This window comes from Lissotriton helveticus, chromosome 1_1 (genome assembly GCF_964261635.1).
Source record: "Lissotriton helveticus chromosome 1_1, aLisHel1.1, whole genome shotgun sequence".
Taxonomy (NCBI): domain Eukaryota; kingdom Metazoa; phylum Chordata; class Amphibia; order Caudata; family Salamandridae; genus Lissotriton; species Lissotriton helveticus.
In genome coordinates this window covers 195,553,921-195,626,009 of record NC_136057.1, presented here as the reverse complement: position 1 = coordinate 195,626,009, position 72,089 = coordinate 195,553,921, and positions in this window count along the sequence as shown.

Genomic DNA, 72,089 nt, shown 5'->3' with positions numbered 1-72,089 from the left:
TCAACATTCTAAAACAAGCTTTTATGGCATTGCACTCTGAAACCTATGTCACAGCTTTATGGAATCTATTAAGAGCCAAAAGGGTTCCGTTCTAAAATATCGCAGATGCTGCACCTACCCCTGTGTTAAATAAATAAATAAATAAAACAATTTAAAAATCACCAAATATATATAGATATGGGGCACCCCTTTGTGTTTTTGGATATAATACGGCCGGCCCGGTCGCGGAACTGTCCGCAGCGGATGTGTGGATCTGTGGACCACGAGTGTGTGGTACCTGGGACTTGTGGTTTTTCTGATAAAGGCTACAGGTATTGGCAGGGAGCAGGTTGGAGACATTACTGGCAACCCACTGTGGTAACATTGTGTGCATGAGACTGTGAGCAACATTGAGACCCACTGGGGTTTTAATTTGCAGCACTACAAACACCATAATACTCAGAGGCCTGCTGGAGCAGGGCATCTTTGAAATATAAACATGTGACTGCAGTCCTCGCGATTGACTCTGTGTCTAGTCTGTGAACAAGTGCGTGGAAGTGTTCCAGCGGATACCAACCTGCGGGCAACTACTATCAGACATTCAGCAGGGTCCATAAACACACACACATTCATACACCCAACCTATATATCGGTAATCACCGCTGGGGATCAATTTTATAGAGCTAAGACTAATATATATATTTACTTCCTAATATTTATATTCATTGTCAGAATAAGCTCTATTTATGACTTATGGATCTATTTTAGTTGATTATATTAGGTAATTATGATACAGATTATTTACCCTATTTATTTAATGTGAATAACCACAGACTCAGGTACCATTTAAAATGTTTATAAAAATGATTCTTAAGAGCAAGCAAATTACAGTGTTAACTCCAAACCTCCAAAGAAAGGTTGACGAAATACATCAATTTCATATAGGATTCCAGCAACAACAAGTACCCCAGGAAAAAGATGACAGAGAGAAAAGGTACATAGACACGAATACACAGATTTATATTTACCTAGGATGGTGTGAAATCAGACCCCTCTGGCCAAGAGTTAGTGGGTCCCCTCGAAAGATTCAGGTGTCAAAAGGTTCAGGACTGATTCGGGACAGGTTCTAGACAGATTCAGGACAGGTTCTGGACAGGACAGAGGACCTCCTCTGGATTAGACACCTGCGTCTCACCCCTCTCTGATACTAAAATCCTCCTTGATTCTTCCGCTTTTTTTTCCCTAATTCTGTTACCTCCTCGGTTCTTCCGCGTCCAGTTCTAGTTCTAACCTCCTCGGTTCTTACGCGTTCAGCTCTAAGACTACACTGTCTATTTCTCACTCACCTACCTTCTAAACCTGCTTCTCTATAGTGTTGATTAGCATTCGGACAGCATCTCTTCCTCTCAGCATACCGGGCCCGATTCACAGAATGAACTCAAGACACAATCCTAAACTTACTACTATTTTGGTATTCACAGAATGCACTTACTACTTTTGGAATTCACAGAATGAACTTACTACTTTTGGTATTCACAGAAGGTAGGAATTTGTCTTAAGTCTGTCTTAAGTCTGTCTTAAGTTTGTCTTAAGACAAACTTAAGACAAAATCCTAACTTCTGTGAATACCAAAAGTAGTAAGTTCATTCTGTGAATGCCAAAAGTAGTAAGTGCATTCTGCGAATACCAAAATAGTAGTAAGTTTAGGATTGAGTCTTAAGTTCATTCTGTGAATCGGGCCCTTAGTCTGTGACCTCAGCTACCTAATCTAATAAGTTACCCCAATTATAGTTTTGTAAGGGCATGTACCACCCCCAAATGTTTCACTTTTGTGAAATTCTTTTATTCTGATTGGACAGGCAGAGGGGATGATCATCACACCATACTAAAATTGCAGTACTTTTCTTAAGACTATTGTCTTAAGTTCACCCATTAATATGTTTCTCCCAAGCTCTATTTCCCACTCATGTTCATAACATTATAACAACATTGTATACAAATTTGCATGATTGTCCATTGAGTCTTCGGGATGTTCAGCTGTTCCTAGGCCATGTAGAGGACTTGGCCTTGGACTTCAGGTCACCATTTCAAAGTTTTCCCTTCCGCGCATGCGACTTGGTCACATGAGTTTCAGACTCCAATACCCCTTCAAGGCCCAAATGCGAACTATTAGAAAAGTCAAAGAGAACAAATATTAATTTCAAAATAAAATGATTTCACTATATTTCACTTATTTCTACTCTTTTACCATTTACTTATAATGACTATATTTGCTTTAGCATTTAGGATATAACTCATTTTAGTTTCAGCAAAGCAGATGCTTGGCACTTCAGTTTCTAAGTGGCCATTTTTGTTGTTATTGCGCAGAAGCAAGCTTTTCCCTTCATGCTTTATGTCCTCATGCGCAGTTCAATTCCCCTGTTTAGAAGCCATCTTTAATCACACTCAGGTTACTTGTTAGTAAAACACATACGCAAGCTTCCCTCTGACTAAGAAATGTAGGTTTTTGATGCGAGATTAGTATAACAAACATTTATTAATACTTAATATTACCGTTTTATATGAGAGGATTGTTCAGTTTTGTTTCAAATCCTTGCTCCATCAATACCCTCTCTGATGACATTTATGCCATCACAACTTACTTACACCCAATCAGATACCAACGTTAGCATATCTCAATTCCCTTCTCTGGCTTCTCAATTTCATCATCCTCTTTGTCCTTTAAATTTGTCATTTTCTTGCACAATTCTCTTTTCATTTCTTCTAACCTGATTTCTTCATACTTTCTTGACTTTCCTTGCTTATTTACTTCATACTTTCTTCTCCTTAATCTACATTTGCACCAGATCATTACTATCAAAACTATCATTGTTATTCCTAGTATGGGTAATATTATTTGTATCACCATTACTTTTCCCAGATTAGCAAACCATGAACCTATTGATGTTAGACTATTTGTTAATTTCTTCCATGCACTATCAACTTCCAGTGGCTTCAAATCTTCTTCCAATTTCGTAATATTTTTAATATATCTTCCAATTTCAACACTTTTGTCAGGAATATATGTACAACAATGTTGCTCTTTCAACATTTTACAGATTCCGCCCACTTTTGCCAATAGTATATCAAGGGCAAACCGATTTTGGAAAACAATTGATTTTATGAGAACCATTTCGGTATTGATCATCAGAAACCCTCCAGCAGTACTAGTTGATAAACGATCAACTACTGTGGGTAATTGACAAATTCTATGTGAATTTAAGACTACTCCCACTGAAGGTATCAATGCACTAAATATGTCACCTACTATTTCTGTGAAACTAGCTCTTCTATTTTGGATTAATTTACTACTGTTTTCATTGTTTCCAGTGATTCTTTTAACATGATAGACTTTAGGGAATACTATTCCAAAATAGCAACTCCCATACCAACGTGCAGGAAGCTTAAATTAAGCTTTGTACCCACACACATAATAGATTTCAGGAAATGCTAGATCCGTTCCTCCTTTTAATACCCATCCTCCAAGAATCAATACATTTTGTTCACATTCACTGGAGCCAGTAAATGAATTGTTATAGTCATTCTTTAACCTATGTAGACAGATCTTCCCTTTCTTTTCAAAATATAGGGCCATAGCAGCATGAGTCTTGCCAGGTGTGTAAATACTTTCTTTGACTTTTCTGCTCATTGGCTTTCTTCTGGATTTGTTTCCTCTACTAAATTCAAAAATATCTTTTCTTCTTCTGTAATGAAAATGTCAAATTTTTCTCATGAGCTTCCTCTATATCTATTGTCTTTTGTGTTAGGAAAAACGCACCCATAAATTGGGCAACTTTGTTACTAAGTACATGATTCATATTCTTTCGGATAGGAACCTCGAGAAAAATCACATCTAAATTCGAATAATAATATTGTAATTTCCCTGTTCTATAAAATATACATGTTAATATATTGGAGGATATGACATATGTTAGGGGTAAATGGTGATATATAACACCTTCTGCTACTGAAGCGGGTAGTTTCATACATACATAACAATCACTAATTTCCATTGTGTCTACATATTGAAACAATAATTTGGTGAAAACATTTAAAGCTGTGTTAGTATCAGTTACTGTGTGGTGTATTTCTGACTCATCTGTTGCTTCTAATTCTTCTCTATCTTCTTTTATGTTAGCTGATTTTTCATGTGTGTCTATACTATTCTTTTCAAGACTCATCATGTACGGTATTGCTACAGTTAAACACAACGGGCCCGATTCACAGAATGAACTGAAGACTCAATCCTAAACTTACTACTATTTTGGTATTCACAGAATGCACTTAATACTTTTGGCATTCACAGAATGAACTTACTACTTTTGGTATTCACAGAAGTTTGGATTTTGTCTTAAGTCTGTCTTAAGTCTGTCTTAAGTTTGTCTTAAGACAAACTTAAGACAAAATCCTAACTTCTGTGAATACCAAAAGTAGTAAGTGCATTCTGCGAATACCAAAATAGTAGTAAGTTTAGGATTAAGTCTTAAGTTCATTCTGTGAATCGGGCCCCTTCATACTATAATTACTAATAGGATGCTACCTATGCACATTCTATGGCATTTATTTATACAATTTTGTTTTGGTCTTTCAGCAACTCTTTCCCTTGCCATTTTTAAGAAGATTACTCTTCTTCTTTTCTCTATTTTATTTCTGCAATTGTATTTACATTTTTCAAGGAGGTTTTACTTCTCCTTCATTAAACTGATCAACTTTTACTTCTTCATCACTTTCCTCATTTATATCAAGATTTTCAAGTTCTTCAAGAATCACAGGGGTCCACTCAGGGCCTTTGAATTTGTTAGTCAGTATTTTTATTCTCTGACTTCTTCATTTGTTTGTCTGTTCTGATAAGCTTGTGACTTCATTTACTTGTTCAGGTTCTTCATTTATTGTCTTGATCTTAATCTTTTGACACATCTGGGCCAATTATCACCCTTTCAAACTTGTTTGTTTGTCCTGCACTTTCAATTTCCTTGTCACTCTCGAGGATTCTTTTATTTACATTGTGGCACAACTTGATTTTCTACGTCTTCCGACTTCCTCTTTAATTGACCAAATTCAGGACCTCTCGAAGTGCTATTCACCTGAACATGTTCCGCATAGTCTAACTGTTCCTGTTCAGGGTTTTCTTTATTTTGTTTTTCTCCCTGAACTTGTTTTTCTAATCCTAACTGGTCCTGACCAGGTCTTACTGCACTTGGCTTGTCTGCTGCCTGAACGCGTTCTTCTGAACCTATCTGTCCCTACTCAGATTTAGGAATCTTTTGATTCCCCTCTGTATGAGTGTAGTTTTCTTTCCCTATCTGTGCCTGCTCAGCGTCTCCAAAACTGTCACCTCAATTTCCTGAGCTGGTTCTTCTAAACCTGTCTAGTCCTCACTATTTTCTTGTTCTTATAATTGTTTTCTTATTATTATTTTGATAATTTTTTCAGGAATGTCAACTACTTGTATCCTATCCTCCTGACTAGTGCTTGGCTGTTCTTGGTCAGCTACTTCAGAATCTATTATTCTACATTCCTCAGGTGTACGACCTTCAGCACCCTCAACTTCTAGAACTGGTTGAGGATTTCCCTCATCAGGACTTGGAATTTTCTTGGTATGACTAGGATGTATCCAATTAGGCAAACCTGCACATTTCACTGCTGTAGTAGTGACCAGTATGACCTGTTTAGGTTCCCACCACCTTGGTGCAAGACACGTCTCTCAGTGTAATTCTTCACTGCCACCCAATCTCCAGGATTTAGATCACGTGCTTGGTCCGGCTGACTGGCAACTGCGTCTTCTCCAACCAGATGAGACGCACCAGGTCAGCCAATCTTTTCAATAGTCCAATACCAGATCATCAGTTATGCTTAACAATCTGTGTCCTGGAATAAATACTCATCTCATTGTTCTTCCCATGAGTATCTCATGGGGACTCAAACCTGTATTTCTGTCAGGATTGTTTCTGAGTACCATCAGAACAAGAGGTAATGCATCTGGTCATAGCAGTGAAGTAGATGCGCACACCTTTGCCAATCTTGTCTTTATGGTGCCATTCAATTGGTTAAACACTCCAGAAACCTCTGGATGGTATGCACAGTGCAGTTTCTGTTCAGTTTTAAATACTTCACAGATCAATCGAATTATCTCATTATTAAAGTGAGATCCTCTATCTGATTCCACAGTTACTGGAAAACCAAATCGTGTGATCAACTCTCTCAATAATAATTTTGCAACTGTTATGCTATCATTACTTCTGGTTGGATATGCCTCCACCCACCGTGAAAACAAACATACTATGACAAGGATATACTTCAATCCCCTACATGGTGGTAACTGAATGAAATCTACTTGCAACCTCACAAATTGGCCCCTAGCTTTTCCAATTCTTCCCTAACTGACCACTGTCTTTCTTCCTGGGTTATTCTGTTGACAAATTAAACATCTCTGGCAAAGACTCTCTGCAACAGTCCTAAACTTTTGGTTGAACCAATCTTGCTTAAAGAATCTGATCATGGCATCTCTACCTATCTGTGGATCTCCCTGGTACAATCTGGCAAATTGTGAGAGTAAACAGTCTGGCATGAGTGGTCTACCATCAGGATAAATCCCGACACCATCTTCCTCTCTCCTCTTGCATCCTAATTTTAGCCAACCTTCCTTTTCACTTACTTCTACTTCATCCTGTAAATGTTTCACTTCATCCCATGTCTCATGAGATAAACATAAATTAGCATCTGATTCCAGTTGTTTAAATTTTCTTGTTTACTGCCAATTTGGTTTAGTTTTAGCACAGTATTGAGCAACTTGGTCAGCATATCGATTACCAGCAGTCACATGGTCATTTCCAGACTGATGTGCAGCACACTTGACCGCAGCCACTTCATTTGGCAATTGTATTGCTTCTAAATGCTCTTTTACGTAGTTTCCATTTTTGATAGGGGTTCCTGAAGAAGTCAAGAAATCCCTCTGCATCAATAGTTGGCTAAAGTCATGCACAACCCCGTAACCATACTGACTATCAGTATAAATGGTTACTCTCCAGTTCTTCTCAATTTTGCAAGCTTTAATTAAAGATATCAATTTGGCTATCTCTGCAGAATTGACTCCTGGTAAATAGGATGCCTTGACTATTCCAGCCGATGTACAGACAGCATAAGTAGCATGTAACCCTCCTTCCTCATGTCTCAAACAAAAGCCATCAACAAACAGCTCGTTTTCAAATTCTTTTAGAGGCTCTTCATGTATGTCTGAGCAAGGTTTGGTACAGTATTGAGTTATATTTAAACAATCATGTTCAGGGTCATCCCTCACTTCCTCTTCATACATGTCAGGTAATAATGTAGCTGGGTTCAAGACAGTACACCTGATTACTGTTACTTTTTCTGCTCCCAATATGATTCTTTCATATTTATTCATGCAACTTGGGGTAAGATATTGTGTTTGGGTACTGGTCAGTAAAATTTCAACTGAGTGAGGAACATAAACTTTTAAGGAATGTCCCATCACAGTAGACTTGCTTTGTTCAATACTCATGCAAGTTGCAGCCAGGTAATGCTGAAGCTACAGGATCCAGAGTTGCTGAGAAATATGCCACTGGTCTTCGCATTAACCCATGTTGCTGAGTTAGTCCTGATAAAGCACAGTTATCTCGTTCACAACAAAATAATGCAAATTCTTTTGCATAATCTGGCATTCCAAGTGCAGGGGCTTCGCATAGACAATTTCTCAATTTCACAAAAGCCGTCACACTTTCATTATCCCATCCTATAGGATCCTTTGCTCGCCCACAATCCACTACCTGCAATATCCTACTACACCAAGAAACATTCCGATTTCTTTCTGGGACTGAGGTAACTGCATCTGTTTTATTATTTTTCCTCTTTCATGGGTAACTCTTCTCACTCCTCTTTCTAATTGATGTCCCAAATATTTGACTTTTGTTCGACAGAATTGCAATTTTTCTGGTGACACCTTGTGTCCTACATCAGCCAAATGGTTTAATAATGCAATAGAATCCTGAATACAATCATCTTGTGTTCTTGATATGCGACCAGTAGGTCATCAATGTATTGGACTAAAACTGAATTTCTAGGCATCACTAATATTTCTAAACACTTTTTCAGAATCTGATTGAATATTGAAGGACTTTCTGTGTACCCTTGAGGAACTCGATTCCACACATAGATACAATTTTCAAATTTAAACAAAAAGAGATAGTGACTATCTGGATGTAATGGGATGGAGAAAAAGGCATGACACAAATCGATTACTGTAAACCATCCTGCACTCCATGGTATCTGATACAATATTACTGTTGGGTTCTTTACTACAGGGCAACAAGGCACCACAATTGTATTTATTTTTTCTCAAATCTTGCCCTATCTAATATTTCACGTTAGGTTTCTTAATACCAATTATTAGGGAGTTACAAGGACTACTCATTATTTTTTTCAGAATGCCTTGTTGAACCATTCGCTTTATTTCTGCAATGACACCTGCTTTTATTTTGGGGCTCATTTTGTACTGCTTTGTCTTTGGATAAAAGGCATTTTCCTTCACAGTCACTTTTATTGGATCTACATCTGCCATTAATCCTACTTCTTTTCCAGTAAAATCTCATACCTTTGGATTAACTGTCAATTTTAACTTGTCAGGTAAATCATCCTTAGTCATTATAGAATACATCTCATCTACCTCAGTGCCTTGCTAGCATTATTTTGTAAATGCCATCCTCATCAAGAGTCTGAATTGCAACACCATCCGGTGTACAATATATGGTGCAGTTCATTTTGCACAGTAAACCTCGTCCTCACAGTTTTACAGGACTGGAGTCACACACTACAAATTTGTGCATCTCTCTGAAATTACCAATGCAAACCTCCGTGGGTTCTGTAACTGGAGTCCTAATCTGTTAATTGGATACGCCAACCATTTGGATTGCCTCACCTGAGAGGGGTAGGTTTGGGATGTCTGCTGTTCTCACAGTAGAATGGGTAGCACCAGTATCCAAAAAAAGGTAATATCTTTTCCTTCTACCTTTCCATCAATATATGGACCCGACTGATCTACCGGCAAGGATGCACCAAGTACGCATTCCTCTTCCTCCCCCCCTCAAGCACTGTCATTGCTCATCCTCAGAGGAACTACTGTTCTGCAAAACAAATTGTGATGTTATGGAGTTTAGCTTACCACTTTCTCCTGGAAATCAGGTGTCCACACTGTACTTTGCTCTGTTCGCAAAATTTGGCATGGGGCAGGTGGTAACTGATTCACACCCAGTTGCGATTGACTCAATATCACCTCATTCTGCGTCTGTGAATTTAAATTTGGATTTGGGCCATTATTATTCCGGATAATTTTACCAGTGCCTCAATTTTCCTCACCCATGAAAAGGACATTTCTTTTTCACTTCTTCTCTGCTCATTTTTCCCCTCGGTTTTCCCCCACTATTTTCACTCTGTCCTGATCCTTTATTTTGATCACTACTTTGGTTACTTAATTTAAATTCCTGCTGTTCTGCCACTTTTACTTGATCCCACATTACATTTTCTTCTAACTTTTTCCGTCGGTTATCTACCTCATCTCCACAATACTTTGCATATTTTAAGACTTTGGGCCCAATTCACAGAACTAACTTAAGACAAAATCTTAACCGTACTACTTTTGGTATTCACAGAAGTTAGGATTTTGATTTAAGTTTGCTTTAAGACAAACTTAAGACAGACTTAAGACAGACTTAACTTAGGATTTTGTCTTAAGTCGGTCTTAAGTTTGTCTAAAGACAAACTTTAGACAAAATCCTAACTTCTGTGAATACCAAAAGTAGTAAGATTAGGATTTTGTCTTAAGTTAGTTTTGTGAATCGTGCCCTTTGTCTCTGGGTTTTACCTGCCAATTCAGCATGTGGTTTTGTATCATTTTTTAAATGTCGGGTCTCATACCAGATACAAATCGATACACAAAATGTCCCATTCCCTTGTCACCAATTGTTTCAAATCCACTATACTGTTTGAATACTTGTAGTAAACGCTCATAGTAAGCATGTACAGTTTCATTTATATCTTGAGTCGTTCTATCTATTTTTATCCCTTCAGTCTCCTTTGGGGGAATTTTCCCTTTCAAGAAAGTGATCATTTGGTGATATTTCTTCATTGCCTCTTCTAAAGGGGCTCCTGTTTTCTCATCCCTTGGGTACTCTTCACTAGACCAATCAACAGTGATTTTACATTCTGTCCATAAATCTGCAGGTACCACTATATCAAATAGACCATGCAGATCGTTCAACAAAACTTTTGAGACCTTCACAAGCCTTTCAACCTGTCTATACCATTCAACTGTTTTTTCTTTGAAAATCATTAGTAAATAACAAAATATCTTGCCTGGTCCAAGGAACATGTACATATCCTCCTCCTGGTACTTCTCTCATAGGACACAACCGTTCTGCTTTTTGGGTTCCCTTAATAAATATTTTGAATTTTGTTCTGTTTGCCTGTGCTTCCTCCTTTTTCTTTGTCCACCTCGTTTTCCACCTGTCTAATTCTCCCCATTTCTGTAAAATTGTCATTAATTCTTTAATTTGTCATTTTCTCCCTGACACATTCATGTTCTCCAAATCTTTGTCAGTAAACTCTCCTCTGTAAGGTTTCTATAATACCTTGGATTTCCCTATTTCGATTCCCATTTCAGAAGCAAGGTCTGTTAGTTTTTCATGGACATTTTTACATTTCTAGTTATACTCCTAGATAAGAACAACAGTTCTTCAGTGTATGTATGTAACCTGTCAATTCCCACATTTTCAGCTATTATTTCCTCCAATTCAATTTTTTATTTCATAAATATCCAGGGGGCATATTATCAAGACAGGCAATAAAATGATCGCCGCTTTATCGGCAGAAAACTGCAGATAAAGCGGCAATAATGGGCTTGATAATATGCTCTATGGAAGCCCATTTTAGATGTCTTCACATCTATTTGTAAAATAGGGGCACTTGGAGTATTTCTACTAGGTCCTTCCTAATATGGTGGAGGATTCTTTGTTAAAATATCTTCCATAAATTCATCTTCGATTCCCCACAACCTGTCACATGTTTTGTTTTTCTTGTGCTCCTACCTCCTGACTGTTCTTCTGACTTTATTACAGGATACAGTCCCTCTGTGACCATTGCCTGTCTCCATTGTTTCATTTGATCTTCTCGGGTGTCTCATTTTCCCCTAGGGTAGAACCCTCTGTACCCTTTAGTACTTCTAGATCTGTCTCTATCATATGCATTCATTTCCCATTCTACTAAAGCTTTATACTGGGTTAACCTAGGTCTAGGCTCCAATTCATTCATTCTCCCATTAAAAGTACCGTTTTCTGGAAAGGCTAATATTCCATAACCTTTTGTATATTCCATCCAATTCTCTAACCACACACATGTATGGTAACCTCTTTCCATCATCATAAAGGAAGCAGGGGTTTTAGGTGGTGGGATGAGAATTCCTTCCTTAGTCTTAATAGGTTTGTCTTTCTTGAAATCATTTTTGATTCTTTGCATAAACAAAATTATTCTCTTCTCTCCGTACATATTGCGACTTGCGACTTGGTCCTCTAATATATTCTTGTCTGGCAAAACCTAAATATCTTCTGTCTGGGCGATTCCCTATTAAGGTTGGATCGAATTTCCACATTCAAACTCCACTGTCCACTACTATTTCTGCTTCTATTTTGAAAACTAATGAATCCTTTTTGTTTACACATAGGTTCGCCAATCCTAATGTAGTTTATGTATCCTTCGTCCAATCAAGCTTGAGCTCACAATTCCACGTAAGCCGACACTAGCGCGGCTCTTTTGTGACGTCTGTGTCACTCTTTACTACTGACCACTCCTTTACAAATTCTCCGTAAATCACACGCCCGCTGTCTCATCCAATCCCAGCGCGGCACTCTGTGACGTCAGCGCAACTCCTGCAGCCGACCCTCCCTTCACAAGGTAATACGGAAAACTTGTTTTCTTTCAATTTTCATCAAAATCTTCATTAATAGCAACACAAAACATTCACTATTCTTCATAAATCTAAACCAGTTATCTCTTATACTACGGGTAAAACCTTCCGCTAACTCTTCTTACACTGCAAGTAAAACCCTTTCTGCTTACTCTTCAATCAAGCTCAGAAGAACCTGTTAATCGTCTAGTGTTTCCCTTTCTAGGTGATATAACACCAACATTTCACTAGCGAACTCTTTTGCTACACAATCACTCCCACTAATTCGATTTCTAGAAACTAGACGAATAACCTCACTGCAGCGTGGCTTCCATTTATCACCCGCTATAAACGTCCCGGGAATTCCAGACAACATAAAACAATTTAAAACATATGGGTTTGTTAAAACATACATCAATAACCAAGAATCACATAAATCGATAACCAATAATCACCAAATTAATCAATAAAAACCATACCTCTGCTACCAACAAACTGTTCCAGTGGGATACCAACCTGCGGACAACTACTATCAGGTATTCATCAGGGACAATAAACACACACACATTCATACACCCAACCTATATATCGATAATCACCGCTGGGGATCAATTTTATAGAGCTAAGACTAATATATATATTTACTTCCTAATATTTATATTCATTGTCAGAATAAGCTCTATTTATGACTTATGGATCTATTTTAGTTAATTATATTAGGTAATTATGATACAGATTCTTTACCCTATTTATTTATTGTGAATCACCACAGCCTCAGGTACCATTTAAAATATTTATAAAAATTATTCTTAAGAGCAAGCAAATTACAGTGTTAACTCCGTACCTCCTGTCGTGTCCAGGTGGGAACACAGCACTTGGACACAGATTCTGAGTGAACACGTTTATTGCTTCACTCCTTTCGCCTCCTACTCCAAACTTCTTCTGAAACCCGATTGCCCTCTCACGGCCCCTCCTCTTCCGCCGGCCCACCCCTGTCCTGCTATGCTGCGCATGACCTGATGCCCCTGTCCTCACGCTGTTACATCTCCCCCTTCTGTAAGAGAAAACAAACATACAAGATACCTCAACTCTGGTTGCTCCACGTATAAGACATTCTATTTACAGTTGCTCGATTAATCGCACTGGTTTCCTGATGGTCCGTCTCGGACGCAGCTGAATGTCCGGGTTATCAGGCACTCGTCCATCAGAGGCCAACACTGGCAGTGGACTACTACCAGATGACACTTCAGCTCGTGAGTCTTCAGAAACTGGATCACTCAATAAGCCTCTGATGCTGGGGCTGCACTTCTTGAAATGCGTCACGTTCCGGGTGACTCGCTTCCTATCTGTTTCGGCTGTGATCATAGTTCCTTTCTGCTGGGTGACCCTCAGCGGATCTCCTGATAGCGGCAATCAGTCTTCCTCCGTTGGTCCTGTCGCACCAGTACCCAGTCGCCTTCCTGGATGGAGGCAGGAGTGGCCTTTCCGCGGTCGTCCGCATAGACTTTCATCTTTTCTTTTTTTATTCTGTCCACAGCAGCCAACTTTTCATGCTCAGAGTCAGGGGACATAACACCTTCAGATGAGTCCATCATGGGCAATCTGGTGCGCACTGGTCTGCCTAGCATGAGGGTTTGCCGGACACTTGCCTGTGGTGGAGTGTGGCGTATTTCGATAGGCTCTTTTTTTTTGAAAATTTCTTTATTGACAATAAAGGTCACTTAATACAGTACAATCTTCCGTTCAGCGTGTCTCAGCATCATGACATACAACTCAATATTATAAACCAGGATTATCATTTTCCATTTTCTGCTAATAGTAATAAACATCAACTCCCAAACTCCCTCCCCTGACCCTTCCCTCCCCAGCACTTACTCAATCCTCAAATTAGGTCTATGGTTGTTTTGTTTAATTTTCTATGTTTCAGTTGACATCTGTCGGGAATATCGATCCCCATGTATACAACATACAATTACAACAGATTGTGTAATCTAGGTCCGCATCTCGGTTCACAGTTCTTGGGCATGTCCGTACGTTCGCATATTGTCCCCCTGTGCCGGGCAGTGGCCCTGCTCTATTCCCCATGGTCCTGTACGCCCTGTTCAAATGCTAGGAGTAATGCATTCCACTCTAATGAGATGGGATGTTTCCTGAGTCCTCTGCACTCTTCCCTGTGTAGTTCCTGTCCCTCAGCTTTGCCCCACCTGATCGCCTCCCCACTCCAGGACTCTTCTTCCGGGGGCCTAGCCGACTTCCATCTCATCGCCACCGCCCTTTTCGCTAATAACAGTACCAGGTATACGAATCTGGTATCCACACTTCTCTTTTTCTCTTTGTGGCCGAGCCCCAGCAAACAATAAGAAGCGGATGTGTATGGTCTGCCTGGCGCTATGTCATTCAGAATGTGGTGTATCATGCCCCAGTAGTGTCCCAGCTTAGGGCAATCCCAGAACATGTGCATTATGCCTTCAACTTCATGTTGGCATTTGGGGCAGGTGTCAGCTGCTTCCGAGAACATCACGTGTATCTTGTGTGGGGTCAGGTATGCCCTATGTACGATCATTAATTGTATGAATTTAAATTTAGGGTTTCGGGACACTTTCCTTGGCAGTCTTAGTATCAGTCTCCATTCCTTGTCACTCAACACTCTTCCCATATCTACCTCCCAGCGTGACCTCAGAGGCTGTAGGGGGTCAGCCCTGCCCTCTCGTATTCCAGCAGTCAGCCATTTTGTCAAATGACTACCCGTTCCCATAAGGTACTGCATAGTAATCAGCTTGTTGGTGACGGGCTCCGCTTCATCCCTCAGCCAGTGAGTGCCTATGAAATGAGTCAGTTGTGCATGTTGCAGAAACAGTGCTCTCGGCGTTTGATGGAGTCTGGCGAACTCCATGTATGGCAATAGCCTGCCATCCGAGAAAAAATCTCCAATTTGCACCACTCCTGCATCCTGCCATGCCCGCAGTCTCCGTTCCATTAATGTGCCCGTCCTCAGTGGGATGCCCAGCAGTGGTATCGAGGGTGCATAACTCGAACGCCTATTGGTGTACCTGACCGCTCTCTTCCAGTATGCGAGTGCCAGTTTAAGTAGGGGTGGAGTCGTAGCTGGCGCCCTGCTCCTCGGGAGCAATAATTGATGTATCACTCCCCGGATTCTATCTGCCTCCGTCATGCTCAGCTCCTGTAAGTTGCGGCCTGCTAGCCAATATGCTAGCCACTGTAGTTGGCACGCACAGCCGTAGGCGAACAAGTCAGGCACTCCCAAACCGCCCTGATCCGTGGGAAGCTGTAGTTTGGCCAGGCTTATGCGTCTCCTGCCCTTCCCCCACACCAGTTCAGTTAGCAGAGTATTTAGCTTCTTAAAAAAGGGCACAGGGACTAAGATTGGCAAATTCGCAAAGAAATACAACAGCTGTGGCAGCACCACCATCTTTGAGATAGCCACTCTGCCTGCCACCGACAGTGGCAGGCTATTCCAGAATTGCACCTGTTTATTTAGGTTGGTCAGGGCTCTTCCCAGGTTACCATCCATCAGGTCTTGTGAGTGTCGGTATATCTGGATACCCAGGTACTTAAAGGTCACGGGTGCCACCTGTAAGCAGTACCGCGGGAATAGGATGTGTGTTCCCGCCACCGGGCCTCGGAAGCCGAACCCGTACGACTTCGTCTCGTTGATGGCGAGGCCCGACAATTCGCGGAAATCTGCAAAGATCCACGGCAGTGGTGTTACCAGGCTGCCCATATCCTTGAGGAACAGTAATATGTCGTCGGCATACGCCGATATGACATGGTGAGTGTGAAGTCTAGTTATCCCCACCGTGGTCGCCACCTATCGCACTTTCAGTAGTAAGAGCTCTAGAGCGAGTATGAACAGCAATAGCGAGAGCGGGCATCCCTGCCTCGTACCCCTCGCTATCTCAATCGGATCTGAGATGCATTTGTTGGTTCGAACCCGCGCTGTGGGTTTCCGGTACAGTAGGGATACCCAGGCTATGAATTCAGCAGGGAACCCAAATCTGGTCATAACCGCAAACATGTAGTCCCCCCTGAGTGAATCAAAGGCCTGTCTGAGGTCCAGTGAGACACAACCCTCGGTGTCATCACCCTCTGCGTCCGGAGACATTAATTGGCGGAGCCTCCGTAGGTTCAGGGCCGTACTCCTACCCGGCACAAACCCACACTGATCGGGGTGTACCATTTCCGGGATGTGCTGGGATAGGCGCATTGCTAGTATCTTACTGAGGATTTTGGAGTCAGTGTTCAGAAGTGACAGCGGTCTGTAGTAGTCTTGCAGTAATGAGTCCCTCCCAGGTTTCAGAAGGGAGACGACCATGGCCTGCAGTGTCATGTCAGTCAGTTCGCCTCTTTCCAGCGCTTCACCGTATAACGCATGAAGGCGGGGGGCCAGTAGGTCTATATATGTCAGATAAAATTCCGCCGGGAGCCCATCTGTCCCGGGTGCCTTGTTCTTTCGGCAAAGCCTGGATGGCCATTCTAATTTCTGCCGTTGTAATGGGCTTCGCTAGGTCTTCACTGTGCGCTGCACTCAACTGAGGAACACAGATATCGGAGAAAAATTCCTCAAATGCCAGTTCCAAGAGTGGAGCGTGTGGGCCATATAAAGTAGCATAATATTGCCGGAATACCGTATTAGTCTCCCGCTGATCCTGTATCAGCTCCCCGGAGGTATCCTGTATCTCCATAATAGGGGTGACCGCTGGGGCGTCCCTTGTCAGACGTGCCAAAAGCGCTCCCGCTCTATCCGCCCGTGTGTGTTGCCGTGCGGTGTACTCCCTATAGTCTAGCACTCTTAGCTCCTCCAAGAGTTCCGCATGTTGTATGTTAGCCTCCTGCAGTTGCGTGAGGGTGCCGTCCGTGCCTGCGGCCTCGTTTTCCAGCACCGCCAGACTGTCCTCCACTGCCCTCAACTTTCCCATTACCAGGTGTTTAACGCCTACTTTGGTACCCATGGCCACTCCACGTATGGTAGCCTTAAAGGCGTCCCATTCAACCTGTCTGGAACTTGCCGTACCCGTATTCTCGGTAAAGTAATGCGTGGTGGCGTCCAGTAGTGCAGACTTAAAGGCCGAGTCTTCTAGAAGACTCGGGGACAGTCGCCATGTCGGTATAGGAGTGGGTAGTCTCCCTCATTGTATTGATAATTCCACCGGGTTGTGATCTGACAATGTCTTCCCCATGTGCTGTACCTTCACGATTGACGGCGTGAGTGTCTTGGAGCAAAAGATACGGTCTATCCTAGTGTGTAATTTGTGCGGTGGGGAGTAGAATGTGTATTCCCTATGTGATGCATTAAGTGCCCGCCAGGCGTCATCCAGTTCCCACCCCTCTGCCCACTGTGCCAGCGCTTCTGCTTGCTTCCTACTTTCAGTTGCATGCAGGGGGGGATGTGATCTGTCTAGCGTGAGGTCTAACACCGTGTTACAGTCCCCACCTATAATCCAGTCATACTCCACCCAGTCCGCTAACACCCTACCAATCTCCACAAAAAACTGCGACTGATCCACATTCGGAGCATGCAAACATCCAAGTACTACACACACACCGTCCAACAGCCCTTTAGCAAGCGCATATCGGCCCTCCTTATCTACCCTAGATTCAAGAAGTTTAAATGGAACCGTGTTTCTAATCCAAATGGCTGCCCCCGGGAGAACGCAGAGAACTTTGTGGCGTAGAGCTGTCCCTTCCATTTTCGTAGCATTTTAGCACCCTCCAAGTTGTTTAAAAGTGTCTCCTGGAGGTATGCTATGTGTACCTGTCGCCTATGCAATTGTGCTAGAACCCTGTGCCGTTTGTGTACCGAACCCAATCCCCGTACGTTCCAAGTGCAGACCATATAATCATTAGGGGATGCCATAACCTAAGATACCCTCATTATGATCGAAAACCATTGTCCACAGCAGTATCAACCACATAATGGAAATTTTCAGTGCTATGTATGCATACGTTACCCCAACTTGTAGGTCCCCCTCTAAAACCGCAGAGGACCAAACTAGAATACCCAACAGGGTTATGAGCATTCTGGAACCGTGCCTAATCCTGGGGGTGTGAGCCCAGACAAACGTTCACAACAGTTTGCCGCAAAAAGTCTCGTAACCATTGTCCCCTATGGTCGTAAGTGTTCCAGATCCTAGACCCCCCACCCCCTCCTTTCTAAACAAAGGAGATCATCCGCTACGTTACCAGATCGCCGTCTGCTGGGGTAATGTTCACATGTCCACCGCCATCTGTGCCGTGATTTTGGGAAATAACTGCAGGCTGCCTTCCAAGTCAGAGGCCGCTGTATGGGAACTTGTCTGGCTCGCTGATGGTGACCCAATGTTCGCATCATGTTCCACTAGCGCATTAGTAGTCAGTTGCGCTATTGTTGTCGTGCCGTCATCTTCCTCCTCGCTCTCTCGATCAGCTTGAGGTCCCTCCGAGTCCGGGCGTCCAGGGCGGTCCTGAGCTTCCGTCCGACTGTTGGACCTCTGTGTTTCCGGTACTTCCTGGTCTTCTCGTAAGGACTGCAGTGGGGTGAGCGTCACCTCCAGCCACTCCGAGGCTTCCTCTGGAGTGTCGAAGAAATAAGTCTTGCGGTCGTGAATGACTCCGGGTAAAACAATTGCAAACACAACAGTGATGGACAGAATGTGGATCAATGTCACACATTCACCCCAGTCCAAAGATCTGGGCCCAAATCCATCGTTTTTCTACTCCACACCACCCTGGGTTAGACAATGGCGATATGCAAATCAGCGCTGACCCTGTGCCCTATGGGAACAGTCCAGTCCAGTCCGAACTACAAAAGCCATGTCCTTCCCAGAACGGAATCAAGCATCCGAGGACCGGCCCGGTTTCGAGGTAACACCTCTCATCAGCCCGGCTAGCTTGACTCCAGTGGTGTGGAGTGCCTGGGACTCACGTCTGGAGCGGTAATTGCAAACACAATAGTGATGGACAGAATGTGGATCAATGTCACACATTCACCCCAGTCCAAAGATCTGGGCCCAAATCCATTGTTTTTCCACTCCACACCACCCTGGGTTAGACAATGGCGATATGCAAATCAGCGCTGACCCTGTGCCCCATGGGAACAGTCCAGTCCGAACTACAAAAGCCATGTCCTTCCCAGAACGGAATCAAGCATCCGAGGACCGGCCCGGTTTCGAGGTAACACCTCTCATCAGCCCGGCTAGCTTGACTCCAGTGGTGTGGAGTGCCTGGGACTCAAGTCTGAGCATCCCCAGTACACTTAGAGCGGTAATTGCAAACACAACAGTGATGGACAGAATGTGGATCAATGTCACACATTCACCCCAGTCCAAAGATCTGGGCCCAAATCCATCGTTTTTCCACTCCACTGGCTTTTGTAGTTCGGACTGGACTGTTCCCATGGGGCACAGGGTCAGCGCTGATTTGCATATCGCCATTGTCTAACCTAGGGTGGTGTGGAGTGGAAAAACGATGGATTTGGGCCCAGATCTTTGGACTGGGGTGAATGTGTGACATTGATCCACATTCTGTCCATCACTGTTGTGTTTGCAATTACCACTCTAAGTGTACTGGGGATGCTCAGACGTGAGTCCCAGGCACTCCACACCACTGGAGTCAAGCTAGCCGGGCTGATGAGAGGTGTTACCTCGAAACCGGGCCGGTCCTCGGATGCTTGATTCCGTTCTGGGAAGGACATGGCTTTTGTAGTTTGGACTGGACTGTTCCCATGGGGCACAGGGTCAGCGCTGATTTGCATATCGCCATTGTCTAACCCAGGGTGGTGTGGAGTGGAAAAACGATGGATTTGGGCCCAGATCTTTGGACTGGGGTGAATGTGTGACATTGATCCACATTCTGTCCATCACTGTTGTGTTTGCAATTACCGCTCTAAGTGTACTGGGGATGCTCAGACGTGAGTCCCAGGCACTCCACACCACTGGAGTCAAGCTAGCTGGGCTGATGAGAGGTGTTACCTCGAAACCGGGCCGGTCCTCGGATGCTTGATTCCGTTCTGGGAAGGACATGGCTTTTGTAGTTCGGACTGGACTGTTCCCATGGGGCACAGGGTCAGCGCTGATCTTAAGACAAACTTAAAACAAAATCCTAACTTCTGTGAATACCAAAAGTAGTAAGTTTAGGATTTTGTCTTAAGTTAGTTCTGTGAATCAGGCCCATAATGAGGAACGCTGCAATTGACAGTTTCGGCGTGAGTGGCAGCTGGATTGTGATGACCCTGTAGACGAGTCTCGGTGGTCTCGAACTGCTTTCGCATGATGACGACTACTTGAGGTGCGAGACGATCTGATTTGTTCTCGGTGATCATCTTTTCGGGACGTTCCACACACATTTTCGAAGTGGTTGTCTCCTCCACACTTCCGACACTTTTGACCTATCGCCGGGCATGTGTCCATATGAGGGAAATCGTATCCGCACCTGTAGCACTTGAGTTGGCGCTCTGATCTCTTCTTAGTGCGGCTTGAACTTCTGCGTCGACGGGTTGAAGGCTTGTGTTGAACTTTGGACCTGGAGGACCGAGTTTGGGCTGGAGAGCGTCCACGCGTATGTCGAGATTGAAGTCTGAACGCTTGCTCATGCTTCTCACTTCGCCCTGCTTCCATCTTCTTTGCATGCTCCTCAGCCTGATCATGTACTCTGGTCATCTCCTCAATTTCGTCTAGTGCATAGCTCTTTTTTAGTAACCTCCGTCGCAGTGCTTCTGATTGCCATCCTTCAATGATTCTCAATCTGAGCGCTTCATCGGTGGAGAATGTATCGAAATCACAGTATATTGTTAAATGTCTCAAATGACCACAGCAATGCCGGAGGCACTCACTGGAGCCAGCGCTGGACTTCCTTCCTCGCACACCAGGTGAGAGGAACACTTGCTCGACACGCGAACCTCCTTGGCAGACGGCACGACTGGGGTGGGCTCCCAGCGCGCATTCACAGGCACATCACGGGCCAGCACCTTCAGGCAGCGCGACTGGGGTGGGCTCCCAGCGCGCATTCACGAGCACTTCAACCGGCCACTGGATCGTAGGGGCGAGCAACAAAACGCCAACACACCGCAGGAGATGCGGCCAGGGTGGGCTCCCAGACCGCATTCGTTGCGCCTCGCAGCGAGGACCGCGCATCGGTGATGGCAGTCCCTCAGCCCTACACAACGGGCACAGACACGCGTCGAGTACCGTGGCCACCCTCGTCGCCAGTTGTGGTGTCTAGGTGGGTACACAGCACTCGGACACAGATTCTGCGTGAACACGTTTATTGCTTCACTCCTTTCGCCTCCTACTCTCACGGCCCCTCCTCTTCCGCCGGCCCACCCCTGTCCTGCTATGCTGCACAGGTCCTGATGCCCCTGTCCTCACGCTGTTACATCTCCAAAGAAAGGTTGATCAAATACATCAATTTTATATAGGATTTCAGCAACAACGAGTACCCCAGTATAAAGAGGACAGAGAGAACAGGTACATAGACACAAATTGAGTGTGTGGCTCACTGGTTAGAGGAGGCAGACCTGGAAGCAGAGGTCAGCCCGGGACCAGGGTTCAATTCCCGGCTTGGAGGGTCTTGAGTCCTAAAATGTCCATGGACTCGACAATTCTCTCTCCGGTGCCTACTCTGTTCACGGGTTCACACTCTGCGACTCTGGGCAATAGCTTGCTTAATCTCCACAACGGCCCCTCGCGGCGGGATGCCTGGCTTTCACCTTGCGGATACTCTGCTGGGGTTATCTCACAGGGGAATACCAGGACGGGTTCCCTAAGCAAGCGCTTAGAAACCGCTCGGTGATTTGCGCTATATAAATTCCTGTACATTTACAAATCACAGATTTATATTTACCTAGGATGGTGTACAATCAGACCCCTCTGGCCAAAGATAGTAGGTCCCCTGGAAAGAATCAGGTGTCAAAAGATTCAGGACAGATTCGGGACAGGTTCTGGACAGATTCAGGACAGGTTCTGGACAGATGACCTCCTCTGAATTCGACGCCTGCGTCTCACCCTTCTTTTTTACTAAAATCGTCCTCGATTCTTCCGCGTTCTTTTCACTAATTCTATTGCGTCCTTGGTTCTTCCGCGTCCAGTTCTAGTTCTAACCTCCTCGGTTCTTCTGCGAACAGCTCTACGACTACACTATTTATTCCTAACTCACCTAACTATAAGCCTGCCTCTCAGCATACCGTCTAATCTAATCTAATCAGCTACCTAATCTAATTGGCTAATTATACTTTTCTAAGGGCATGCACCACCCCAAAATGTTTAACTTCTGTGAAATTCTTTTATTCTATTTGGACAGGCAGAAGGGATGATCATCACACCATACTAAAATTGCAAAAAAATTCTTAAGACTATTGTCTTAAGTTCCCGCCCATTAATATGTTTCTCCCAAGCTTTATTTCCCACCCATGTTCATAACATTATAAACAAATTTGCATGATTGTCCATTGAGTCTTCAGGATGTTCAGCTGTTCCCAGGCCATGTAGAGTACTTGGCCTTGGAGGGTCCCAAGAATTGAGGTCACCATTTCAGAGTGTTCCATTCCACTCATGCAACTTGGTCACATGGATTTCAGACTCCAGTATTCCTTTCAGGCCCAAATGCGAACTATTAGAAATATTAGAAAAGTCAAAGAGAACAATTATTCATTTCAAAATAAAATGATTTCACTGTATACCACTTATTTCTACTCTATTCCCATTTACTTATAAAGACTATATTTGCATAACATTTAGTGTATAACTCATTTTAGTTTCAGCGAAGCAGATGCATGGCACGGCCATTTTTGTCGTTATTGCGCAGAACCAAGCTTTTCCCTCCAAGCGTTATGTCGTCATGCAGCTCGAGCATGCGTAGTATAAGTCCCATGTTTATCAGCCATCTTTAATCACACTCGGGTTACTTGTTAGTAAAACATATACGAAAGCTTCCCTCTGACTAAGAAATGTAGGTTTTTGATGCGAGATTAGTATGACAAACATTTATTAATACTTAATATTAGCGTTTTATATGAAAGGATTGTTCCGAGCAAGATTCGTTTCGAATCCTTGCTCCATCAGAAGCCCGAAACGCATCTGGCTGTCATTCATAAAGTATCCTGCCGCTGCTGTGCTAGCTGCACCTTCATTAAAGGAAATTGAATCCACCTGAGAGGCTTTTCCATATGGGGCACCCCTTTGTGTTTTTCGATATAATACGGCCGGCCCGGTCGTGAAACTGCCCACCGCGGGCGTGACGCGCTGTGGACCACGAGTAAGTGGTACCTGGGACTTGTGGTTTTCCTGATGAAGGCTACAGGTATTTGCCAGGAGCAGGTTGGAGACATGAATGCCAACACACTGTGGTAATAATTTGTGCATGAAACTGTGAGCAACATCGAGACCCACTGGGATTGTATTTTATTTTGTAGCACTACAAACATCATAATTCTCGGAGGCCCATTGTGGCGAGGCATTTTTGTACTATAAAATGTGACTGCAGTCCTCGTTGTTGACTCTTTCCCTAGCCTGTTAACAAAGGCGTGGATGCCTGAAACACATCTGGATGTCATTCATAATGTATCCTGTCCCTGCTGTGCTCGGTGCAACTTCATTAAAGGAATTTGAATTCACCTGAGAGGCTTTTCCGTATAGGGCACCCCTTTGTGTTTTTGAAAAAAATATATATTTATATATGGTTCTGATCCAAATTGGGATCCACATGTGTCGTGATGGTAGTACCACCGCTACGCTCTAAAATGTAATGTATTTGTAATTTCATGCCCACCATGTTTGGTTAAGGATTACTGGGGCTCCAGTAACCTTCGTGGTTATTAATATCCAGTAAACAGTGGCATTAGGTATTTGTGTATTCATACAGATAGACATGGCTGTATATAGTTTTGCCTAATGCCAAAAAGGAAAGGAAAACCCTTTGTTGGTTTATCGTTTAAAATTTTAGAACTAAATTGTAACAAAGCACTTTTTGCACATTTTTGAACAATGTAAAAATATTCTTACACATTTTGACTATTTATGGAGTCGTAAATGCATTTATTTTATCATGTATTGCTTTTACCTTTTTTTATTGTAAGGTATTATTGTTTATCTTAAAATCAGTGGTCTCAGCTTGTATTTTACATAGCCCAGGCAATCATTAATTATTTAGAAAATGGAAAAAAGACTCGTAGTTCTTAGAAAGTCTGGTTTCAATATTGACCACTCTTGTATGAATTTGCACTAATGATTATGTCTGCACTTTTCACTTTATAAGCCAATGTGCAACATTTGACTGTGTCATGTGATTAAGACCCGTGGGAAGGGCTGAAATGCGTCATGGTCTGACCATATCATGAATTATGTAATATGTGATGTCATCAGAAGTGCATTGCAGGGGCACGAGTTATAGTTAGCTCAACTAACTATAACGGGCAAATTACTCTGGTTTTGTACTAGTGAAATGTCCAACTAACTATAACACCTCTGAAACGTATATTTTTTTCAGTGAATTTCTATGTTTTCTTAAAGGCTAATTTCTAACTATAACGTCCCTGAAACCTATTTTTTTTTCAGTGAATTTCAAAGGTTTTTTAAATGATAATTTTGACTATAACGTCCCTGAAACCTGTGGTTTTTTTCAGTGAATTTCAAAGGATTTTAAATGCTAATTTCTAACTATAACAAGAGAAGAGCAGAAGGAGCCAAGAAAGGTGCAGAAAGAGGCAAGAGAGGTCAAGAAAGAGAAAGAAAGGTGCATAAAGAGGTAAGAAAAATGCATAAAAAGGAAGAAAGGTACAGGAAGAAGCAAGATAAGTGCAGAAAGAAGCAAGAGAGGTGCAGAAAAAAGCAAGAGAGCTGCACAAAGAAGAGAGTGAGGTGCAGAAAGAGGCAAGAGAGGTACAGAAAGAGGCAAGAGTGGAGTAGAAAGCTAAGAGGGGTTCAGATAAAGGCAAGAGAGGTAAAGAAAGAGGCAAGAGAGGTAAAGAAAGAGGCAAGAGAGGTGCAGAAAGAGGCAAGGGAGGTACAGAGAGAGGCAAGAGAGGTGTAGAAAGAGACACAACTGGTACAGAAAGGGGCAGGAGAGATGCAGAAAGAAGAGAGTTGCGGAAAGAGGCAAGAGTGGTGCAGAAAGAGGCAAGAGAGGTACAGAAAGAGGCAAGGGAGGTACAAAAAGAAGAGAGTGAGCTGCAGAAAGAACCAAACGAAGTGCAGAAAGAGGCATGAGAGATGCAGAAAGAGGCAACTGAGTTGCAGAAAGAGGGAGGAGAGATACAGAAAGAGGCAAGAGAGGTGCAGAAAGAAGAGTGTGGGCTACAGAAAGAGGTAAGAGAGGGTCAGAAAAGGTAAGAGAGGTGCAGAAAGAAGAAAGTGAGCTGCAGGAATAAGCAAGAGAAGTGCAGACAGAGGCAAGAGAGGTGCATAAGGAGGCACGAGAGGTGCAGAAAGAGGCAACAGAGGTGCAGAAAGATGCAAGAGATGTGCAGAAAAAAGGCAAGAGAGGTTCAAAAGAGGGAAGAGAGGTTCAGATAAAGGAGAGTGAGCTGCAGAATGAAGGAAGAGAGTTGCAGAAAGAGGCAAGAGAGGTGCAGAGAGAAGAGAGTGAGCTGCAGAAAGAGACAAGAGAGGTGCAGAAAGAGGCAAGAGATATGCAGAAAGAGACAAGAGACAACTAGATTACTAACATTCTATATTTATTACAAAAGTGTGGCATGCCTGACATCATCTTGATGTAATCAAAACTGTAATACCTAAAGTATTTCCTTTAGAAATTATAGAAATGAGAGGGTCTTATTTGCATAGAAATTATGGTTAGTGCTCTAAAAAACTAAAATGAGGACATATTTTCAGAGTTGCCCCCACAGACCCCTGCCCCCACCACTTTTTCAACAGAGCCGCCGATACCATCGCACCCATGCTCTGCCATACCATCAACCGCTCCCTGGCAAATGCCTCGTTCCCCGACAGCTGGAAACACGCTGAGATCAACCCCCTCCTGAAGAAACCCTCTGCGGACCCCACCGACCTCAAAAACTACAGACCCATCTCCCTGCTCCTGTTCCCAGCAAAAGTCATCAAGAAAGCCGACAATAGCCAACTCACCACATTCATTGAAGAGCACAACATCCTCGACTCCTTCCAATCCGGTTTCAGAAAAAATCACAGTACAGAAACCGCCCTCCTTTCCGCAATAGACAACATCCGCACCTTACTGGACAAAGGAGAAACAGCAGCCTTCATCCTCCTCGACCTCTCAGCAGCCTAACATGCAGATTCCACGACGCAGGGATCCAAGACAAGGCCCTCGACTGGATCTGCTCCTTCCTCTCTGGCAGAATGCAGCGAGTCAGACTTCCCCTTTCCTCTCAGGACCCTACACCTACCACCAGCGGAGTCCTCCAGGGGTCCTCCCTCAGCCTTTACGCTCTTCAACGTCTGCATGGCTCCGCTTGCCCCCATTGTCAGAACCTACGGACTCAACACTGTGTCATGCGCAGATGACACCCAACTCATCCTCTCCCTATCCAACTAACCCACCACCGCCAGATACAACTTTCGAGACGGCATGGAAGCCGTCGCCAAATGGATGAAATACAGCTGCTTACAACTAAACACCAACAAAATGGAACAACACATGATGGCCCCCCACCCTCGGAAGCCCACCCACCCCCACGGACCACGCACGCAACCTTGGAATCATCCTGGACTCAGAGCTCAAAATGGACCACCAAATCAACTCCGTCTCGTCCTCCTGCTTCCACACCCTCCACCTCCTACGTAAGACCTTCAAATGGATCCCCCTCGAACACAGAAAGATCATCACTCACGCCCTGGTCACCAGCAGGCTCGACAACGGCAACGCACTCTATGCTGAAATAAACAAAAAACCTCACCCGCAAGCTACAGAACATCCAAAACGCCCCCGCAAGACTGGTCCTGAACCTGCCAAGACACTGCCACATCTCCCTGCACCTGCACACAATTCACTGGCTCCCCATCAAAGCTAGAGTCACCTTCAAGATGCTAACCCACACTCACAAGGCCCTCCACAACACCGGACCAGCATGCCTGAACATCCGACTCAAATTCCACGCACCCCAAAAGACCCTACGGGCAGCCCAGCTCTCCTACGCTGTGGTTCCCCACACCAGAAATACCAGATCAGGAAGCCGCTCCTTCTCCCTCTGCGTGGCCAGAGCCTGAAACGACCTACCGCTCCACCTCAGACAGACATCGCAACCCATCTTCCCAAGAAACCTCAAAACCTTGATGACGCCAAACGGCAGTCATTGTATTGGGACAGGACTTGATATCTGTGGTATGAAAAGGCAAGCAAACATCACGAAGAGTGCAGAGCCACCCACTGGGGGAACAAGCATGAACTTACATCTGGTTGGCAGAAAGGCTCACTGAAGCAACACTGTGGTGTATTACATGTCCCAGAAGGCTGTGCGAGCGACCTTGCCCACAGAGGCGGAGGGCTTATAAAGATCCTAGGTGCCCCAGTCACTTTCTGTGTTCCAGTGTCAAATAACCAATGATTAAGGGCAGGGGCCCGAAACGCGTCTGGTTGATCAAAGATCTTTGTACTCTCTATGGATGTTTGCTGCAGTCATGAATAATTGTGGTAAGCATTACTTACCTGTGGTTAGTAATGACCTAAATAACCTATTATTTGAGGCGACTTTTGCGGTTATATATATATATATATATATATATATATATATATATATATATATATATATATATCCATACTAATATAATAAAGAGAGAGCCCAGACCTTTGAGGCGGGTAATCTCAGGAACCACAGCACCAATCACAACACCCAATTCAGCGTTGGAAAGGACAGTTGCAGCAGAAAGACATAGGCTATGCAGACGCCCACTATATACATTTAAAAGGTAAAAGAACCGTGCCAGCAAAGTAGTCCCTTGTGGGCGTGTCTGCGTTGTGCTGTGGCCGTGTGCTGGAGGCGTGACAAACGCTGGGGGCGTGTGGTACGTTCCGCCCTTCATGCCATGTCTCATATCGTGTGCTAATCCCACCCTGCTCCCTTTAAATGCCCCTGCACCCCATAATCATAACCCACCCTTACTCCTTAAAATACCCCAACACCCTTAAACACTAAACCATCTTAACCCTATAAATATACCCTGTACCCCAAAACCCAAACCTATCCCTAAACCCTAAAAATACACCTGTACCCCAAAACCTAAACCTAGCCCTGAACCCTATAAATACCCCTGTACCTCAAAATCCAAACCTACCCCTGAACCCTAAAAATACCCCTGTACCCCAAAGCCCAAACCTAGCCCTCAACCCTAAAAATACCACTGTACCCCAAAACCCAAACCTACCCCTGAAAACTAAAATACCACTGTACCCCAAAACCCAAACCTAGCCCTGAACCCTTAAAATACCCCTGTACCCCCCAAAACCAAACCTACCCCTGAACACTAAAAATACCCCTGTACCCCAAAACCCAAACCTAGCCCTAAACCCTAAAAATAGCCCTGTACCCTGAAACCCAAACCTACCCCTGAACCCTAAAATACCCCTGTACCCCAAAACCCAAACTTAGCCCTGAACCCTAAAAATACCCCTGTACCCCAAAACCCAAACCTACCCCATAACCCTTAAAATACCCCTGTATCCCAAAACCCAAACCTACCCCTGAACCCTAAAAATACCCCTGTACCCCAAAACCCAAACCTAGCCCTGAACCCTCAAAATACCCCTGTACCCCAAAACACATACCTATCCCTAAACCCTAAAACTACCCCTGTACCCCATAACTGAAGACTATATCTGAACCCATAAAATACCCAAACACCTCAAAACATATACCTCAGTACCCCACAACATATACCCCTATACCCATACTTAGCTTATCCAAACATTTTTTTTTTAAAGCGTGCTTTTACCATTCATGCATTTACAACGAATTTTGTTGTAAATGTATGCGTGGTAAAAGCATATAAAGGGCCAGATGTAGGTAGCCAAATACCGGTCGGTAACGGCCGAATTCGGCCGTTACCGACCGGTATTTGGCTACCGAGATGTAGGAGGACAGAAACGGGGCAAATCGGTAATTTTACCGATTCTGTAAATATACTGGTCGGTAAATTTACCGACCGGTATTTTTACAGAATCGGTAAAATTGATATGTAGGTGGGACTCTTATGAGTCCCACAAGGCCTAAGAAATCGGTATTTTACCATCAAATTCAATTTGATGGTGAAATACCGATTGAGGTGTGCATGCACATGTGTGCATGCACACCTGTGCCATATGACAGGCAGACCTGCCCTTAGGGCAGGTATGCCTGCCACATGGCCCCGTACCTTTTTTGGGGGTGCTATAGGGTGTCAAAGTGACACCCCCTGCACTCTTTTCAAAATCGGTATTTACCGATTCGGTAAATACCGACCGGTAATGCCCCATTCATTCCTATGGGCTTCAAAGCCCATAGGAATGAATGGAGCATTACCGGTCGGTATTTACCGAATCGGTAAATACCGACTTTTAAAGATTCGGTAAATCCACATCTGGATTTACCTCCATCTCGGTACTTCTATTTTACCGATTCATAAATACCGAATCGGTAAAATTCGGTATTTATGAGTCGGTAAAATAGAATTACCTACATCTGGCCCAAAATGTAATGCCATGCGTTATAATGGCATTGCGGAGTCATGGTACTTTCGTAATGAAAGTATGCGGATTGATGGTATGTGGAAAGAAAGTTGCGGAATAATGGGTGTTTATCCTCCCCTGGTAAGTACATTGGTGGCACGGCTGCCCACATCTCCAGCAACATACTCATATTTTTTCACCACCCATTTGAAAAATGCACAGGTCTCTCTCATTGATGGCCAGCACCTACATACACTTTTAGACACACCTCCCGCCACAAGTTCTAGAATTGCGAACTATAGAGCTGGGGAGCTACGTTCGAATCTCGGCATCAGCTCAACATCCCGTAATTCCAGGCAAATCGCTTTGTCTCCCCGGGCCTCATTAATGAAAAGTGACGCATCGCTGCGTGAAAACAGCGATGCGTCACTTTTCATTGCGCCCTCCTTGCAACACCAATGATGCGTCATATTTACAGTATGACGCATCATGTGACAAGGAGTTACAGATACGTCAGTATTTCTGACGTGTCTGTAGGCGCAAAAGTGACGCATTGCTGGATTGTGTCACAAAAGTGACGCAACTCCAGCAATGTGTCCTTTCACATGGGGCAAGCCCCATGTGAAAGGGCCTGCTTCAGTCTTACACCTGCTATGAGGCAGGCGTAAGATTTTGACGCATTTGAGTCCTAGAAGTGGCGCAGTGAAATCTCATAGATTTCACTGCGTCACTTCCATGACCCTTTCTTGCGTCAATACGCCCCGCTTGCATACATTATACCTGGCGCATGTATAATGTGGCGCAGGGGTTTACAAAGTGACACATCTACCTAGATGCGTCACTTTGTAAATATGGCGCAACAAGGGGCATTTTTTACGCCACTGGTGCGTCACAAAAAGTGACGCACCGGCGGGGTAAAAGTGACGCACAGCCTCATAAATGAGGCCCCCCGTGCCTACCACAAATGAATGTGTTCTTCTGTTATGTAAATTGTGCTCATGCCATGTTGTCGAGTTCGCGCTATATAATATTGCAAGGAAAAATAAAGTAGGGAAACTCGCGTTCACATACTACTGAACGCGCACTCTTAAGTGCATCAGCAGTGCACTGTGAATCGGAGCGTTTCACAGGCCTGTCACAGATAAGAAATGCTATCAAAACGAAATCCTACAAAACAATATACTACTGGCCGACAGCAATTCATACCCGGACAACGTCGGGACGGGCTGCTAGTGAATGAATAAACAATTAAAATAGATGCTCCTTTAAAGTTGTATAGGATAATTCACACAACCACCTAACATGTGATAAGTAAAAGCATACCCATTGCCTGAAAACCTAACATGAAAATATGTTTTTCTTCTTTGTGTATGTGATTAATAACACACATACCCTTTTAATAATTAAATTGTGTGTGTATCACAGTGCAGTACAACAGGTGGTCACTAGGGGGTCTATAAACCAGTCTACCAGGCACTATACCATTTATATCATCTGATAATTCATCACTAGCGATAATCGTTCTCTGATCAAAGCGGATTCTAATCAATCTCGACTATAACACCCCTCATCCATGTACAGTCAATTTCAAGAAATCTATGCTCTCTTCATACTTCTCCTTTCACTTTATCATGGATCTCTTAAACACCCTCCAAAAATTTATAAAATAAGCGATTAGGAGAAAGGAGTTGGCCTAAAGGCTTGAGCAGTCGAGTTCGAATCTGGGTTCAAGTCTCAACAAGGACACTGAACATCCTGTGATTCAGGGCAAATCAACTTAGGCATGATAACATGAATACTAAAACTATACTCTCACTCCCTGACTGGTATTGTAAGTAACACATAAATTGTGGTGAGTTTTAAAATATAATTGGAAGAATAAGTGTACTACTGTCTTACTGAAACACGTACATATATAAACATATTTCTGATTTTCAATGCTAAAAGAGATTGCTTATACTCCTGACAATGAAACCGAAGTATTGGAAGCATTGCAGTGTCTTCTGCGTATGCAAATTTCCCCAAACCAGTTGGCTATCAGGTATCCTTGCCCTCTACTATAGCTGATGGTACTGCACCTGCTGCTTGCTGGACATGTTCCAAGCCTCTAGTACATTGGTTCCCAAACTTTTGACTCCTGAGGACCCCCACTGAATCCCTATTGGAAGCCAGGGACCCCCATGCAATTTGTACAATACAGATTAAAAAAATCAAAACAGTAATTCGCGAGAAGTACACAAAACAGTACACACCAAGCAAATACTTAAATTACTAAAGCATTTATTATTTTCTACTGAAAAAATATGCAAAAATCAAAAAAAATTAATGGGACGGATGGTGCTGCATCTCGGCAACTAACTTTTCAATGTTTGGTTTTATGTCGGAAAGTTGAATCCTCAGGTCTGATTCTACGTTTTCCAAATGATTTCTGTATTTATTTTTTATATACATAAGATCTTAGAAAGCTTTTTCACATAAATATGTGGTGGGGAAAGTAAGTAAATCCTTAACTTCAATACAGAGATCTGGGTCTAAATCTATTGTTTCTTTGCTCCCCATGCGATTCCAGTTTGAACCCAGCCATATGCAAATCAGTCCTCACTGTGCGCCCAATGGGAACCGTCCAGCCCGAACTGCCAGGCCAGGTCCACCCTGGACTGGAAACAAGCCTCCTAGGATCAGTTTCGGGGTTTCGCCCCTCATAAGCCAGGATGAAAGCTTGACAGCACATATAATTCCCCCCAGGGCTTATGGAAAGTGGGCAAACAGACAGCAGCGTGAAAACCCTATTGCTGATCCTGGCTGCATCTATTTTTACCCGCCTGCCAATTAATGGTAACTGACACTGTGAACATGTACCTTTTCCCCGCAGCAGCCATAGACGCCAACAAAAACATAATTCATGATGCAACATTTTCTTGCTCATTTCTTGCTGTAGGTGAGAAGCCATACCAGCAATGACGCACTTTCATCTTCTTGAGATCAGACACTGATTTTGTGTAGTGCAGTGTATTAAGTTATTTTAAGTGCATTTGTGTACCTGTAAATTAGCAAAATACAAGCAATACAGATTAGTAAACTTGGTGACAGTTCTCCAGTCCTAACATGAGGTACTTAATTCATTCATGGCTGACAAAGCACTTGGCATTAGTAGCAGGCTTTTGTTTTCTGCCTATTCAAAGAGCAGCATTCATGTTTTTATTTCATGAGCTATGAATGACAATTATTCAGGAATGGTAAATCTACCTCAGTGACTGAGTCACCCATAGCGAGCACAATAAAAATATGCGCGCAGCCCCTTGAAGTCATGGGTTCCATTTATTCAGTGATAGGGCGGGCAGAGCAGGAGGTAGATGAACAAGACCCTCTTAAGAGTGTTTATTAAGATGCACTTCTAGAAAAGGCATCTTGGATTTTTATACCGTTGTTCACTTTCACTTTGATGAGGCTGATAACATAAAAATTAAACACTTTAATGCGTGCGTTCGCTTTACACTCATGCGTATGTCATCAAGGCAGGGTTGTGTATCCTGTGGGGGAAAGTACTTTAGTTTATGAAGGGATGACAATCACGCTGCAATCACTTTCGGTAAATATGGTTTTCAGAATGAAGCTTACATGCATAGATTATGTAATGTGCCATGAAACCGTGTCAAAATTCAATAATTTGGACTATACTTCTCGAGTGCAGCTACCCTTTCCATGAAACCAACCCTGACAGCAGAAATGAACCTCACTGCCACTAGCATATAACAAGGTGATCGCTCATCACATATTTAGAATCAGACATATCTAAAGGCTGCAGCTAATTCCCCTTGTGTAGCCGTAAAACACTCGTGTTTCTCTATGATTTCCAGGGTGAAGTGCCCTCATGCCGGCCCGAGGTGGCGAATGCTGCTTAGCCTTGAAACAAGAGGCACAGCTGTACTCTGCATTCGGGGCAGAAAGTGGAGAGGGGACATTGCGCCGCAAAACGCTTTGGCACTGGTATAAACACAAGGGGACACGCACTGCTGTGTGAGCGCGACTCAAAGGCAGGCAGGCAGAATCAAAAAATAAATTAATGCCAGTCACCCATCAGCTTGCACCTAAAGTCGAAGGGTGATTGCTCAGATTTTATTGTGGTCTTGCTGCATCTGCGCTGTTATTCACAGCTCCTGTGGCGCATGGGTGTTTTGTTTTTCGATGACCGTTATGACGGAAGGCACTCGAGTCCTGCGGACCCCCTAGGAATGTGTCACGGACCCCTGGGGGTCCGCGGACCACAGTTTGGGAAACGCTGCTCTAGTAAATTAAATCTACCCCTGTTCGAGGGGGAGACAGGAACAAAAAACAAGAAGACTGCCCTCACTACCAAAACTCTCTAGCTCCGCACATCTTAAAGGTAGGTGGACTGTTGTTCTCCCTCAGACCATCACCACCTGTAGACTCCAGACCACTCAATTGTAGCATATTATAGGCGACAGCTCCACTCCAAGCCAGAGTTGCATCGACAACTGGGTCTCATAGGAGTGGCACAGTGAAATCCATCAGATTTCACTGCAACGATAGTAGGGCGCCACTGCGTCAGTACTTTATGCCTGCCTCATGGCAGGCGTAAGGGTGACGCAGTGCCACAGGAATAGGATGGTCCCATGCATTGGTGGGGTTGCATCAAGCTTGTGACACACCTGCAGCAATGTGTGACTTTAGCGGTGATAGATACGTCAGGATTCCAGACATATCTGTCAATATTTGCGACATAGAGCGCCGTATAGTGAATAGAGTGCATCCATGGTGTCGCAAGAAGTGTGTAGTGAAAGAATTGCACAACGCTGTTTTGTCGCAGCAATGCAACACTTTTCATGAATGAGGCCCAGGAATGCACCCTATCTTATTGATGGTGCGCACTACTGCACTGTAGTTTTGTCGCAGGGCAGCACAGCAACATTCCTTGAGGCCCCAAGTGTTTGCACAATTTTTAAGACCAGCTATTTTCTGGTCTTAAAAACTGCTTCTATGAGGCAGTTTGTTGGGTTTTGCACCATACAAGGAATTCCTTGTAAGTATTGCGAAGTGGGGTTAGCAGCACTTTTTGCACTGGAACGCCTACCTTGCATCTCATTTTCGTTAAGTCCCGCTAACAGAATTGGCGATCTTAAAAAGTCATGTTCTCGCCGGAAAATGCAGCGATAAAAAAAAAAAAGCAGCTGTAACGTCCAAAAACTGCTGCTACGGTGGGGTAAATTCCTTGTACATATGCCCTTAAGTGTCTACAGACTCCCCTTACATCTGTTATGCATGGCATTATTTATATCTCTCGTAATGAGAGTTAATTTCTGGATCAAAATGTTTATTTAAGACAGCCACCAAAGCTTCAAATTCCTCGGGCGCCCATTGTGTTCGGTAAGTTCTGGAACAGGTCATATAGTTTGTCCTCTCCCATATGTACCATCAGGAAGCACGTCAACATGTTGCACAGAAAAAAAATTGCAATCTTCCTTCCCATTGTCGCCATCTGGCCACGGCAGTCGCTGGATCATCCAACTGACTGAACGGTGGCCGCCCAGCCACTGGGGCCTGAGCACTCTGACGTTGTGCATGTGGCGAAGTGGACGGTGGCTCAGCTGCTTGCCCTCGATCGGACATTAATGCCTGGTGTTTTCCTATATTGTCATTTTGAGTTGAGATTTTCCACCCCTTGCCCCCTTGTACCTCTACTTGTCTTGCACGCACTTGTCTCTTTACCTGGTGTTGGTGTGTTGCCGCCTTCTCATGCTTGAGAGCACTTTTGTGTGGCCTCCTTTCCAGCTGTGCATCCGTGGAAAAGGGAAGGGGGTTTCCTCCTGCTGGTGAGTACATACTAGCTCTTCCCTCTGGCACCATAGGCTGGCATGTTCACTGTGGCAGGCTCTCACCACAAGCCCTCCCCTGCATGTGTTACCGGCCCACCACCTGATTATCCTGCACGCGCTCTCTCAGCCCCGCGCTGCTCGGGGCCAACATTGCTTCCTTGACCTGAGGCCACGTGTTTCAGAGCAGGCGGCCGCCCCGCCTGGTCGTGGACGCCCGTGTGCAGCTTCTTGCTGGCGCTGACCTCACGGCCGTCAGCATGTCACCTGCGAATGCTTTGTGGGGGTGACCCCCCTCACTTGTCACCAATGTGAAAGGGCTTGTCACGTGAGAGCGTAAATAAATAATAAACCGATATTTGTAAAAGCGCAAGCTAGTAATCACCCCTAAGGGTATCAAGGCACTGGGGCCATCTGGAAGATTAAGTGGGCTTTTGCCCAGAGTCACATGGTGCTGGGCTGAGCTGCAGCCGGCGCAGGGATCGAACCGTGAGTCCTGGCTGCTGCACCACACCTCTCCCTTCGTAGGCGTAGGCCTTTGCTCATGCAGCGCACCAGTGCAGGTAGGTGACACCAGGCTGGGAGTGGTAGATATTCTGCTATGACCACGAGCGTGACCACGAGCGTTCACTGCACCTTTTACTTGTATTTTTTCTTGTACATTCCTCACCCCTTCATGCTGTGTTGGATTTTGTGGTTGTGTGCCCTTCCTTTTTAGTCTTTGTAATGTTCTATTTTGTACCACTTTTCTCTTGTAACGTAACTGGCTCTATTGTCCAGCGCTCTGACACCTTCGGGTAATGTCCGCGCTTTATAAACAAGCATTTGCAATGCACTAGGTCTTGCATTTAGTAGAGTTTGAGCTATTGGCATTGTAGTTTACAATGCCTTTTATTAATGTGTTGGTTTTTTAAACAAATAAATAAAAGGCATTGTCATTTACAAATCAATACCAATAGCATAAAATCTCGTAAATGCGAGACCTATTGCATTGTAAATACATGGGTTCATCTGGAGCCCACCTCTTTGAAACACCACCTGCAGCCACTAATCACGATGCTGCTGGCATCGTGATTGACTTAGGGTTGCCTGTGTGCTTCCTGCTACCTGGAGGAGAGACAATGGAAGAGAGACGCAGCCATTCAGAAGAGGTAAGTGTTATTTTTTTTCTTTCACCTCGCCACACCCGCTCCGTACAAGCCGCCACTGGAAACCAGTGACCCATTACCAACCTTCCTTATCTCTGCAAAATGTTGAAGAAAGAGAAAACCACTACAAACATGCTTTGAGCCCTTGCATTTTACTCTACGTGCTGAGAAATTGTTGCAAAAACTAATAGAATGTCATGCTCTATCAAATGTGTTGAAACAGCCACACTGACGCCATCTTAATTTCCGACCACCAGATTTACCGACGTTTTAGACACATTGATATCTAAGAACTACTGTGAAATACGGTAACGGTAGAAATGCTTTGAAGAAGACTCAGGTCGGCGCGCCATAGGGGACGAAAAGTGTTGGCTGGCCCTTTTTCCTCTCTTTCCTGTACGACGTGGTTAATGAAATGATTAAACTAAGAATCACCAGAATAAATAAAGTAATTAGGATTTGATTGAAAAGGAAAGGACTCTTCATTTCACCCAGTCCAATGAAGCAGATGTAATACTATCTCAAGAGACCATGGGGCATATAACCAACAACTAGCAAAAATTATCGCTAAATAGGCTTAGCAACAATTTTTTTATCGCCAAGCATTGCCGGATTTTATCGCTGAGATAACGTGCTATTAGCAACGTTTATCTCAAAAGTGATAAAATACCCGGTGATAGCGGCGAAATGCGTGAATATCGCTGAGAATACAGCGATATTCACGCATTAGCGTCGAAATGCTCTTAGCCATGTTATCCACCTCCCATTGGATAACATTGCTAAGAACTGGTCTGGGCAGGTTTTAGTATTTGGAGATATTCGCGCTTAGCGCAAATATTTCCATCGCTACGCCTGCCTTGCTAATTGTGACCCTTCAACTTCATGAAGGGGGGAGGGAGGGGGGGGAGAACCAGTGCTACCTGTTGAAAAGCTTGTGATCTGGGAAATGTGACTTGTAACTGAACCCGATCACACAAGGCTACGTGTCCATTAGACACAACCGCAGGGCTCCGGCTTGTAAAGATGGCTTACCTTCTCCGAACTGGTCAGTGTGTTGGAACGCCTGCACCAAACGCAGAGTTTCATCCACAGATCGGCCGACTGGCAGGTCCTTGATGGTGATCTGAAGCATGGCTCCCCTTGTCATCGATGATGAAGAGCCCTCTGCACAGAGAACATAGGGACAATCAACCACCAACAGCAAACCAACCATGTCCTCCATGCAGACCTCATTGTACCCCACCACCCGTTGCAAGCCGACTGAAGAGAAGAGATTTGGGTCTTGCTCCAATTGTCCTACAGGGAGTGCGCAACATCCCACTTTGCTAGAACCATCCTGCAGCACGCCCTGGGCACATATTACCCTGATGAATGTAACAGTTTCCAAAAGTGTGTGAACAAACCAAGAAAATCTCCACCTTTGCACAGACTGCTAAGGGATTGTGACGGTCTACTTACCTTTGTGTACAAAATACGGTACAGTTCTCTAGTGGAGAACTTACATGGGTGCTCCACCCTCCCCATGTTACGCCCCACCCTCCCCATGTTACGCTCCACCCTCTCCATGTAATGCTTCCCCTCCAACTCTCAGCAGTCTCTGCTCTTGCTACTCCCCAAAACCAATTTCCATGCATTTTTATGAACCTGTACCACCCTGTGTATGGTCCAGTACGAAGATTAATGACATAATGAATAAGTGCAGTTTTCCAACACCAGGCTAACAGTAATTAACAAGGGGAAAGGAGTTGGCCTAACGGCTAGGGCGGTCAACCTCTAATCTGGGAACTAGGGGGCATATTACCAACAACTAGCGAAAATATTGCTAAATAGGCTTAGCGACAATTTTTCTATTGCCAAGCATCGCCGGATTTTATTGCTGAGATAACGTGCTATTAGCAACGTTTATCTCAAAAGTGATCAAATACCTGGCGATAGCAGCGAAATGTGTGAATATCGCTGAGAATACAGCGATATTCACGCATTAGCGACAAAATGCTCTTAGCCATGTTTTCCACATCCCATTGGATAACATGGCTAAAAACTGGTCTGGGCAGGTGTTAGTATTTGGAGATATTCGCGCTTAGCGCAAATATTTCCATCGCTACGCCTGCCTTGATAAAAGGCGATAGCGATGTTAGCGACTGCTTTCAGTTACTAACAGCTTGGGTACGCCACTTTGCATGTCATTAGCGATAAATATCGCTTAAATGCAAAGAGGGCCCCAAACCGCTCGCTATCGCCTACAAGCTGTCGCTAACTGCTGTTAGCGACAACTTGCTAATAGGGCGATAGAATTTTCGCCGCTTAGCGGCCGCTAAAGTGGCGAAAATTGCCTATCGCCCCCCTTTGATAATATGGCCCCATATTTATTGTCTTGACTAATCTACAACTCTATACGCGGTTCATTTGCTTCTCTGAGTGCAGGGCTATTGGCCACAAATAAGTTTAGTCTTTTGTGCACAAAACGATAACACTGTTTAACCCCTTCGCTGGTCATGACGAGCTCAGCTCGTCATGAGGCACACTGGAGCTGTGCTTATGACGAGCTGAGCTCGTCATGAACAATGGGATCATGCAAAGGTCAGCACAGGAGGGGAAAAGTCATAGCAGCCAAGGTGTTAAAAGATGTAAACCCCTGTCACTCAGTACAGGTATTTTAACGTGCTGTATAAGTGACTATGTATAAATCGAGGGAACATTATACAAATCGCACGTCAGAGCTGTATATAAAGGTTGACAACGTACTATTGGACACGTCATTTCCGTACACAGCTATAACAATGTATCATAGGTCCTGTGTAGAACATACAATGTACGAGCGCTTCATACAAGTCTGACAAAGTCCAATTAGACACATACACACCGCACAACATACCACAGCTGGATACAAGCATGCCTGCGCAGCATTGGCGCTATATACACAATCGACACTCTTTCATTGCTGTACTCAGGAGTAACCATGTACCCTCGGACCTTCACACCATCAGCAACGTGTCACTGCTGTAAAGAAGTCTGAGAATTTTCCATTCGACCTGTACACAAAAGACAATGGGGCATATTATCAAGCCAGGCGATAGAATTATCGCCGCTTTATCGGCAGAAAACTGCAGATAAAGCGGCGATAATGGGCTTGATAATATGCTCTATGGGATTCCAATCGAAGCCCATGTTAGATGTCTTCACATCTAACATGGGCTTTGATTGGAATTCCATAGAGCATATTATCAAGCCCATTATCACCGCTTTATCAGCAGTTTTCCGCCGATAAAGCGGCGATAATTTTATCGCCTGGCTTGATAATATGCCCCAATATATCCTTGTTTATGCAGGAGTAACAATGCGTGGAAGCTTGACAACACTACATCGCCGCTGAACTTGGCAAGGAGGCTAGAATTTAACATTAGCATGACGGGTCGGTGGTTGCGCTGAGGGGGGGAGGTGCATTGCCCCAGCCTGGAACAGCTTCTGTGTGAACATAAACAGGGCAGAGAGATAGTAATTGTAATTGTAATTGTAAGTGGATTTATAGAGCGCGATTGATGCCCGGGGGCATCCAAGCGCTAAGGGACCAACAGATGATTAGGCAGAGGCGGGGATAGTACCAGGAATTACTGTGGGGAGTTGAAAAGAAGAGTCTTGAGCTGTTTCCGGAATGAGGTAAGATTGGAGTTAGCTCTCAGATGAAGGGGAAGGGCGTTCCACAGCTTGGAGGCGTTATGGGTGAAGGTCCTACCACCTGATCTGGCTCTTTTTATTCTGGGTGTGGTGGCAATGAAGGTCTGGGTTTTCCGTAGGTTTCTACTTAAATGGTAGTGAGAGATTAGGTCGCGGGTGATAATGGGGCCTGTGTCCCAGAAGGCCTGGTGGGCGATACACAAGGCTTTGAAGTGGATTCTTTGGCGGACTGGCAACCAGTATAGACTGGTCAGACCAGCTCTGATGGATTGTCGGTGTGGGAGCTGGAGCAGTGTCCGGGCTGCACAGTTCTGCACTGTTTGAAGTCTCCGCAGTGTGTAGTCTGGTGCCGCGAGATACTGGACATTATTGAAGTCCAGGCAGGACTGGATCAGACCCTGGATGGCCACCTGTTTAGCCTCCATGGGTAAAAGATGAAGAATTTTTTTGAGCATTTTAAGCAGGCCAAAGCAGGTGGCCGAAAGTTTGGTAGCTTGTGTGTCGAATGACAGGGTTTTGTCGAGCCACACCCCAAGACTCCTGATGTTGTCCTTGGGTGTTGGAGGGGTACCCAAACAGGGTGGCCACAGGGAATTGAAGGAGCTTGGGTTCGCGGAACCTAGAAGCATCAGCTCTGTCTTGTCCCCGTTTAGCTTGAGTGATGAGGCAGACATCCAGCTCTTTACCTCCTCAAGGCACTTATAGAGTCCTCCGCTTATGGGAATGTTGGCCTCCTGCGCCAATGAGACCACCAGCTGGGTGTCGTCCGCATAGGAGATGATCTTAACTCCATACGGACGAACAACCTCAGCTAGTGGCCTCATATAAATGTTGAATAGCGCCGGGCTTAAAGAGGAGCCTTGTGGGACCCCGCACCTTAAAGGTCTGCTGGTGGACACTGATTCCCCGTCAAATACCTGAAACGATCTGTCTTTCAGGAAGGACTCAAACCATAGCCAAGCCTTGTGCTTGACTCCAACATTAGCTAGACGGTTCAGCAAGATGTCATGGCTGACCGTGTCAAAGGCCGCGCTAAGGTCAAGGAGGATCACTGCCACTGATCCTCCTTGGTCCAAGATTTTTCTGGATTCCTCGGTGACCATGAGGAGGGCGGTCTCGGTTCCGTGCTTGGGTCGGAAGCCTGTCTGGGTGGGATCTAGTAGTTGGTTGGTTTCTAGGAAGGTGACCAGATGGCTGTTGATGTATTTCTCCAAAACCTTGCTCAGCCAGGGAAGTAGGGAGATTGGCCGATAGTTGCTGAAGTCTAGTGGGTCCAAACTGGGTTTCTTCAGCAGCGCTTTAACCATGGCCCGTTTCCATCCAGGCGGGACCGTGCCGGAGGAGATGGAGGCATTCAAGAGATCCATAATGATGGGCAGGGTGACCTGAGATGCCGACATTATAATGTCAGGTGGCGCTGGGTCGTTGGGGGAGCCAGATTTGACTTTCCGGGCTACAGTTTCCAGAGATTCCAGATCTAGGGGGGGGAAGTGATCTAGTGTGGAGGGAGTCTGTGGGGAAAGGTGTGCCAAGGCTGTGTTAGTCGAGGCTGTGATGGGTGCGGCCAAGGGGGGGAAGGAGGCGTAGATTTTGTCAACCTTTTGATGGAAGAAGGCTGCCACCTTGTTGCAGTGCTCTGAGGATGTGGTTTCAGGCAAACTGGGTGGTAGCTTGGTGAGATTTTTTACTATTTGGAAAATCTCCCTTGGTTTTGATTTGGCTAGAATGATTTTGTTAGCAAAATAAGCCGCCTGAGTAACTTTGATTTCTTCTTTGTACTCTTTAAGTAGCGTTCGGTATTGGGTTTTTTCCATTGGAGAGAAGTCCAAACGCCATTTCCTTTCAGCTTTCCTGCATAGGCGTTTCTTTGCCCTAAGGGCCTCTGAGTACCAGGGTGCAGATTTGTGGGAACGTTTCAGAGTGGTTTTTCTTTTGGGGAGAGTGTTGTCAAGGGATTGGGTGATCCAGTCTTCAAATGTCTGGTTGGCTAGGCAGGGATCCTTGTTATGGAGAGGAAGGCTGCTAGCGAGTTTGGTCGTCCATTTATCGACTGGGAGGCGGGACCAGGCTCTGGCTATTCGTACTGTGGGTTTGATGGTTGGGGGTTTGAATGTGGTCCAGGTGAAGGGGACTAGTAAATGGTCAGTCCATGGAAGGGGGATTGGTGGGCTAGATGTAAGATCTTCACAATTGCTGAACACAGGGTCCAGCAAATGGCCTTTGACGTGAGTGGGGGGGACCTGACGATTTGGGTTAGCTGCAGCGCTGCTAGGTCATCTACCAGCATAGTGGCTATGTGATCGGTTGTGGAGTCAAAGTGGTAGTTAAGATCCCCTAGCAGGGTGAAGTTCAAGGGAGTGCTGACGCGTTCCGCCACAATTGAAGCGAGAAGATTGTGGAATTGCTTGGGAGGGCCTGGGGGCGGTAAATTAGAGTGCCTGTGAAGCAGATGTTAGGGGAGAGTTATAGGCTGAAGGCTAAGCTCTCGCAGTCCGGGATGGTTTCCGGGATTACTCGACAGAGGAATTGGTCTTTATAGATAATAGCTAAACCTCCTCCTCTGCCCTCAGGTCGGTCCTGTCGAATGATATGGAATCCAGGAGGGAGGGCTGTGATTACCGCCGGGTCCGAGTCTGTGATCAGCCATGTTTCCGTCAGGAAAACAATGTCTGGCAAACGTTCTTCCAGCAGTAGCGCAAACTCTGCCCTGTGTTTGGGCAGGGATCTGCAATTGAGCAAGAACATGCGGTACTCGTGTGATTGGTCTGGGGCCGGCTTAGGTTTGAGGGTTGATTGACAGGAGGGACAGGTAAATGGGATGCTTTCTGCGTGGAACTGGGACTGATAGCAATCCCTGCCATGGGGTCTTAATCCCAAGAGAGTTTCCGTGCTGTAATGCTTGCGTTTTGTAGCCTGGGATATAGGGGGGGTGGCCCTAGGCCCGGTCTCGGCAGACAGAGTGAAAATCATAGAGGAAGTGCAACGCAGACTCAAACCGGGGCCCGTCAACGGATTTTGGCCCAAACTCCGAGTGCCTGACTGTAAAGTAAACGTACTCGTCGTCACCAGACAGTACGAGGGAGAAGTGCACACCCAGGGGCACCGGGAGATGAAAGCACACTGGGGGGCTGCAAGCCAGACACCCGGTGAGGGAGACTCCAGGCGGGACCAATTCAAGCCGTCCCCCCAGCACCCCCGCCCCCTGTCCACGCTCCTCCATTATTATTATTATTATTATTATTAAGGAAATTTCTAAAGCGCCTGGTTAAGCGCACCGGCGTGTCCCCGCGCTATGGTGAGAGACAGTGAGGAGGCCGAACTAGAGCCACTACACAAGTGTTAAGCGGAACAAATGGGTTTGAGAGCTCTTCAGAACTTAGCCTCTGAAGGTTCCAGACGCCGCTCCAGCGGGAGCATGTTCCAACTCTTGGCTGCAAGGTGCCTGAATAATCTGCCCCCCATGCGGCCTTGTTAATTTTGGGGACAGCTACCAAGCCAACACCAGTGGATCTAAGTATCCGCTTAGGTCTGTAAGGCGTGATAAGGCTCAGTAAGGGGCTGGGCACCTTGCCCCCAATAATGCGATGACATGTGCATAGCGCCTTAAAGGCAATCCTCTCCCTGACAGGAAGCCAGTGGAGAGCCTCCAAGGCAGCTTTGGAGGCTGCTCTTCTAGGGAGCCTCAGCACCAGCCGGGCTGCGGCGTTCTGTAACACCTGAAGGTGGTTCAGACTTTTGACCGTAGCCCCCAGATAGAGAAGGTTAGCGTAGTCTAGTCGCGAGGTTACAAGGGCGTGCACCAGCGTCCGCCTAGCACCAACAGGAAGCAGGTCCAAAATCTTCTGCAGGCTTTTAAGGACGCCAACACACACCCCAACCACACGACCAATCTGGGGAGTGAATGAAAGGTCTGAGTCAAACATTACCCTGAGATTTTTAGCCTGCTGACAAGGCACAGGAGTAATGCCTAGGCATGCTGGCCACCACGCCGAGGACCACACAGACGGGCCACCCCCCACCATGAGCACCTCACTTTTGGCACCATTCAACTTCAGGCAGTTGTTAGACATCCAGGAGGCGAGCTCCTGCATGCAGGCACTGAAGCTAGATGCCGCAACCTCAGGCGCCCGTGACAGCGAGATGACCAGCTGTGTGTCATCGGCGTATGACACGATTTGCATGCCATGGCTCTCCACAATATTTGCTACGGGGGACACATATAGATTAAACAGGGTTGGACTCAAGGCAGAGCCCTGTGGCACTCCTTGATCCAAATTGATCATACGAGAGTAATACTCCCCCTGTCTAACCTGAAAGCCCCTATTGGACAAAAATGATTGGATCCACTTCAGCGCTGTCCCTATAACTCCGCCCTTGTTCAGACACTGTAGCAAGGTGAAATGTGCTACAGTGTCGAACGCAGCGCTCAAGTCAAGTAAGATGAGGGCCATCGTCTGCCCTTCGTCTACCCCTTGCCTGATGGTTTCAGTGGCCATAAGCAGCGCTGACTCAGTGGAGTGGCGAGATCGAAAGCCAAACTGAGTTGGACGAAGCAGGCTGGCCTTCTCCACATGAGCCATCAGCTGAAGATTGGCCACCTTCTCTGCCACTTTGGCCAGGTAGGGTAGGAGAGAGATAGGGCGGAGATCGTCCAATCTTTCCCAACTTACATTTAGCTTTTTTTGAAGCGGAAGTACCACTGCTTGCTTCCATCTTTCAGGTACGGTATGAATCCTAAACGATAGATCCAGGACATCCCTAATATAGGGCTCCAGGATCTCGATACTCCCCGCGAGCAGCTTTGGCAAAGCCGGGTCGCGAGGGGATCCTGACTTGATGGAGCAGCATATCTGCAGCAGGCTTTCTGGGGGTGGAGTGAGAATGTTCTCCAGCATATTTTCACCCACAACATCCTGTTCTATCTCTCTGAAATCCGAACCCCTTCTGTCCCCCCAGCACCCCTGCCCCCTGTCCACGCTCCTCCATCCCCTGTATATGCCCCTCCATCCCTCATCGGTCAAGGACTGTTGCGAACTTACCAACACGTCATGTTTGGAAAGGCCTAGGGCTGGAGCAGAGACAGCCAAACACACAGCTCCAAGCTTCCCAGATCCATGCATATCCAATCTAGATGTTTTAAGCTGCGAGTCTGGGTTTGTAGCTCTTTTAGCTCGTTCTAAAAGTAGGACTACAAGTCCCAGAGTTCCAAGAAAACGGGTGCACGGCCCATGCATATAATGGTGAGACTGGACAGCCCTGCACGACAGGGGCATCTTCGCCTTTGGGAATCTAGGTGTGCCCATTGTAGGTACACGTGTCTCCTGCAGGAACTTATCACATGTCCACACCCGGGGTTGCTTTGATAATTGTTTGGTTTGGCCTAGTCAGTCCTGCCTCTTGTGCATCTCAGCCTCTTTCAAATCCCAGCTCCATGCTGAGCACAGTGCACGTGTGAGTGGGGGCGTCCTGGAGGGCCACGCTGAGGGAAGAGTCGGCCAGTGAGGGCAAACTCTGACACCAGGTGAGGGGGTGGTACACTGGGAACTCTGCTCCCACGGGTGAGTGTTTGCATGCGTGAGAGATATGTGGTGAAAGAGGCGGAATGGGGCAAAATGACCAGGGACGCCACCCCTGGCTCACACACCTCAGAGTGTTTCTGTCCAGCCAGGTGCAAGTCCCATGCAGCCTAAACACAATGGAAACCTCACTTCAGGTGGTAAATCGCCGACATCAGATTAGAAGCTTTGTAACTTTGTAAATAGTGCGCAACAGGAGGCATGTTTTACGCCGCCGATGAATCACAAAAAGTGACGCACTGGAAGCGCAAAACTGACTCAAGGCCTCATAAATGAGGCCATAGATGTTTAACACTTAGAGTGGCACTTTCTTGCCTGCATAATCATGGTATGAAGTCAATGGAAATAGACAAATATTAGAAATCACACTAATTTAAGCAACAAGGAAGTCAAACTCTGCAGCAGGTGCTATTTAAGCCATTATTAGATTTTTTTTTTAAATCAGCACCCTCCACCCCAACCTCAGCTTCAGGTGCGGCCAAACCACATACAACAAAGTGATCTCTGTGACACAAGCAGCAATTCACTGAGCTATCCACATACAATACAGTAGAATACAATATCCTTTTTTGAAGGAAGCATATTGACCCTCTACGCTACTCAATGGTGTGAGTGAAAACAACTATTGGAGAAAACTCTGACCTCTCTCCAGCAGGAACAATAATCACATGACTTATCTCTGACTTATCAAGTCTAACTATGCTGAGAAAATAAAGGGTGCTGCTTCGTAGTGTTACTGTCAAACAGGGGTGTTAAACACTTGGCACTACTAATAAATCAGCAAAACTGCTAGTTTAGACAAAAAGGTAGCACTGGGTTGGCATGGTGCATGTGGGGCAGAAGTTGGGCTCTGGGCTGGGCACAGCAATAGCCCATCATGTGGAGGGCAGGAGGAGGTGAGCAGGTGATTGATTCTCGAACACCGGCTTCCTCCTTTAACTTCATGTAGCAAGGGAATTTCTGGGTGCCATGGGGCCCGGCTGGCAGGCAGGAAATGCAACATCCTGCCATGGCAACAGTGTGACAGAGCAAGAAGGGATCCCGGCGCATCTAAAGGAGAGTTTTAGGAATGTGTGGAAGCACAGGGCTGGCGGCGCTATTTTTGAGCTTCTTTGGCTTATAAGAAAGCCTTCTATGCAGAGACCGGGGGGCATATTATCAACAAAAAGCGATACATTATCGCCGCTTTTATTGGCAGAAAACTGCAGATAAAACGGCGATAATGGGCTTGATAATATGCCCTTGAGAATTCCCATAGAGCCCATGTTCACACCAGAACATGGGCTTCTATGGGAATTCTCAAGGGCATATTATGAAGCAAATTATCGCCATTTTATCTGCAGTTTTCTGCCGATAAAAGCGGTGATAATGTATCGCCTTTTGTTGATAATATGCCCCCGGGTAATTTAGGCATGTGGCGATAGGAAGGTGGGTGCCTCAGTGGAGAAAGCAGTAAGATTAGCGCTCCAGGGGCCTCTTCGATTGCATTGTCTGGGCATTAACCCTCTGATCCAGAGGAAGTATGGGAAGTGTGAGACTCCGCCCTTGCCCCTGATAAAACGTCTATGTTTAAAGGATTATCCTGCACGGACTTTTCCCTACCTGAAGTTCTGTGCTTAGAAAATCACACGTGCACACTAGCAGGTAAAATTAACCTCAACCCTGCTTTGTCAAGCACAGCGTGATGGTGATCACCGGACATTATTCAGATGAGCCCTGCTGAACAGCTCAGCTGGAGCTCAGATCGGGAGACAGATACTGCACATTTGATCCCAGAGACACATCCCACTCCCCACTGCGCCAGCACTCACAGCCACTAAGCCTACCTTGTCATGAGTGCTGGTACTCTCCAAGGCAGTAGAGAAGTGCCGGTACTCAGAGTGATAAATTTAAGAAGTGCCGGTACTGAGAACAGGTGAGTACCGGCCCATTTAAAGCACTGATTGGTACAAAATTCACCGTACACGTGTTTTGTTGTAAGCCCGTGAGATCTAAAAAATATATCCAAAGCATGCTTTTTTACAAACTATTCTGATGTTTCTTCATATTGCTGCTCTGTCTTACTCCATATCTATGAGACCATTCAAAATCAAGCAAAGTTGCTTTGCGTGGCCCCATAGATTGAGGTTGAGAGGTTTGCGCCGCAGTAGAGTCAGAAAAAGTGGTGCCACTGCGGGGCAAGAATCACGTAAATGAGTCCCCAAGTTTCCATTTTAGGGAGGCCACAAGCAGCCAGCCATGCAGTATTAGAATAGCATTTAAAGTCAACACCAGCTGGAAAAAACTAGGAGCAGATTACAAGCCCCTTGCACCTCCTGGCATCGCCAGTGTGTCCATTTTTTTGACACAACGGTGGCACCAACAATGTGGCCAATTTACAACGTGACACCTTTAGGGAGATGTGTCCCATTGTAAAGCCCTGCGTCACATTATACCTGCGGCAGGTATAATGTATGCAGGGTGGGCGCTCCCACACAAAAAATCTATGTAGATCTGACAAAGTGAAATTTAGAACATTTCACTGCGTCACTCTACGCCTTCACTCCGTCAAAATCCCTATGCCTGCTCAGACCAGGTGTAATGACGCAGGGCTTTTTGAATGGGACTCACCTTTCTGTTGCGGGGCATTGCTTGAGTTGCATCACTTTCATGCGCAACTCCGGCAAAGCGTCACATTTGGCCCAACAGATGCATCAGAATTCCTGACGCATCTGTCAATCCTTGCGCCAAGGAGCACTGTACTGTAAATACAGCGCATCCATGGTGGAGCAAGGACATTTGGTGCTGACACAAGGAAACTGACGCATCTATGCAGATGCGTCAGTTCTTTTAAATCTGCCCCATAGTACACAAAATGCCATAAAAACATAACTTTCATCCAATTTTGATGATGGTATTAATTTTTAATTCATATGCCAAGGGTTCCTCTGGGTATGAGGGCGCATTAGACAACGGTGCTGGGAATTTCAGGGTGTGGAATCCACAAAGAAGAAGTAAAAAGACAAAATAGGAATCCGCCGGCTGGCCTCTGTGCCTACAATATGCACTGAGCTTTTTCCTGTGAGGGGAGAGTCACATCCAGCACAGTGTGTGAGCGCTATGCCTAAAGAAACATCTATCTGCCTGGGGATCCCTGACACCTCACATCAATCTGACGAGAGGGAGGCCAGTTCACAAGAAAAACCGTTGCCTCAAATTGGGCCCTCCAGATAGCAGCCTCTGGCAACCACAGTTACCCACAGCGCCTCCCACCAGCCTCTTTATCCTCAGAGCCTCACTCCCGACCATCCTTGGAAGCCCCCCAGCCTTAATGCTGAGCTGCCTTAGTAGCCCAAAATGTTGTTCTAAAGCCATTCTGCCTGCTGGTGACTAATTTGGGATTTCCTGGTTTTAAATCTCTGCATCCCACACATGTAAATCACCAAGACGTGTATGTTAACTAAAACATTTGTGACAAATTTAAACTCTTTGAGCGGCTACTATTGATGGTGAATACAAAGATGACCATACAGTGAGTAAAGAAAATGGAAATATGGGAGAATACATACAATCGTATTTCATAGCTCTCCTCTACAGTTTTTTCTGACCTTCAGGCCAGATACATATTATAGTTGAAGCTAGATTTACATTTCTAAATTCTTGGGCGCTCATGCTGGGAAAGGATTTTGATGATCAACTTTTTATTAGCACTATATGTGTATTTTAAATGTTGTAAAGCTATTTCTTTTTTTTAAAACTGCTTTTATTTATTTTCCCAAGAATCAGCCAAAACACCAGCAGGTATATCTCAGATATTAAAAAATTAGCATCATAATCATTAAACATTATTGGGAGAATTGCAGGCATAACAATAACACAATTCTTCTTGACCTCCCCCCCAACTTCCTGTGCATTAGAAGTGTCTTGTGTAACTCGCCTGCTCGGCGATCCCAGGGTATCTTACTCAACTTATGCAGGCCCCTGTGGACTAGGCTGTGTCCTGTTCATGCCCTCCTCCATCATCTCTGAACCATAATAACTCAGCCACGGCTGCCAGATCTTCGTGAACTTCCTAGGGCACCCTCTTGCTGAATGTACAGTTTTTTCCTCTCCCGTATACTGGTCCATGCTAGCTCGCCATTCCGTCATGGTGGGCAGGACTGCTCTTCCCCAGTTCAAGGCAATATCTCGCTCAGCGACTACAAGTCCTATGTTGCTGAATAGGAGGTTATATCTGGGAATGTCAACATCTGTGTGAATACCTAGAAGAATGTATTTTGGATCCATTGGGATCTGTGTTTCTAATATGTTGTTTAATTCTATTACTATTTGTGACCAATACCTATGTATTAGTTGGCACTCCCACAGAGTATGGATATAAGAGCCCCTATTCATTTTACAACGCAGACACTCTGGAGTCTGTGCTCTGCCCATAGCATGGAGTCTCGCTCGGTCATAGTATACTCTGTGTAGGACTTCGAACTGTATTAGGTGTAACCTAATTTTAATCGCTACTTCTCTGGAATGCATTAGTGCCATTTCCCAATCAATATCTTCCATTGCCCCAATCGTTTCCTTCCTTGTGCTCCTGAGTTTGGGTGTCAGGAATATTGTTAATTATTGGTATGTATGTCCAGGACCCTGCTTTTTCCAAAATCCCTTCCTGTATCATCTGTCGCCTGGCGTTCTTAAAACCCTTTATTTCTGGGTTAGTTCTGATTAGGCACGCCAGTGGTTCTAGAACTAGTGCAAAGAGGAGGGGGGGCAATGGGCAGCCCTGTCTAGTGCCTCTCTGAATGGGAAATTCTACTGACTTTACTCCATTAACTCTGACTTTTGCCCTGGGATTTGTACATAGAAGGCCAACCCAGATCCGGAAGCTACTCCCACAACCCAGTTTTAGGAGTACTGGCCTCATGAATGGCCAGTGGACTGTGTCGAAGTCCTTCTCTGAGTCTAACGACAGCAGCATCAACGGAATAGGGCTTTCTGTCAATGTGTCAAGCCAAATCGCAAGTCTGAGGAGGTTAAGGAGCGTGGCCCTTTTAGGCATAAAGTCTGACTAGTCTCTGTGAATCAGGGATGTAATAACTGTTAGAAATCACTTTGCCAGAATGGAGGCTAAGATCTTAGTTTCAATATTTAGTAGAGAAATGGGACAGAAAGATCCACACCTATCCTGTGGTTTGCCTGGTTTTGGTATAACATGTTCAATAGATAGGGTTTAGGATATACCAGGAAGTGTTGGCGCCAATGCTATGTTTGCGTTAAGTGTATTCGCTATGCCGCATGGCACGGTGCAACCAAGAGAGGGGAAGTACCCAAAAACCCCTAAGTGTGTGTGGGTGGGAACCCGCACAATTTACAGAAAAATAAAGTCCCGGGCTCACGGTACTAGGTAAATGCACTGTTTGCCAAAGTCTCTTGCATTCAAAATGTTAGTATATAAGATCCACGCAAGTTGTTTATGATCTCTTCAAATAGTTTTATCTTTATGAACACAACCAGCTAACGTGTTTTTTAACAGTGGGAAGTATCCTGTGACTTCTTCAGGGCTGTACGTAAAGCGTAGGTGTCTGGTGAGGTCACTCTGCCGGTGATAATTCCGACCTGACTGGTGGGTCCAATGGAAAGTCCTCATAATTCTGAAAAGTGTGAAAAAAGAAGCTCCGGAATGCTGGAGATCCCAGTACAAAAGGGCGTTGTAAAAAGGACTCAAATAAACGGTCTACATTCAATGTCAGAACCAATGGTGTAACGGTGATCCCCAAACTTGAGCGCCTGTAAATCGGTGAAACGGCGGGTCTGCCGTTGGAAAGAACCTGAAGTGGGTGCGCTTCGGGTGGGGAACAGGCACTGGTTCACCTGTTCCCCACCCGAAGCGCACCCAAGGCTTGTGACCCTGTGAGATCTACAGGCCCCACTGGCAGTCGGTAATGGAGTGGGGCTCAGTCCACTCGTGCTATGGCTCGCGTAGTCCTTCATTCTGGTGCTCAGGCTGGGTATTACTAATTTACTAGTGATCTATCCTTCTATTGGCAAGTAGCGAGTGTCAACACTTTGGATGCCTCCATCCTTCTTCAGCTCTGATGCCTCAGCTGTGGCTCATGTGAGTGTCTCTCTCTGGCCTCTGGCAAACACAGTAACCCGATAATGGGGCTCCAGTCTATCGGGGTCTCTCGTCTCTGCATGTGGACCTGAGCTCCTTGGCCTCCCGGGCTCCAGACCTCCTCACGTGCAGGGTCCCCTCAGCCGTTTTTCCCTCAATTTCCAGGTGTTCTGACCCCGGTACCTATTCTGAGAAGGGGCCGGTGGTATGTCTCTAAGTGTTCGCGGGTCGCAGCAGTAGCTCCACAACGGGAAGCCAGCCGGTGCACTTTGCTCCCCCTCCCGCAGATTCCCGCAGCTGTCACTGGGCCCCATTCTCTGTTGCGCAGCCTCACCTCTGGATCATTTCACGTTATTGTGGCACCGGGACTACCAGTCCATCTTAGCGTGTATTCTTGCGGGTGTCAGTGAGGGACAGTGGTGCAGTCACTATGACGAGAGAGCCCACCCTGGGCGGCCGCGGGTCTCCACAGCAGGGGCGGCTGGTGACATTTGAAAGTGGTGAGGCGTAAAATGATAATCATACTGCACCGTAGAGAGCGAGCGCAACGAGTGAGCCCGAACCCCCAAAGGAGGGTCCGGGGGTTTTCCCCCCGAGAACATTTTGAAAAAAGCGTGGACAAATGGTGCATTTTCAAGCAAATTTGAGAAAGCAGGAAGGTTAATAAAGCAATTGTGAAAGTGCAGTTATTACATTAATAGATGTCATAACATAGGTAGCTGCTTTTTCATTATAACCACAGAGCTTCATACATTCCGTCCTATTACGCTGCTGAATTTAGACTATAAGACTTTCATGAAAATCTCAGCTCTAAGAGTAGCAGAAGTTGCACAGCAGTTGGGAAACAGCCTTTACAAAGCATTGGGAACCACGCATTACCTTTACCACGGTTCCATTACAACCAGCATGTGACTTTATCACGCATGTCTTTCCACACAGTTTATAGTGCTTAGGTGCTACAGAATGTACTTAATAATATGCCATTTGATCAGTAAAATCTGTTTTGTCCCCAAGTAGAATAAACACTAGAAAACATTTAAAAACAGAGATAACAATGCATTTCTGAGTACCTCACTCACAGTATTTTTTTATTTAACAAACAAGTAGCAGCATTCACTTTTAGTAAAGTAAATCAGCACGTCTCTCTTTCATTGTAGCAAACATGTCAATAACTTTTTTGTTGAAGTCCGGTATTTTTTGGACTAGCTTGCTCTCTACAGAGAGCATCGCCAAAGCATTGAGTCTTTCCTCTAGCATGGTGTTCCTGAGGAATTTCTTAATGCGCTTTAAGGCTGAAAAACATCGTTCAGCTTTGGCTGTTGTCATTGGAGTGGTAATGACAATTTTTAGTAAACACACTGTCTCTGTAAGTGACTTTTCCATATGCAGTTTATGTATTAAAGTCAGCAAAGTCAAGGCACTTGTGGCCTTCCGGTACACAGGCATTTTGTACAGTACAGTCAACTCAGTTCTCAGCTGTTCTTTTTTGAGCATAGGATATGCTTCCACAGCCTGATTCAGAGCACGCTCCGGGAAGGATTCATCATATTGTGCAAACTCTTGACTTTGCAATAATGTGGCACTCACCAAATGTTTTGTGAATGAAAAACGTTCTTGTGCCTGCACAATTACAATGTCACATATCTCCTTTGCAATTCGAACCAGAGAGGTGATGTTTTGCCTGCGGTTTGGAAAAGTAGAATGCTCCGGCAGTTTGCTCTCTAAATCGTCAACCTCATCTCTCACTTTCCTTAGGCTTTGTACAAATGTAGTGGTAGCGTCTTTCACAAAGACAATATCTAGTCTTTTCGTTGTAACTGATCGTATAACACATCGACATCACGCATTATGATAAAGCACATAAAATCAAGTGGCTGACCTATGTAAAAAAAGGGCTCAACGTACTGGGAAGACCTGAACTTTTTTCTTCACCAGATTTAATAACACATAAAGACATAGCCATAATCAAAAGGGACATGTATACGAGGTTGACCTCAGCAAGAGAGGAAAAGGAGCTCATAAAATCAACTGTAAGAGCTAACCTTTTGGTTGCCAATCCCCCTGGTCCAGAATTTTATCTTACCTTGGTTAACCGCCCCTTTCATAGGTTCCTTTTAACTCGCTTCTGTTTAAATATGATACATCTGATATTAGGTCAATACCCAACATGGTGTAAGCCTGAACAGTCATTACCATGTTCCTGCGATAATATTTTTTCGCAGGACACCATGCACTTCATGATGTTTTGTGGCCATTTCATAGAGGAGAAGAGAAAGTTTCTTGTGCCTGTTCTTAAAAAGGCAGGGTTTCTGCAGGTCAGGCCGGCACTTCTTCATCTGCAGCTATTAAATAACCTTAGTGTCATCTTCCATGTAGCCAGTTACTTGGTGGGCGCTGTGCGCTCAAAGAATAGGCTCGTGGGAAATGTGAGATTGACAACATCCCTATGAAGTTTGCATTCTGTTACACAAAGAATACCGTGTATTGGAAGTAAAGACAACGGAAGAGAGATTAATTTATAATGTGATAAATGTTGATTTTAGGACAATGGAGGAGTGATCTTTTTATATCGTGATAAATGTTGATTTTATGAAATTAATGATGTATTTTTTAAATTTTACTCCTTTCATTGCTTTTAACACGATTGACTTTTTAAAGAAAATCATTGAAGTATATTTCAAATTATGAATGATGTGTGTTTTGTTTTGTATGAATTATTGACACTGTGTATTTATTGTACCGCGCCTTTTTTTGATATTGATTTATCGAAATAAAGTATTTTGACTGACTGGCATTATTTCATGAAATAAAAACAGTAAGAACTGAAACTCTTTGTCTTGTAGTGTTCTAATAAAGCCATGGGCTTCATTCTGACTTGTGTGATCAAAGTCTTCACTGGCTTCTATGGCGACAAAACATTTCTCAAGGCCCTCCCTATTTTCAAAGATTAAGTTGACTGTACGAATGTGAAAGTTCCAACGAGTTGAGGATCCCCTTGGAACGCTTTTGTCCACAATCTTTTGAAGGGCTTCTGTTCTTCTGGGGGAACGTGAGAAGAATGCTGCTATGCCTCCTATATCCTGTAAGAAAACTCGTGTCTCTCTGATCTTTGATACTGCCTGTTGCATAATAGGATTGAGTTGGTGGGCGTAACAGTGCACAAAATGAGCATTAGGGTACACATCTCGAATTCGTTTCTGTACTCCACCAAGGCTTCCACTCATTACGGACGCACCATCATAGCTTTGTGCCATAAGTTTTTGTTTTTGGGCAGGTCCGGAAAAATTAAGTTCAGTTGATACAGTATAGCTTCAGTAATGGCTGCTGCACTAGAGTCTCTTAAATGTGTGAAACCATAGTACCTCTCCACAACGTTTCTGTCACTGTCAAGGTACCGAAACACTAAGACGGACTGTGTTTTAGTGGCCACATCAGTGGTGTCATCAGCCTGAATAGCCACAAAGTCTGTGTTTCGCAACTCTTGCACAATATGGCTTCTTATAATTTCGAGCATACACTCAAGGAGTTCATTTTGTATTGTTTTAGAGGTGCCCTTAAAGACTGTAGCATGTGCTAAATGTGTTTCCAAATCATTGTCTATGCTTGCTATTAAATCCACTAGGCCTCTAAAGATCCCTGGTTTTGAGGAACTTTCTGATTCGTCATGGCCTCGCAATGCCTGTTCGAAAGCACCACAGAAACAAATGCAATCAATGATCTTGGATCGAATTTGTCTGTTCTTATCAACGGCCTCATTGTGTTTTTGTATGGTTTTGCGATATGCATCATTTATCTGCTGCTCAATTGGTGCGTCTTCCCCCAACATTCCCAGTCTCGTCAGGTTTTCCATATGATTTCTTGTGAATGCATGCTTCTTTATTTTTTCAGATAAATGCTTCAAGTCTGTGATTCCTTGACGTGTCCAAGAAAAGTCACCACCAAACAGCAAGCAGGGGAAGCAGAACAGAGAATTTCTTATAGGGCATCCTGTAAGCCAATCAGCTTTTGTGTACCAGGCATTTGAGAATGTACGTTTTGCCATTTTCCCTCTGTCCTGGGAAGTTTTCTGTAGGTTAATTTCAGGCTGATGAGGTCCTAATTGCTTTAAATGTAGTTTTTCTTCAAGTGGCCGTGCCTGGAATGACCTTTCAATCAGCTCTTGTACTGTTTTCATGATGGTGTTGCTGGCCTTCCCAATAAATATATTAAAGAAACCTGTCAATAATCAAAGTACAACGTATAAGGTGCAGTGCAATAATATAAAATTTTAGTATAAATACATATATCTTGTACAGTATCGTAATACATCTCCAACAGCTCCCCTTTCCACAAAAAGACTGCTAAAAATACAGCCTTACTGCCTCCTGCCTCACTGTGCCATAGTGGTTGCTGGAGGCACTGAAACAGACACTGCTTGAGGGCCTTGAGAGTGACCACATACATAGCCCTAACTCCCATATAAAAAATATAGCATCAGTTTCCTTACCTTTAACACTGGTGTTTGCTGGGTAGTAGCTGGGGTGAAAGAGCAGCAAAGGAGGTTGGGGTCCTCTTGTTGTTTTCCAAAAAATTGCCCCAAAATGCGGTAATGTTTCAGGTTGTCAGGCTTTACCAGGTGCTGAAAATGAAAAGATAACAATTTATTTTTGAAACACTAGGGTAATGAAACAAAGACTGTGGGCAAAAAACATAACGCTCAAATTCTTTTCTTGCAGTTTGCATGCAGCTCTTAGAGGACAGTTAATAGCTCACTGTTGTATGTTAGGATTTTAACGTACAAACTGCAAGTAACAAAAGGATCTCTCTGACAAAAGCAGAGACTCATTGACCTATTTACATCATGTGCATTTTGGTGATCTGCATCAGGTACATGTTCTTTGCAGGAGGCACATTAACCTTCTGCGCTGCCGCCTGCTGCTATTTCACTACTGGGACCACAAACATAGTCAGCCAGACTGCCAACGCACCTACATATATAGGCCAACAACTGATGTTTCTATTGTTTGTTTTATAAAGCGAACTAGACATCGGGTATCACTATCAGTGCGCTTTACATGAGCACCAGTTTCGTTATATTACCAATAATGCCTAAATAAACCTTAGAATAAAGCTTAAAATCCATGCCGGGGTAATTAGCTCCAACATTGTCAGGAACGTGAAAACCAGAAATCAGATAAAACCAGGCAAGACATTAAATGGCACAGTTATCAAAAGCACGTGCTGGGGGCAGATGAAAGAGGAAAGTGAACCCCTAAGTCCAATCATTTATTTAACACTAGCAGCCCGTCCCGACGTTGTCCGGGTATGAATTGCTGCCGGCCAGTAGTATATTGTTTCGTAGGATTTCGTTTTGATAGCATGTCTTATCTGTAACAGGCCTGTGAAACGCTGCGATTCACAGTACACTGCTGATGCACTTAAGAGTGCGCGTTCAGAAGGGTGTGAACTCGAGTTTCCCTACTTTATTTTCCTTGCAATATTATATAGCGCGAACTCGACAACATGGCATGAGCACAATTTACATTACAGACGAACACATTCAGTTGTGGTAGGCACGGGGAGACAAAGCGATTTGCCTGGAATCACAGGATGTTGAGCTGATGCCGAGATTCGAACGTAGCTCCCCATCTCTAAAGTTCGCAATTCTAGAACTTGTGGTGGGAGGTGTGTCTAAAAGTGTATGTCGGTGCTGGGCATCAATGAGAGAGACCTGTGCATTTTTCCAATCGGTGGTGAAAAAATATGACTATGTTGCTGGAGATGTGGGCCGCCGTGCCACCAATGTACTTACGGGGAGGGTAAACACTCATTATTCCGCAACTTTCTTTCCGCATACCATCACTCCGCATACTTTCATTACGAAAGTACCATGACTCCGCAATGCCATTATAACGCATGGCATTACATTTTATATGCTTTTACCACGCATACATTTACAACGAAATTCGTTGTAAATGCATGAATGGTAAAAGCATATTTTTTTTAATGTTTGGATAAGGCAAGTATGGGTATAGGGGTATATGTTTTGGGGTACTGAGGTATATGTTTTGGGGTGTGTGGGTATTTTAAGGGTTCAGATATAGTTTTGGGTTAAGGGGTAGAGGGGTATTTTTAGGGTTCAGGGGTAGATTTCGGTTTTGGGGTACAGGGGTATTTTAAGGGTTTTGGGCTAGGTTTGGGTTTTGGGGTACAGGGGTATTTTAGGGTTATGGGGTAGGTTTGGGTTTTGGGGTACAGGGGTAATTTTAGGGTTATGGGGTAGGTTTGGGTTTTGAGGTACAGGGGTATTTATAGGGTTTAGGGATATGTTTGGGTTTTTGGGGTACAGGGTATATTTATAGGGTTAAGATGGGTTAGTGTTTAAGGCTGTTGGGGTATTTTATAGAGTAAGGGTGGGTTATGATTATGGGGTGCAGGGGTATTTAAAGTAGGGGTGGGTGCAATTGGTGCGAACGTAGTACAATAAATCCGCAATATTTCGCTCTGTCAGATTTCCAATTATTAATACAGAAACCTCATATATTCAAGGTAAAATAACAAGTATTTCTACATGCTAAAATGCATATAGTCATTTCACAAAAGTGAAATTAGCTTCCAGCAAGCAGTGAGAGAGGTGATGATTTTGAGATCAAGCCCCTGCAAAGCATTATGGGACGAGATTAGCAGTGGGAAATGAATATTATAGTATCCAAATAATTCTACAAAGAGCTCATCGTCCCCAGTTGTCCCCGATGAGGCAAATGCAATAGCATTTATAATATTATACATCAAGCTGCAGTTCACCTCATGGTCCCTAGATGTCCCTGATGAGGCACATGCAATAGCATTTAAAATATTACACATCAAGCTGCAGTTTACCTTGTCGTCCCTAGATGTCGCTGACGAGGCAAATGCAATAGCATTTAAAATATTACACATCAAGCTGCAGTTCACCTCGCCGTCCCTAGATGTCCCTGATGAGGCAAATGCAATAGCATTTAAAATATTATACATCAAGCTGCAGTTCACCTCGTCGTCCCAAGATGTCCCTGATGAGTAAAATTCAAAAACATTGAAACCCTTTCATGAATGCTAACAATTATGCTAATCTTATCCCATAATGCTTTGCAGGGCCTTTTAGTTGTATTTTTGCCCATAACTGTGCTTGGGGTGGCTCTAAGAGAATGGGACCTCCAATGAATTACTATTTAATTAAATCCCGACGCTCTCGGTGGCGGTCGCTCCCCATGCTCCCTGCTGACCTGTGACCTAGCTGAACTGTGCACATCTGCTGCCTCCTGCCTGCGGTATCGTTGTTGAACTGTTGCCTGCCTTACGATCGTGCTCTGTGCACAACTGCTGCCTGCGATATCATTTCTTACTGCTGCCTGCCTTAAGATCGAACGCTGTACCTCGCTAATTGGCCCATTCCGTGTGTTATGATTTTTGTGCTCTCCTAGGCTGCACCGCTCGATTGGGTAATTTAGATCTGCTATTGTTTATTTAATAAATACGCTCGTCTCCCACAGCTTATCCCCACGTTGTGCCACACCCTGGTCCGGTTTCACTTTAGCGGCCATTTGGTGTTTGTTGTGTCTCGGAGACCGCCCTCTCCACCCCGACCCCGCCTCCCAGCTGCTCCTCCCTCCCACGAACTGGTTAGGCAAGCCCCGTCCCCAGTAGCGCTGTGACCATCCTGACGCTCTCGGTGGCGGTCGCTCCCCATGCTCCCTGCTGACCTGTGACCTAGCTGAACTGTGCACATCTGCTGCCTCCTGCCTGCGGTATCGTTGTTGAACTGTTGCCTGCCTTACGATCGTGCTCTGTGCACAACTGCTGCCTGCGATATCATTTCTTACTGCTGCCTGCCTTAAGATCGAACGCTGTACCTCGCTAATTGGCCCATTCCGTGTGTTATGATTTTTGTGCTCTCCTAGGCTGCACCGCTCGATTGGGTAATTTAGATCTGCTATTGTTTATTTAATAAATACGCTCGTCTCCCACAGCTTACCCCCACGTTGTGCCACAACCTGGTCCGGTTTCACTTTAGCGGCCATTTGGTGTTTGTTGTGTCTCGGAGACCGCCCTCTCCACCCCGACCCCGCCTCCCAGCTGCTCCTCCCTCCCACGAACTGGTTAGGCAAGCCCCGTCCCCAGTAGCGCTGTGACCATCCTGACGCTCTCGGTGGCGGTCGCTCCCCATGCTCCCTGCTGACCTGTGACCTAGCTGAACTGTGCACATCTGCTGCCTCCTGCCTGCGGTATCGTTGTTGAACTGTTGCCTGCCTTACGATCGTGCTCTGTGCACAACTGCTGCCTGCTGCCTGCGATATCATTTCTTACTGCTGCCTGCCTTAAGATCGAACGCTGTACCTCGCTAATTGGCCCATTCAGTGTGTTATGATTTTTGTGCTCTCCTAGGCTGCACCGCTCGATTGGGTAATTTAGATCTGCTATTGTTTATTTAATAAATACGCTCGTCTCCCACAGCTTATCCCCACATTGTGCCACACCCTGGTCCGGTTTCACTTTAGCCGCCATTTGGTGTTTGTTGTGCCTCGGAGACCGCCCTCTCCACCCCGACCCCGCCTCCCAGCTGCTCCTCCCTCGCTCCGCCCCCTCCCACCATCCACATATGACAGATGCCTTTCCGCGCAGCGTTCACGCGCAGCGTCCGCGCCCCAGCCGCGCCGAAGGTGCGCCAAAGGTAAGCCCATCTGCGCCCGTCCGCGCCTGGACCGCGCCCAGCGCCCGTCCCCCTGCTCTATGCCGCTCCCAACCCCCCAGAGTAACTTATGATGCCGCTACTCTCCTCGCCCTCAACGCCGGACGCACCCCACTTTGCTGCAAAGCCACCCCAGGACGTACCCACGGCCCATTCTCCTGCCTCTCCTGTAAGTTCAACTGCGTCAGGACCCTCACCAAACACACTTCCTCCACACACAGCTCCGAACCCAACGACTTGAAATGCATCCTACTGAACACCCGCTCGGTCCACAGACATGCAACCGAACTCTGGGACCTAATCGACACTGCGTCACCTGACATCGCCTTCCTTACTGAAACATGGATGAATGCATCTTCTGCCCCCGACATCGCCATAGCCATACCGGACACTTACAAGATCATTCGAAAAGACCGCACCAATAAAAAAACTGGAGGAGGCATCGCCATCGTCCATAGAAACACCATCAAAATTACAACCAGCTCTGACGTCAATCTTGCAACCGCCGAACACCTCCACTTTCAGATCCACACCGACCCCAGGACCACACTTAGAGGAACCCTCATTTACAGGCCCCCAGGCACCCGATCTCAATTCAGCGACGACATCACTGACTTCGTCAGCCCGCATGCCCTCGCCTCCGAGAACTACATTCTTCTAGGAGACCTCAACTACCACCTTGACAACATTCTCGACAACAACACCACCACCCTTCTGGACAACCTGTCCAATCTCTGACTCAAACAACTTGTTGACACCCCCACTCACATAGCCGGACACACGCTCGACCCTATCTTCACCTCCAGCAAGCACATCTCCTTCGATCATACTACAGCCCTCCACTGGACGGATCATAGCTGTGTTCACTTCAGCTACAAAACAACCCTGACCCGCAACCGTCCACAACCCATTCCCCGAAGAAAATGGAACAAAATCACCACCGAACAACTCCTCACATCACTCAGCCAAAACACTCCCACCCTGGCAACGGACCCAGACCTAGCGGCCACCAACCTCAGGCAATGGATTACCCACAGTGCGGACGAACTAGCACCCCTGAAAAAACACCAGTCGAAATCATCCAGCAAGAAAGCTCCCTGGTTCAATGATGACCTTAAAAAATCCAAGAAGACATGCCGCAACCTGGAGAAGAATTGGAGAAAAGAACCAACCTCAGACAACATGGCCTCCCTCAAGACAGCCACCCGCAAACACCACCAACTGATCCGATCCGCCAAGAAATCAGCACTTAAGGACCGTCTCGACAGCAATTCTCATAACAGCAAGGAACTCTTCAATATCGTCAAAGAATTCAACAACCCTCCCGCAGCATCCAACGACATCACTAACTCCCAAGACCTCTGCGATGCGCTATCCTCCTTCTTCTACAACAAAATTGCCGACATCCACAACAGCTTCAAGAATACTCCCAATGACCAACTCACCCCACCCACTTCAGATCCCACCCCTCCAACTAACTACCTCAACTCCTGGAACCCAATCACCATTGAAGACCCCATTCGCCTCATGAACTCAATCCACTCTGGCTCAACTTCTGACCCCTGCCCCCACTACATCTTCAACAAAGCTGACTCCATCATCGCTCCCCAACTCCGCGATGTCATCAACTGCTCCTTCGACTCCGCCACCTTTCCAGAAATATGGAAACACGCCGAACTCAGCGCCCTTCTGAAAAAACCAACAGCAGACCCCTCAGATCTGAAAAACTACCGACCCATTTCCCTCCTCCCTTTCCCGGCCAAAGTCATCGAGAAAGCCGTCAATAGCCAACTAGCAGCCTTCCTTGAATCCAACAACTCCCTGGATCCCTCACAGAACGGCTTTCGAGCCAAACACAGCACCGAAACCGCCCTCATTGCGGCGACCGACGACATCCGAGCACTCCTGGACAACGGTGAAACAGTGGCCCTCATTCTACTCGACCTCTCCGCCGCCTTCGACACTGTCTGTCACAACACCCTCATACAACACCTCAACAACATCGGCATACAAGGAAAAGCCTTGGACTGGATCATCTCATTCCTAGCCGGGAGAACACAGAGAGTCCGACTCCCCCCATTCTACTCAGAGCCCACCGAAGTCATCTGCGGCGTACCTCAAGGCTCCTCACTCAGTCCCACCCTCTTCAACGTCTACATGAGTCCCCTCGCCTCCATCGCACGTCAACACAACCTCAACATCATCTCCTAGGCCGACGACACCCAGCTAATCCTTTCCCTCACCAAAGACCCCAACACCGCCAAAAACAACCTTCACGAAGGTATGAAAGAAGTAGCCGAATGGATGAAACAGAGCCGCTTAAAACTCAACTCAGACAAGACGGAGGTGCTCATCCTAGGATCCTCCCCCTCAGCTTGGGACGACTCCTGGTGGCCTTCCGCTTTGGGATCAGCGCCCACACCCACAGACCATGCACGTAACCTTGGCTTCATTCTAGACTCCTCTCTCTCAATGTCCAGACAAGTCAACGCCGTATCGTCCTCCTGCTTCAACGTCCTTCGCATTCTCAAAAAGATCTTCCGCTGGATCCCCCTCGAAACAAGAAAGACTGTCACCCATGCACTGGTCACGAGTCGACTGGACTATGGCAACACACTCTACGCCGGAATTACAACAAAATTGCAGAAAAAACTCCAGCGCATCCAAAACGCATCAGCGAGACTCATTTTAGACATCCCGCGCCAAGAGCACATCACCGGTCACTTAAAAAACCTCCACTGGCTTCCCGTCAACAAAAGAATTACTTTCCGCCTTCTTACCCACGCACACAAGGCCCTTTATAATCTAGGACCCGAATGCCTCAACACCCGACTGTCCTTCTACTATCCCACCCGCCAACTAAGATCATCCAATCAAGCCCTCGCCGCAGTCCCGCGCATCCGAAAAACCACCATGGGTGGCAGATCCTTCTCCTTCCTGGCTGCCAAGACCTGGAACTCACCCACCTCCGCCTTACTCAGAATCAAATCTCCTTCAGAAAAGAACTGAAAACATGGCTATTCAATAAAAAGTAAACCCCTCCCTCCAGCGCCTTGAGACCCTCTGGGTGAGTAGTGCGCTTTATAAATGCATGAACTTGAACTTGAACTTATTTAAAGGGAGCAGGAATGTATCGAACCTGGGAAAAAAACAACATTCGTGACGGAATGCCCCAGCGATTGTCACCCCCAGCACACACCCACAGCACAATGCAGACACACCCACAAGGGATTACTTTGCTGGCACGGTTTATTTACCTTTTAAATGTATATGGTGGGCGTCTGCATAGCCTATGTCCTTCTGCTGCAACTGCTCTTTCCAACGCTGTATTGGGTGTTGTGATTGGTGCTGTGGTTCCTGAGATTACCTGCCTCAAAGGTTTGGGCTCTCTCTTTATTATATTAGTATAGATTGCTCAGCAGTCTGTCACCAGAGTCAAAGGAATCAAATATTTGATGTATGCTGCTGAAAAAACCTCCAAAGCCTGCCAACTTCCTCTTAAAGTACAATTGCAAACTTACCAATAGATCTGTTGCAGAGTGCGTACAGCCACTGGTTCGGGCACATAAAACCTGCGCAATAAAAAAAGCGGTGGGGCATCATGGACTGTTGTGAAGGCACTTGTATTTCAAACTAGCATTTATAAACAAAAGCAGCCATCATGTTTTAATTTCTCTTGCTGTGTGGCCACACATTCTGTGTGTGGGCGAGGCAGGGTCCCACCCCAGCAGGTGTTGGGCACACTTCTAGAATACCAATGTCACATTTTCTGTAAACCTATCATCATTTTGGAAACATATTCAGGCTCTGCGGAGGACTACCTTACATTATAGTGAATAGAAATAATATTGACAATGGGCAGGTCCCTAAGACGTTATAATCTGAACCCCAAAGGGCTTTGTGTAACAGAAATTACTATTACCCAATTCAGCGTACTAATTTTATCATGTTTGGAAAGATGAAATGCTAAGCCGCGCCAACTGTTTTTGAACCCGTGACCTTCAGACTATACTTAGATCCCTGCAGCATTATAGTAACACACTGAGATACTTTACTTTTATATAAAATACTAGCAGCCTGTCCCGACGTTATCCGGGTATGAATTGCTGCCGGCCAGTAGTATATTGTTTCGTAGGATTTCGTTTTGATAGCATTTCTTATCTGTGACAGGCCTGAGAAACGCTCCGATTCACAGTGCACTGCTGATGCACTTAAGAGTGCGCATTCAGTAGTGTGTGAACTCGAGTTTCCCTACTTTATTTTCCTTGCAATATTATATAGCGCAAACTCGACAACATGGCATGAGCACAATTTACATTACAGAAGAACACATTCATTTGTGGTAGGCACAGGGAGACAAAGCGATTTGCCTGGAATCACAGGATGTTGAGCTGATGCCGAGATTCTAACGTAGCTCCCCATCTCTAAAGTTCGCAATTCTAGAACTTGTGGTGGGAGGTGTGTCTAAAAGTGTATGTCGGTGCTGGGCATCAATGAGAGAGGCCTGTCCATTTTTCAAATCTGTGGTGAAAAAATATGAGTATGTTGCTGGAGATGTGGGCCGCCGTGCCACCAATGTACTTAAGGGGGAGGGTAAACATCCATTATTCCGCAACTTTCTTTCCGCATATCATCACTCCGCATACTTTCATTACGAAAAGTACCATGACTCCCCAATGCCATTATAACGCATGGCATTACATTTTATATGCTTTTACCACGCATACATTTACAACGAAATTCATTGTAAATGCATGAATGGTAAAAGCATGGGGCCATATTTATGAAGGCCTTGCGCCGCCGGTGCGCCACTTTTAAAATGGGAAAAAGTGACGCATCGGCGGCGCAAGGCCTTCATAAATAAGGCCCATGGGTTTTTTTATGTTTGGATAAGGTAAGTATGGGTATAGGGGTATATGTTTTGGGGTACTGAGGTGTATGTTTTAGGGTGTTTGGGTATTTTAAGGGTTCCGATATAGTTTTGGGTTATGGGGTACAGGGGTAGTTTTAGGGTTTAGGGATAGGTATGGATTTTGGGGTACAGGGTTTTTTTGGGGTTCAGGGCTAGGTTTGGGTTTTGGGTATAGGAGTATTTTTAGGGTTCAGGGGTAGGTTTGGGTTTTGGGGCACAGGGGTATTTTAAGGGTTCAGGGCTATGTTTGGGTTTTGGGATACAGGGGTATTTTAGGGTTCTGGGCTAGGTTTGGGTTTTGGGGTTCAGGGGTATTTTTAGGGTTCAGGGGTAGGTTTGGGTTTTGGGGTACAGGGGTATTTTAAGGGTTATGGGTTAGGTTTGGGTTTTGGGGTACAGGTTTTTTTTAGGGTTATGGGGTAGGTTTGGGTTTTGGGGTCAGGGGTATTTTTATGGTTATGGGGTAGGTTTGGGTTTTGAGGTACAGGGGTATTTATAGGGTTGGGGGCTAGGTTTGGGTTTGGGGTACAGGGGTATTTTTAGGGTTTAGGGATAGGTTTGGGTTTTGGGTTACAGAGTATATTTATAGGGTTAAAATGGGTTAGTGTTTAAGGGTGTTGGGGTATTTTATAGAGTAAGGATGGGGTATGTGTTATAAGTATTTCTACATGCTAACATGCAAATAGTCATTTCACAAAAGTGCATAGCTGAAAACACTGAGTGTTGTTTCTATTGTGCTGTGCTACAATTGCAATTAACTGCAATAAGGGTCCTGTAAATGACCAGCTATAAGCAAATAAGTTTCTCTATCTTTATATGCTAAAGTGCATAAAGTACTTTCAAGATAGAGTAAGTAATAAACTGGTAAGCAGTGGGAGATGTGATGATTTTGGGATCCTCCCTAACCTCGGGAGAGTACCAAACAGATGCCTTGAAAACAAAAAAGCACATCTTGAACGATTTAGTTGTGGTACCATCCTCTTAGGACAAACCCAATCACAGTTATTGGCAAAAAACATTCCCAACCAAAGGCCCTGCAAAGCATTATGGGGTGAAATTAGCAGTGGGCAGTGAATATTATATAGTATACAAAATCAAAAGAATTCTACATAGAGCTGCAGTTCCACTGGTCGTCCCTAGATGTCCCTCACGAGTCAAATGCAAATGCTTGATGAAAGGATTTCAATGGTTTTGCATTTCACTCGCGAGGGACACCTAGGGACGACCAGTGGAACTGCAGCTTGATGTAAGAATAATTTCAATGCTTTGCATTTGACTTGTGAGGGACATCTAGGGACGACCCGTGGAACTGCAGCTCTTTGTAGAATTATTTTGATATTGGATACTATAATATTCACTGCCACTGCTAATCTTGTCCCATAATGCTTTGCAGGGCCTTTGGTTGGGATTGTTTTTTGCCAATAACTGTGCTTGGGGTGGTCCTAAAATGATGGGATTACCCCTGAAGTTCAACAAAATGTGCTTTTTGTTTATGCTCTTTGGGGCAGATTTATGAAGGCCTTGCGCCGCCGGTGCGTCATTTTTAACATGGGAAAAAGTGACGCACCGGTGGCGCAAGGCCTTCAGAAACTTGCCCCTATGTGTTCAAGGCATCTGCTTGATGCAGGGGGAGCCCCACATTCATCAGCTTTCTCATTACCTAATGTTTTCATTGTAAAAGTTCATTTTTGTGAATCCAAGTTCCATCAGTGTAGTGAAGTTTCAAGCCCAGGGATAAATATTATAGTGTAATTCTACAAAGAGCTGCAGTTCACCTTATTGTCCCCATGAGGCAAATGCAATAGCATTTAACATATTACACATCAAGCTGCAGTTCACCTCGTCGTCCCAAGATGTCCCTGATGAGTAAAATTCAAAATCATTGAAACCCTTTCATGAATGCTAAAAATGATGCTAATCTTATCCCATAATGCTTTGCAGGGCCTTTTAGTTGTATTTTTGCCCATAACTGTGCTTGGGGTGGTTCTAAGAGAATGGGACCTCCACTGAATTACTATTTAAAGGGAGCAGGAATGTATAGAACCTGGGAAGAAAAACAACACACGTGATGGAATGCCCCCAGAGATTGTCACGCCCCCAGCACACACCCACAGCACAATGCAGACACGCCCGCAAGGGACTACTATGCTGGCACGGTTCTTTTATCTTTTAAATGTATATGGTGGGTGTCTGCATAGCCTATGTCCTTCTGCTGCAACTGCCCTTTCCAACGCTGTATTGGGTGTTGTGATTGGTGCTGTGGTTCCTGAGATTACCCGCTCCCAAAGGTTTGGGTTCTCTATTTATTATATTAGTATAGATTTGGGAGTATTAATGCAGCTTTCCCAGATGATCAATGCATATACTGCAATGGAAATAAACAAAAAAGGTCACAGAAATCGTTATACAGGCAGTTGTAACACAGGTGAATGCTCAAAAATCAAAAGAAATTCTGAACAAGAAAGAGAAGGTATCTGTCTGTTTATAGCAAAACCTTCGCACACCGCAAGGTTTCTCCCTTCTAACAGCTGCCCTGCTAGTGGCCGCAGTGCGCCTTGAAAGATACTTCAGTGCGCTTTGAAGCACAGTGAGTGAAGTGAATGTATTTATCATAGTTTGAACAGAATGACTCAGATGCCAGGATGTCTCAGTCTCACAGTGAGCTGAAATACACAGGAGGCTGACAGAGTACCCAAGACCCCAGCTGAATGCACTCAACAACTGGCCCCGGGATCTCGAACCCCGCCACTGTGCCCTCAAACTAGGATTCAAGGCGCTACACGTCCTCATTCCAAGTCAACAATTCCCCCCCTTGGCTCCAGTACATAAGCAGCCCGGGCTGGGACACTCAGCGCTTTGACGCATTCGATTCCCAATCTGAACCAAAATGATGTTAGGTCAAATTGAAAAGAAGGCTACCTATGCAGCCTACAGTCGAGTCAGACACCTTGCTGTTCACTTATGCATTTTTATATAGCGCGCTGCGCGGACTTTGCTCGATGGTGTCAGAGTGCTTCACAACAATAGGAACAGTAATGATACTACACATGAGGAGAAAATTACAAGTGAACAAACAACGTACAACAGCAAACGTTAAGTTACATGAGACGAAAAGTGATGAATGTGAGCAAACAAAATACAAGAGGTAGCAAACGGTACAATTATAGGAGGAAAAAAGTGACATCTGTGCAGGTTCGTTACAAAGGTATAATACAAAGTACTTGAACTTCACACTACAGTACAGTAGTACTTCTAACAAATGCTGGGCCTGTGTCCAGTTCTGCCAGGTAGGGAACGAACGGAAACGGAGAGTTAGTGTCTGTCTGCAGGCAGCCACGTAGTGAGTTGAACTGCGCAGCACACGAGCCCTAACGACACCACGACACTGGGCCTGTCCCAGCCAGCAGCAGGTGGCAATCACACGGTACAAACAAACACCCGCCTTTTTCAGCCAGGCAACGACACCCCCTGACCGCGCACAAAGCAGCTTCTGCCTGGTGGTGTCTATTCCCCCCCAGCTGCCTTTCCATCCAGCCCCCGGCCCCTCTCCGGGATCCTCCTGTCCCTTAGCCATCATGGTAACATTGGTAAACTAAAGCGGAAAGCCTCGGCCTCCATTCGATTCATGCCCGCCCTGCCCTCGCCCAAATTGAAAAGATATTATGCTTTTTTATACAGCGCGCTGTTCTGACTTTACCCGATGGTCTCAGAGTGCTCCCCAACAATAGGAACAGTAATGATACTACCCATGAGGAGAAAATTACAAGTGAACAAACAACGTACAACAGCAAACGTTAAGTTACATGAGGCGAAAAGTGATAAATGTGAGCAAACAAATTACAAGAGGTAGCAAACGGTACAATTATAGGAGGAAAAAAGTGACATCTGTGCAGGTTCGTTACAAAGGTATAACACAAAGTACTTGAACTTCACACTACAGAACAGTAGTACTTCTAAAAAATGCTGGGCCTGTATTCACAGAAGTTAGGATTTTGTCTTAAGTCTGTCTTAAGTCTGTCTTAAGTTTGTCTTAAGACAAACTTAAGACAAAATCCTAACTTCTGTGAATACCAAAAGTAGTAAGTTCATTCTGTGAATGCCAAAAGTAGTAAGTGCATTCTGTGAATACCAAAATAGTAGTAAGTTTAGGATTGAGTCTTAAGTTCATTATGTGGATCGGGCCCAGAGTGTGTGTGAGAGAGAATGTGTGTGTGTGGGAGAGAGTGAGTGAGGAGGGAAACATAGACGATGTCCACAAAGCAGCAGCTGCAGTGTCTTCAGCTGTTACTAGAGGGCGGTCTGCCTGACAACAACCAGCTGTTTTGGGGTGATGGAGCGAGGTTCAGAATAATATTTTGTTCTGACTCACAAAGTTATACTTCCATAATTAAATAACAGTACTAACAGCATGGAGTGGAAATATTAACCAACCTAGATTAAAAGTGCACTACACGACATATGGGACTAATATTTGTGCTTTATACCGCAACTGCAAGTATGTGGAAAAAAATAAATTAACCTTGTCTATTGTCTTTGTCAGTATTAAATGCGGCTGAATAAAAATGTCATGTGCTCATTTTGTGTGCTTATGTGATGTATTTTACGTCTTTTTGTGTGGCAAAAGCTCGTGGAGGATTCTGCGGCCTAAAAGAAAAAGTAAATATAAAACGCTGCTTTCTTTGTGCTGAGTGCTAGGTAACATTGATTAATGGGTTAATATTTAGCAAAGGGGGTGGGTAACAGAATGAATCTTAATTCTTTAATTAATTATTGTTTTGTGTTTGTTTCAATACTAGTTTCGAATTGGAGAGGCTTAAGGCCTAGCGTTTTTAAAGATGGTGTCTTGAGTCCTGTCCAGAGAAAGCAAGAGCCCTGCATGGAAACTTTTATCACGTTGAAAATATTTGCAAGCTCAAATGAAAATTGTCTTATACGTGCTCTTGGAAGGACCAAATCAAGGACAGGAACTGGCAAAGATTGCCAAGCTGAGGAAGTCACAGTCTGTGATTTGCAAAATGTTTCGTTTTGAGGAAGCTGCGTGACTTGTGAATAAGAGACAATGGACTCTAAGAAAAGTCTGATCTAGGCTTCGGGAGAGTTGATGACACCATATGAGCTGACATCAGTCAGCCAATTAGAACGCTGGATGACAGAGAAAAATATACTTTTAGTGAGATTAGTTAGACAGAAAGGTATAAAAATTGCCCCATGGACAAGTGGGGGCTGCTTACTTGCTCATTTTCTGATTCCTGAAGAGTGTGACGTGCTGACGGACTTTTGGCGCACGTAAGGATTATAGGGGTATATTATCAAGGAGGTTTATCTCCGCTTTTTTGGCTTTAAAAGCCAAGAAAGCGGAGATAAAATTATCTCCCTATTACCAAGCTGTCGCTAACACCAGTTAGCGACAGCTAATAGGAGATAGCGACCATCTTGGGCCCCGCTTTGCATGTCAGTGATATTTATCACTAATGACATGCAAAGTGGGCGTGCCAAGATGTTAGCGACTGGAAACAGTCGCTAACATCGCTATCTCCTATTACCAACTTTTGGAGATATTCGCGCTAAGCGCGAATATCTCCAAAAGCTAACACCTGCCCTGAGCAGTTCTTAGCCATGTTAACCAATGGGAGGTGGATAACATGGCTAAGAGCATTTGCTCGATAATGCATGAATATCGCTGACTTTTCAGCGATATTCATGCATTGCGGCCGTTTTTTATCGCATTTGCGATAAACCTTGCTAATAGCAAGGTTTATCTGCGATAAAAATCGCCGATGTGCGGCGATAATTTTTGTCTCTAAACAAGTTAGAGACAAAAATTATCTCTATTGGTTGGTAATATGCCCCTCAATTTCTTCAGCCTTATGCCAAAATCAAATTTCAACCTTAAATGCAAACAAAGTCAGTCATTTGTGCTTGTGTCGTCTAAATCTTCCTGACTACTGCTGTTGATTTCCACTACTGGTGGAATTATGATGTAAATCCACTCAGGGGACTTGTACTTTTGATTAGGCTTAACAACTCGTTTTGCTCTATTGCTAATCACTTCTATTTTCTTTCCTGCCTCAATTTTCTTATCTGTATCTTCTTTTTGACTTGATACTTCGTTAATTTGTTCCTTTGATCTTTTGACTAATTTGAATTTCAGACCTCCATTCTCAGGCCAGTTATCTCCTTTTCTTGATAACTTCTTCTTTGGCTCAGTCACATTGCATTCTGCTCTCCAAGCTCTTTTTCTAAATGTTCTTATTTCTGAATCTTCATCACTTTCTTCTGATTCTGTATCAGAGATCTCAAATCTAAATCTAGGTTCTACTTTACTCAGCAGTTTCACTCCGTTAGGAACATCATCCTTATAGCTGGTACTTGGTAATTCATCTTCTTCTACTTCTTCAATTACCTTTAACTTCCCAGTTTCAGAATTCTTGTTCCTGCCTTCAGGGCTTCCAATCTGCTTTTTAATACTCCCCTGATTTTGAATCATTTCTTGATCAGACTCTTTTTCTGCTTCTTTTTCTAGCAGATCTTCATCATTTTCAGAGTGTAATATCACAATTTCTGATTCTTTTTCATGCAA